Genomic DNA, 69,678 nt, shown 5'->3' on the forward strand with positions numbered 1-69,678 from the left:
CAACTCGGCTGGAATTAGAATTTCAGGGCTGCTGGGGTGTACCCTCCCCTACCCCCTGGTCCTGTCATCCCAGCACCACCAAACCTCTTTCCGGCTCATACGCTGCTACTGCCATTGTCCCAGAGCACAGTCCGGGAGGGAGCTGGCTTCAGGGTCTGTTGGGGAACCTGGGACAGAAAGACACACAGTCAGGTGACCCTCTACCCATGGCAAAGCGGTCATGCACACAGCCTGCCATGCGCTGGGCTGGAGCATGTGACTAAGGAGGAGAGGCTGAGGGAATTGGGCTTATTTTATCTGCAGAAGAGAAGAGAAGAGTGAGGAGGGATTTGATAGCAGACGTCAGCTACCATGAAGGGGAGTTCCAAAGAGGATGGAGAGAGGCTGATCTCAGTGGTGACAGAAGCAGAACGAGGAGCAATGGTCTAAAGTTGCAGGGGGAGGGGGTCTAGGTTGGATATCAGGAAAAACTATTTTCCTAGGCGGGTGGGGAAGCGCTGGGATGGGTCCCTAGGGAGGGGGTGGAATCTCCAGCCCTAGAGATTTTAAAGTCTCGGCTTGACAAAGCCCTGACTGGGATGATTCATTTGGGGTAGGTCCTGCTTGGACAGGGAGTTGGACCAGGCCATAGAGTCATAGAACTGGAAGGAACCTCAGGAGCTCCTCAAGTCCAGTCCCCTGCTCTCACAGCAGGACCAAGCCCCATCTGAACCATCCCTGACAGGTGTCTGTCTAACCTGCTCCTAAAATCTCCAGTGATGGAGATTCCACAGCTTCCTTAGGCAATTTAATTCCAGTGTTTAGCCACCCTGACAGGCAGGACATTTTCCTAATGTCCAACCTAAACCTCCCTATTCTCAGAGGTTCAGGAGAATAATTTTCTCCGTTTTCCTTGTAATGACCTTTGAAATGCTTAAAAGCTGCTTCATGTCTTCTACTTTCCAAACTAAACAAGCCCAATTCTTTCAGTCTTCCCTTAAGGTATGTCTACACTAGCTCGTTAATTTGAGCTAGGTAGGCAAATCAGGCAACCGGAGTTGCAAATGAAGCCCGGGATTTAAATATCCCCGGCTTTATTTGCATGTTCCCGTCTGGCCACCATTTTTAAATCCCCCTTAGTTCAAACGAACTGCCCGCGGCTACATGCGGCAGTTTAAAGTTAATCCGAACTAAATCCTTAGTTTGGATTAACTGTTACACCTTATTCCACGAGGAGTAACAGTTAATCCGAACTAAGGATTTAGTTCAGATTAACTTTAAACTGCCGTGTTTAGCCGCTGGCAGTTCGTTTGAACTAAGGGGGATTTAAAAATGGCAGCCGGACGGGAACATGCAAATAAAGCCGGGGATATTTAAATCCCGGGCTTCGTTTGCAACTCCGGTTGCCTGATTTGCCTACCTAGTTCAAATTAATGAGCTAGTGTAGACACACCCTTCCAGGTCATCTTTTCTAGACATTTAATTATTTTTGTTGCTCTTCTCTGGACCCTCTCAAATTTCTCAACATCTTTCTTGAAATGAGGTTCCCAGAACTGGACACACTATTACAGTTGAGGTCTAATCAATGCAGAATAGAGCAGAATGGTCTGGTGTCTTGCTCACAACACTCCTGTTAATGCAGCCCAGTTTCTTGTTTGCTTTTTTTGCAACAGTATCACACTGTTAACTCATGTTTAACTTATTGTGCATGATGACGCCTAGATTCCTCTCTGCAGAACTCCTCCCTAGACAGTCGCTTCCCATTCTGCATATGTGACATGGATTATTGCTTCTCATGTGGAGCACTTTGCATTTGTCCTTAAACTTCATGCTATTTACATCAGAGCATTTCTCCAGTTGGCGCAGATCACTCTGCATTATAACCATGTCCTCCTGAGCACCAGCAAACCCGCCCATGTCGATCTCTTCCCACCCAAATGTTCCATAGCTCTATGAAAGGAGGGGGACATTTTGCACCAGAGCTGAGTGGGCCACAAGCTGGGCAAAGCAACAAGTGGGTGAGCCGCTACCCCCTGCTCTGCTCTTAGGGCATCAGCCGGTCAGGACAGTGTGTCTCTGGACTGCCCTATCACTGCCACCCGCTGGCATGGCAGGGACCCCTGTCCTCCTAAACGGCCCCCACGCTGGTGCAGCCGGGCCGAGACCATCTGCAGGGCGCTGCCCCTTGAAATCTCGCAGGGAGGAGACTCATCTGCCACATGCTGCTCCTTTCTGTGCCCCTTCCCCCAGCCTCGGGCTGCTCCCTCACCCTTCCTTGCCCTGCCGTGAGAAGTCCTGGGGGCAGAGGCAGCCTGGGTGGGATCCAATGCACTGGGCATGTGTGGAGGGGGAGGGGGCTTAAATAACAGCAGCGCTCAAGCATCATCATACTTTTATTGCAGAATCAAGTCTTGTCAGTCACAGAGAAGCAGAGCAGGGGGAGGGGACACGCCAGCCCTGGCGGCAGGTGCCTGACATGGGCTAAAGTGCATGTGCAGGGCAGGGCCGGCCTGTGGGTAGGTGGCGGGAGGGGCCGTGTTGTGCTTCGGGCACACGCAGTGTTTCCTTTGGAACGGATGCAGGGCAGTGGCTCAGCCGTGGCTCACAGCAAGCCTGGCACCGGGGTCTGTGTCAAGAGGCAAGGAGCAGGGCTCGCCTGGGGTGCCAGGCTGTGAAAGGGGGCTCAGGGGAAGGCAGCAGGGACCAGGGGGCTGGCTGAGGAGCTCAGGGAGTCAGTGGGAGTCGGGGGATGGGTGGGGAGCCTGGACAAGCAGGAGAGGTAGGGAAGATAAGTGGAGAGCCTGTGGAGGCAGCAGGAATTGGGGGATGGGGGGGAACCCAGGGAGGCTGCAGTAGTTGGGGGATGGGTGGGAAACCGAGGGAGGCAGTGGGGGTTGGGGGATGGGTGGGGAGCCCAGGGAGGCAGCGGGGGTTGGGGGATGTGTGGGGAGCCCAAGGAGGCAGCGGGGGTTGGGGGATGGGTGGGGAGCCCAGGGAGGCAGCGGGGGTTGGGGGATGTGTGGGGAGCCCAAGGAGGCAGCGGGGGTTGGGGGATGTGTGGGGAGACCAGGGAGGCAGCGGGGGTTGGGGGATGGGTGGGGAGCCCAAGGAGGCAGCGGGGGTTGGGGGATGTGTGGGGAGACCAGGGAGGCAGCGGGGGTTGGGGGATTTGTGGGGAGACCAGGGAGGCAGCGGGGGTTGGGGGATGGGTGGGGAGCCCAAGGAGGCAGCGGGGGTTGGGGGATGGGTGGGGAGCCCAAGGAGGCAGTGGGGGTTGGGGGATGGGTGGGGAGCCCAGGGAGGCAGCGGGGGTTGGGAGATGGGTGGGGAGCCCAGGGAGGCAGCGGGGGTTGGGAGATGGGTGGGGAGCCCAGGGAGGCAGTGGGGGTTGGGGGATGGGTGGGGAGCCCAGGGAGGCAGCGGGGGTTGGGAGATGGGTGGGGAGCCCAGGGAGGCAGCGGGGGTTGGGGGATGGGTGGGGAGCCCAGGGAGGCAGCTGGGCAGGGTGAACCTGAGCTCACATTCTCCAACTGCCCCAGGGCAAGGTGGGGCAAAACCAGCCCGATGGAGCCCAGCGAGCTCCTGGTGAGCCAGAGGGGAACTGGCCCGGCTCCGTTGTTCCTGATTTACTTGAAGAGCGGGGGAGGGGGGAGAGAATTGTCCCCAGTGGAATTACTCCTGATTTACACCGGAGCGAGAGGCGAATCAGCTGCTCCGTTGCCATTGCAGGGGTCTGCGCGAGCCCATCAGGAAGCGCTGCCGAGGCTGCAACAGCAGGGCCCTGACTGGGCCTGAGGACCAGACGGATGTGAAGGGCAGCTGCCGAGGGAGGAGGATGTTTGAGGTGCAGAGGGTCCCAGGAATGACGTTCCAGCGCCAGGCCCAGCAGACCCCACAGTTGTCCCCAGACTGTTCAGCTCCGGCCCCGCCTGGTCTCGCCTCCAGGTTCCCGTCCCCTGGCTGTGGCATTGGGGACATTTCTGCTCTTCTCCGGAGATCTGGGGTGTCTCACGCTGCGTCTTCTGCTCCTCCCGGGTGCTCTGGGGCCTGAGCCCGCTCACAGCTGGGTCACAATGATCTCTGGCCGCTGGATGTGAACCTGCGGTGGCGGGAGAAGTGGGGAGTGAGCAGAGCTGGGCACAAAATGGCCCAAATGGCTGTTTTCTTAGATGAGAATAGTGGTGGGGAATTTTTCATTCCCCACTGGAGGTGAGGGGGGTTGGGCGGGGCAATGGGATATTTTTTCTTTTCTTCATTGAAAATGGTCGTGCAGGAATCATTGTTATTTCCCTTGGGAAAAAATACCCCTCCCCCCACCTCTCTCCCTTTGTGGTCCTAGCAAATGATTGCACTAGGCCCAAATTCAGAGGTAAAATCCCCTCTCTGCTACCCCACTTGGTGCATCCTAGCTGTGGGCGACGGGTGCCTGGGAGGGGAGGGGTGCAGGGAGAGCCACACAGAGGAACTGGGAGGGGCACGAGGTGGCATCCCATTTAACGATTAGCAGGGACGGCCCGTCCATAAAGGTGAACTAGATGGTCGCCTAGGGCGCCAAGTTAAATGGGGCACCAAATTGTGGCGCAATATCATTGAGGGGTTTGGAGGTGGGGACACCGATTGCATGGTTCACCTAGGGCGCCACTTGCTGGCAGCTAGTCTAGGGCCGCTGCTGATGATTAGCAGTGCAATGGCGTCATCCCTTTGAGCTGCAAAGTCACCCTGGGAGCTCATGGCTCACTCATTAGCCAGTCCTCATTCCACGAGGAGTACAGCTAGTTCGGATTAGGAAGCCTAATCCGAACTAGCTACTCCGTGCCGCGTGGCTACACGCGGCACGGGGTTCGAACTGCCGGCATTTAAAAATGGTGCCGGCCGGCTTCATGCAAATGAAGCCCGGGAAATTCAAATCCCGGACTTCATTTGCAAGTGCGGTATGCCTACATTACCCTCCTAGTTCGAATTAGGAGGGTAGTGTAGACATACCCTCTGCAAATAGCATCCACAGAGTCCCGGCCCCCCTGGAAAGCAGCCACCGCCCAGACAGAGACACGTCTCTCTCCAACCCACCCAAGCAGGTCAGTTGAGTAGCTTTGTCACCAGATGGCTCCCTAGCGCACGTCTTCCTGTTAGCAGAGTGTGCACGCCCCATGGGCTGCTGCAGGTGCCAGGAGGAGGGGCCAATACATCCCTACTTACCGGGACAGTGGAGTCGACAGATGCCAGGTTAATCGTGAAGGAGCCGGTACTGTCTTGGTCTGACGAGAGAGCAGAGTTAGGCAGGGGGAGAATGTGGCTGGTGCACATGGGGCTCTTGAGTACCGAGGTTTTGGGATGGGGGCCACTTTTCCCCTCTTGCAGGTGCCCGAGGGGCGTTGCTCCTAGGTCCTGACAATATTGCCCCCACTCTCCCCAGCTGAAGGCTCTGACCCAGTCTCTGTAGGCCTCTGTCCCTGGCCCAGAGAACCCGTCTTGCCAATCCTGCGATGGAACCAGCATTACCTTTCCCAGGGTCGGCGCCTTTATTCCTGATGCAGAAGCTGCCACTGGTGCTCCACTCGCTTAAGTCGTTTTCATACCACTTCTCAACATCGGTGTCGGCCGAGTGCAGGCTGCGGGGGAAGGGGCAACAGTTGCGCCAGTCTGCACCGGGCCAGGCAGCACCCGCACCTGTCTGCACCGGGCCAGGCAGCACCCGCCTGCACCGGGCCAGGCACCGCCTGCACCGGGCCAGGCAGCACCCGCACCTGTCTGCACCAGGCCAGGCAACACCCGCACCTGTCTGCACCGGGCCAGGCAACACCCGCACCTGCCTGCACCGGGCCAGGCAGCACCCGCACCTGCCTGCACCGGGCCAGGCAACACCCGCACCTGCCTGCACCGGGCCAGGCAACACCCGCACCTGCCTGCACCGGGCCAGGCAACACCCGCACCTGCCTGCACCGGGCCAGGCAACACCCGCACCTGTCTGCACCGGGCCAGGCAACACCCGCACCTGCCTGCACCAGGCCAGGCAGCACCCGCACCTGTCTGCACCGGGCCAGGCAGTACCCGTCTGCCATTTGGTGCACGGGGGCTCATGGGCAGGACATGGAGGCTTCCGTCACCCTACCAGGCCCCTAAGGGCCCTTGACTCGGCCTCCCTCTGGCCCATGGCTGTGGGGCAGCCCCTCTGCTCCCTCCTTCAGCACCTGTCCTTTGAACCAAAGGGGTGGAGCTTGTCTTAGACCCGCCCCAACCCGCACCATGGCTGCTGGGGTCCCCCAGAGCTCGCAGAGACGAGCCTTCTGCAGCAATGCCTCACAATCCCCTCTCTGCCCCACAAAGGCGCATTACCACCCCTTGTGATAGGGAACACTAAGGCATGGACTCGGCAGCAGAGCTGGGAAAAGAGACCAGGTGTCCAGACGCCCGTGTCCCCTGCTCTGAGCCCCCAACTCCGCACTCCACTCCCAGAGCCAGGGAGAGAACCCAGGAGTCCTGGCTCCCAGGCCCTGCTCTAACCACAGGCTCACACTGCCTCCATTGCCAGCCAGGTGTATCCGGCCCACTTACCTGTAATGGGTTTTGGTCTGCTTGGCTCTGAACAGAAAGATTCCGAGGACAGCGCTCACAATCACCAGCCCAGCCACGGCCAAGCCCAGCCCGACACCCAGTTTACTGATGCGGGTGTCACAGCGCTCCGTGGGGTACCAGTACGCCTCCATCTCAGAGCAGCTGTGGGAGAGACGCAGGGGATGAGAACAGCCCCTTCCCTGCCCTGCCCCAGGGCCACATCTCTAATCCCCCGTCCAGTCTGATCTCTGTCCCCAGTGAGCAGTCCCTGCTGGACCCGGGTCTTTTAGCAGGGTCACGAGAGTCACAAGAACGGCCACTCCGGGCCAGACCCACGGCCCATCCAGCCCAGTGGCCTGTCTGCCCACAGTGGCCAGTGCCAGGTGCCCAGAGGGAATGGACAGACCAAGAATCATCGAGTGATCCAGCCCCTGCTGCCCATTCCCAGCCTCTGACAAGTAGGCGGCATCCCTGGGCATCTTGGCTAGTCGCCATGGAGGGGCCATGCAAGTATTTCTGAAGTGTCGCAGGCTGCCCCAGAAGGGGTGGGGCCTCAAGCAGCAGGGGCAGGAACAGGAGGCTTCCTGTGCTCCCACGCGTACAGACCCGATTGCCCTGGGGGTGGGGGCACGTGAAGTCTTTGCCCCCTGCCCCTCCAGCGCCTACAGAGAACCGCCAGCCATTTTGAACAGCTCGTGGCTCCTGCTGCCGCGCACCTCTGGCAGGGGGAGGAGACTTTGCATGCTCCCCAGGTCTCCATTGGCTGGGGGCGGGGGAGTGGCAGGGTGTCAAATGATACGAGTCAATAGGGCACCCTTGTAGCCAAGAAGGCTAGTGGCATATTAGGGTGCATTAGGAGGAGCATTACCAGCAGATCCAGAGAAGTGATTATTCCCCTTTATTTGGCTCTGGTGAGGCCACATCTAGAGTATTGTGTCCAGTTCTGGTCCCCCACTATAGAAAGGATGTGGACACATTGGAGAGGGTCCAGCGGAAGGCGGCCAAAATGATTAGGAGGCTGAAGCATATGACTTATGAGGAGAGGCTGAGGGATTTGGGCTTATTTAGTCTGCAGAAGAGAAGAGTGAGGGGGGATTTGAGAGCAGCCTTCAACTTCCGGAAGGGGGTTCCACAGAGGATGGAGAGAGGCTGTTCTCAGTGGTGGCAGATGTCAGAACAAGGAGCAATGGTCTCAAGTTACAGTGGGGGGGGGGTCTAGGTTGGATATTAGGGAAAACTATTTCCCTAGGAGGGCAGTGAAGCACTGGGATGGGTTCCCTAGGGAGGGGGTGGAATCTCCATCCCTAGAAGTTTTTAAGTCTCGGCTTGACAAAGCCCTTGCTGGGATGATTTCGTTGGGGTTGGTCCTGCCTTGGGCAGGGGGCTGGACTCTTTGACCTCCTGAGTCTCTTCCAGCCCTAGGATTCTAGGATTGTATGAAATGGCTTAACAGGCCAAATCTGGCCCATGGAGGCTGCCTTGCCACCCCTGGAGAAGGGATGTGGGTGTAGGAAGCCCTGTGAGGTCTGGGAGGGAGTTTGCATGACGGAGGCAGCTGTGACCTGGGGCACGGGATTGGGGTGCACAGGATTGCGGCCGGAGAGGCTTGTGATCTGGCGCAGGGCATTAGGGTGCCAGGTCTCGGAGGGAGTCTGAGAAGGGGGGCAGAGGGTTTGGGTGTTGTGTGCTAGGGGAGTAGGAATGGGAGGACAGAGGGCTGGGGGGAAGGAAGGGGCTGGGGCTTACCAATGAGACTCCCATTTCTTGGGAGGGAGCCTGCCCTGCCCCTGCACAGGCTGCAGGAGCTACCTGCTCTCTGAATAAGAGCTGTGGGGGAAGGGAGGGGTGGTGCTTCCAGTGCTGCCTTTGCTGGGAGTGGGTGTAGCCATGAGGCACCACCCCACCCTCTCCTCCAGGCTCACAGTTTGTGGAGCACAAATGGCCCCGCAGCCGCTTTTCTGAGCAGCGTGCAGGGACAGAGCAAGCGGGGAAAGGCTCCCTGCTGTCTCTGCGGGCCGACCCAGTGGCTTGGTGGGACATATCCTGCACACGAAGTGTCTTTTGCCCAGGCCTGATCTAGTGCTTTTTTGAAGCCTGTTTTAATTTTAATCTTCACAAAATCCTCTGGCAGGGAGTTCCCCAGGTTGGAGAACCCTGTGAAATAATACTGCCTTTTGTTCGTTTTAAACCTACTGCCTGTTCTTGCATTATCAGGAGGAAATAACATTCCCTTATTGACTTTCTTCACACCCGTCATGGCTTTATAGACCTCAGTTGTCTTTTTTCCAAGCTGGAAATACTCAGTCTCCTTACAACCTCCCCTCATACAGCAGCCGCTCCAGACCCCTCCTCATTTTCTGTCGCCCTTTTCTGAATTGTCTCCAACTCCAATAGAACTTGTGAGATGGAGCAACCACATCTGCAGGCAGCACGTGAGGTGTGGGGGTCCCATGGATTGATACAGAGGCACTATGACCCCTCTGTCTTATTATCTAATCTCTGGGGTACAAGTGGGGCCTGGGTACTAGCAGCAGGGTGGGGTGGGGTTGGGGCTGGCAGCTGGAGTCCAGCAGCTCTGCACTCACTGGCGGGAAGCAGAGGGGTGTGCTCAGGAGTCGTGGGGGCAGAGCGAGCTGGGGCTGCGTTGCTCCACTTCCCCCGCTGCTGGCGATGAGAGTAGGGCCCCAGTCCCTGCTGCCAGTCCCCTGACCCCACTGGTCCAATGAGCTGCTCTGGAGAGGGGTTTTGGGGGAAGAGGCAGGGTGGAGGGGGGATCCCAAGCTGGGGGTGGTGTAAGGATTCCCTTGTGGGGGCGGGCATGTTGCTGGTGGCTCCTGGCAGTTTCATTTCTCGCTGGGGGTTTGCAGAAGCAGAAGGGGGCGAGCGTTGCGGGGCCGCCGGCAGGAGAAGGTGCTGGCGCCATCATTCCTCGTGGCCAGGACAGTCACTGAGCCAGCAACAGGCGTGAAATGTCCCCACAGCCTGGTGCTTGGCGCCCCTGGCTGGCTGCGAAGGCCTGCAGCTCTTTGTCACAGAGATGGATGCGGATACCAATTTTTTTATCAAGAACCTGTGAGGAAGTGGGGGGCCTGGGGATTCAAAGGGGTGACAGGTGGGGTAGGGGGCACTCAGTGTCTCTGGCTTAACAAGGGGAGGGGAGGGAGTTTGGTGTTACAGGGACCAGCACAAGATTGGGGACCCCGGCAACCATCTAACTGAGTCCCAGGTGACTGTCTAACAGAGCCACTGGCCGCTGCTGTCAGCCCGGCACGCGCCAGCTTCGGCCCTGGGGCACAGTAACTCACAGCAGCCTCTCCCTGGTTTGTGGAGCAGCTCCAGATTTACGCACTGGTCTGGTTCGGGGCAGGCGGAAGGGCAGCTCTGGCGCTGGTGGGGTGTGGCCTCCCAAGGCATTTTGTGTCTCTGCAGTGTGGACGCCTTGCACGCCCCAGTTGTCATATACCAGCTGGGTCGGGGCATCCTGCATTGGCCTGGCGCCTTGACTCAAAGGCTCAGACATTCCTATGCACCCTTCAGCCAGGAGAGGGAGCTCAGCTCCCATGTGCCGCAGCTGGCGCTGGGCAAGCTCCCCTTGCGCCTGCTGATAGAGGATGAGGGGCCTAGGAGATGGGAAACGGCTCCTGGGATCCCTAGGGCAAAGTGGGGGATTCGTGGGTTTGAGGGGTTACCTGCAGGGGCACTCAGGCTACGTCTACACTGCAGTGCTGTTTCGGGATCCCGGAGTATCCCAAAGTAGCTATCCCACGTCTGCACAGCAATCCCGTTATTTCGGGCTGGCTATTCCAACGTCCCTGTAACCCTCCTTCTACAGGGAGTGAGGGACATGTCGGAAAAGCGCTCTATTTCAAATCTGGCGCTGTGTAGACGAAATAGCGTCGAAATGAGAGACGCAGTTTGCCCAGCTGAGACTTCATAGCTTATTTCGGCCTGCAGTGCAGTGTAGACACACCCTCAGTGTCCCCGGCTGTTACTGGTTTAACAAGAGGACAGGAAGGGAGTTTGTTGTTCCAGGGACCAGCGCAAACTGGAGCCCCCAATGGCTGGTGACTAGGAGACCCAGCTGGGATGGCACAGCTGGGTCTGGCCAATGGGCTGTGGGGAGAGGACCCCGGGGACCTCCCCAGTGTGGAGGGACAGGGGGTGGGACAAAGGATGGAGGAGAGGAGAGGAGAAGAGAGGAGAGGTGGTGAAGAGAGGGGCCCAGTGTCACGTTGCTGGATTTGGAGGGAAGCAGCCATATCTCTGCTGCACCCCTAGGTGGGGGTGCTGGCCCCAACAATGATATAGAAGGGGGCCATGTGGGATATTGAATGGGAGCTTGTTGTTTGCTGATCCTGTGTACACTGTTTATGTGAGTATATAATGTCTCTGTGTGTAGATAGGAATCTGTGTGGAAGCTGAATATTTCTTGGAATGTGGTTAAGCATTGCTATGGACAGGCTGAGTAGCGAAGCCCTGTAGAACAATGGCACTTGATGGGCCAAAGACAAACCTAAAACATGAGGTTGGAGACCTAAGAGCTGCCAGCAGAGAGAGGCTGAGGACCAGGTGACCGGCTGAGACCAGAAGAGGCCAGGAAGGAAGTATAAAGAGGCCATGTGGTCGATGCCATTTTGTTCTCAGCTCAGCACTTCATCCCAGAGGCAGCACTGCAGGGATTGAAGAGCCCGGAAGACCTGTGAACCCATCCTGATCTTAGGATGTGCAACAAGAACTTTTAAACCAGCAGCTGTAACATCTCTGCTAGAGCCTGCATCGAGGACTGGGAGATTCGGTGCATGTAACGTAATATTCTTTAACAACCTTACTCTCATGCTTTTCTTTCTTGTGTTAATAAACCTTTAGTTTTAGATTCTAAAGGATTGGCCCAGCGTGATTTGTGGGTAAGATCCAGAGGGTAAATTGACCAGGGATCTGTGGCTGGTTTCTTGGAACCGGACAGGACTTGTTCGGGGTAGGTGGGATTGGGTGCTAGGACCCCCCACCTGTGTATGAGGCCCGGGGCCATCTGGGGCACGGATATTGCTGGGGTGTCGGAGGGGTTTTGCTCGGGAGGCTTCAGGCAGGTTGCTGAAGCGCTCTGTGGGACTGGTTTGTGGCCTGTTTGGAGAGGTCACCAGTCGGGGGGCTGTAAGGAGCCCCGGATTTGAGCAATTCGCCCTGAGCGGACGCCCTCAGCTGTGCCCAGACACGGCCCGGTCCGTCACACCCAGGCAGAAGACAGAGGCCAGGGGAAGGGCTGTCAGCGTGCGTATCCACAGCTCCTTTCACAGCTACACATGTGCTTATGGATACTAATGTTGCGTCTGCACAAGGAAATCCCATCAAGTCTGTCCTGTTGAGCTACAGACCCCACTTCAAATCCCTCCCCCAGACAGCCTTCTCCAGGGCTGGGTCCAGATAATACAAAGTCCTGCTGCGAGTGCAGGGGGCTGGTCTGAACTAAGGATGTTAACTAGCGAGTCATTTAATAGTCGAGTAGTCGATGGAATTTCCATCCACTGCTCGACCCGTCGATAGGCACTTCCCATTCCTCCTTAGAACCGTACCAGAGCCCCCGCTGGGCCCCTCCTCGGGCTCTGGTACACTTCAGAGGAGGAATGCAGAACTCTGCCTGTAGCCCGGGCCAGCGGGAAGTCCCACTGACTCCTGCACATGGGTGCCAGCTTTGAAACGTACACGCGTCCCCAGTGGGGGCTCTTGTGCATTTCAGAGCGGAAGTGCCCTCGTGCGGTGCTGGTGCTTTGAAATGCCTTGCGGAGCCCCGGACTCCTGGAACCTGGGATCAGCTGACCCCAGGCTCCACGCAGCACTGCTCCTTTGAAACGCTGTGGCGGCATTTCAAACGGGCAGAGTCACATGGAAGCCGTACCTGGGCTGCCGCTTTGAAGTACCTCTGTTCCCCCCACATTCTTTGCTGCCTCTTTCTGATAGAGGCAGCAAAGATGGAAGGGGGGAATTGACTAGTCGACTGACTATTTGATCAGCTTTTGCTTATTGGCAGTCGAGTAGTCGACTAGTCATTAACACCCTTAGTCTGGACACCTCGGGTACGTCTAAACTACATGCCTCTGTTGACAGAGACATGTAGATTAGTTTATTCGAAAAAGGGAAATGAAGCCGCGATTTAAATAACCGCAGCTTCATTTAAATTTAAATGGCTGCCGCCTTGAGCCGATAAACAGCTGATCAGCTGTTTGTTGGCAGATCGGGGCAGTCTGGACGCGCCGCGGTCGACAGGGAAGCCTTTGTCGACCAGCGCAAGTAAACCTGGTTTCACAAGGCATACCTGCGCCAATCGACAAAGGCTTCCTTGTGACCGCGGCACGTCCAGACTGCCCCGATCTGCCGACAAAGAGCTGATTGGCAGAGCAGGGCAGCCATTTACATTTAAATGAAGCCGCGATTATTTTAATCGTGACTTTATTTCCCTCTGCCGATCTGTCTAATCTACACGCCTCTGTCCATGGTGGCACGTAGTCTAGACACACCCCTCTTGTCCTACAGGTCTGTGTCAGCAGAGGCGGGAGTCGGCCTGCCAGATCCTCGGGTGTTTTCCCCTCGCCTCTGGGCTAAAGGTTCCAGGAGGTGTCTCCTCCAGTTGCTTTGCCAGTCCATTGCCAGTCATCCTTTGCTTCCCAGAACAGCTTGGAGCAATGTTCCCTTTGCCCGTTTCCATCCATGAGCGGATACATGTTGTCTGTGCACCGGAAGGAGAAATAAAAGCCTGGCTCTGGGCACTCTGCTCATCAGCAGGGCGGCACTGGAATCTTTCCGGTGCGGCCACCCCATCATCCAGCTCATCAGGACTGGGTCAAAACGAAACCGCTCGCCTTGACTTTCCAAATGATTTGGGGGTTTCTTAAGGGTTGGTGAAAATTATTGTGAAGACTCAACACGTCCTCATGTGTGTGTGTGTCTGTGTATGGGTGTATGGGTGTGTGCATGCGCACATGTATGTGCCCATTTGCACGTGTGCACACGGGCATGACTCACAAGCACTGGGGGCCGGCTCGTGTCAGCTGGCACTGCCCGTAGTTGCAGTTGAGGAAGCCGGGCGTGTTCTTGGTGCAGTTGGAGATGCAGGACAGGCTGGACTTGGTGAGGTAGGGGAAGTAGAACTGGCTGTAGCCTTCGGGGGCAGCTTTCTGGCAGAACTCTGGGGAGGAGAGAGGGGTGTCAGGCAGTTGGATGGAGAGACAGCACTGGCTCTGCCCCCCAGCCCCGCCCCAGCGCTGCTGGGCAGCCCCAGCTCACTCACCGGTGCCATTGAACTTTGGCTGTTCCCCTTCGGAGACTCTGGCGGAGGAGGCATTAAAACATATCGCTGGAAGACACAGGATGAGCAGTTCTCAGTCGGGAACTATACACCCCTCTCATGGCCTGCAGGGCACCCCTGGTTGCATGGCCCTACCATGGATCTGGGGGCTGGAAATGGCCTGCCTGGTGAGCCACCCCCTGTCTGGATCTGTGAAAGGTGCACTCGGCGGGGGGAATAACAGGTAGTTCGAACTAGGGCTTTATTTCGAACGCCCGTTTCACTGTTGCGTGTAGACGTGGGCAATTACTTCGGGCTTGTTAATTTCAAAAAATGGCGCCTGGCCGGGAAGATGCAAATCAAGCGCAGGATATTTAAATCCCAGGCTTGATTTGCAATTCTGAATTAGCAAATCCTAGTTCGCAGCCCTAATTCGAATTAGGCTGCAAGTGTAGACATACCCTCTGTCTGTTCGTCTATTCCCACATGGACCTTCCACCCTTTGTCCGTTGGTCCATCCATCCATCCCCACATGCCACCTTCTAGTCATCCATCCCCTACCCCTCTCCTCTATCTATCCATCTCAACGCACACCCCCAGCAGAGATTGCCATGCTGGTATGGAGACTTTCCATCCAAGGACCATTGTTCTGCCACCCTGTAGTGGGGTGGAGTGGCCGCCCACTGACCCGGAGGAGGAGGAACCCTCCAGTCGTCATGTTGGGCTGAGTCTGACCTCGCCCAGACACCTGACCAGAAGCTAAGGGTCGGGCCCAGAACTGTAAAAGCCCAGGCAGCAGCCTCGGACAGGGCTGAGCCTGCCGAGAGACTAGAGACATCCCCTGGGCTCCCAGCCTGGGAAGTGGGGACTGACGCCTGGCCAGGGCCTCCTACCTCCTTGGGCCCAGAAGCCGCCTACCTGCTCCCTGCCTGGGAGGCTGAGGCCCAGCCCGGCCTATCTTCACAGACGGGGCCGAGAGCCCAAAGAGCCAGCCTGATCCTGTGCTCCGGCCCCTGCGGCCTAGACCAGAGACGCCGCCCAGGACGTCCACGAAGCCTGATCCTGAGGCCTGGCCCAGCCGCCCGACACTGCCTGCACCAGGAGCCCTGCTGAGCTGCAAGCTGTGGAGGACTGGACCGGACTGCCCAAGTGGGACGAGACCCTCTTGGACTCTCTGCCTACCCAGGTACTGGACGAGGGGGAGAACGGAAGTGGCCCAGGGGTTAGTGGGGCTGTTAAGACCCAAGGCCAGCGTGTTTCGGGCTGGAGCCCCACTGAGCCTGTAGCAGCCTGCCTTGCTGCTCCTAGGGCCCTGGGCCGGAGCGCAGTGGAGTGGGTGGGCCTGTGCCCTCCCTGCCACCTACCTATTGGGTGGCAGGCTCCCCCCTTGCCACGGCCAGAGGCGACCCACCTGCACCCCTCCTGAACAAGGAGTTCCCAACCTGCTTTTGCTTCTTGGCCTGCCCTGACTGAGGGCCAGGTCCTTCCACCACTTACAGTGATTGTTTGTCTGCAGCCACGCCCGGAACCAGGGCCTGGCCTCCCTCCTTTGAATAAACCGTTTGTTCGTTGCCCGCCCTGACTGAGGGCCAGGGTTTTCCCCAACTGAGAGGGTTTGTTGCTGCCACGCCCTGAGCTAGGGCTGGACCTATCTGTAAACTTACGGGCTACGTCTACACTGGCCCCAAATTCCGGAAAAGGGATGCAAAGCAGGTAAGTCAGAATAGGGAAATCCGCGGGGGATTTAAATATCCCCCGCGGATTTAAATAAACATGGCCGCCGCTTTTTTTCCGGCTTGGGGAAAAGCCGGAAAAAAGCATCTAGACTGGCGCGATCCTCCGGAATAAAGCCCTTTTCCGGAGGATCCCTTATTCTCTTACTGATCTCTTACTTTCAGGTAGGAATAAGAGATCCTCCGGAAAAGGGCTTTATTCCAGAGGATCGCACCAGTCTAGACGCTTTTTTCCGGCTTTTCCCCAAGCCGGAAAAAAAGCGGAGGCCATGTTTATTTAAATCCGCGGGGGATATTTAAATCCCCCGCGAATTTCCCTATTCTGACTTACCTGCTTTGCATCCCTTTTCCGGAATTTGGGGCCAGTGTAGATGTAGCCACGGTGTTTGTTTGGGGCCCGTCCTGAGCCAGGGTTGGACGTGGGTAAAGACGCTGGCGGTGTTTGTGCCACCTGCCCGAAGGAAGGGCGGGCGTGCACTGGGGCTTGCCTTAAAGGGGCCGTGGAGTGGCTGCCCACTGACCCGGAGGAGGAGGAACCCCTCTGGGCAGGCAAGCCGACTACACACCCTCACACCCAGAGACTCACACGAGTTGTCGTTGCTGTTGCAGTTCTGGTTCTGAGCTGCCTCCTCTATTTTTTTCTCCACCTGCTTAGTCACTTCTGCAAACTTTGTGTTGAGTTCCTCAGTTACAGGTAAGGCCAGGAGCACGTAGTGATCCACCACGACGCTGCCCTGCCTGTGGAAACAAACCCAGCATGGGTTAGTGTGTCGGCTTCCTGGGGCAATCGCATCACTGGGGCAAGCTCCCGAAAATGGGAGCCGCTGATGCCTTAGAACTGTGACCTTGCCTGCCCTCTGCCCTGAGGCCCCACCCTCGCCCCACCTCTTCCCATCCTGGCTCCGCCTCTTCCCCTGAGGCCCCGCCCTCACCCCACCTCTTCCCATCTTGGCTCTGCCTCTTCCCCTGAGGCCCCGCCCTCACCCCACCTCTTCCCATCCCTGCCCTGTCTCTTCCCGTGAGGCCTGACCCTCGCCCCACCTGCTCCCACCCCTGCTCTGCCTCTTTCCATGAGGCCCCACCCCCACCCCACCTCTTCCCATCCTGTCTCCTGCCTCTTTCCAATAGGTCCCACCCTCACCCCGTGTCTTTCTGGGCCCCCTCCACAAGCACCCAACAACAAAAACAAAAGTCAGCGCCTGTGAATCCACCGGCACTTGGAAAACCATTTGCCCTATTTCTAAGTTACATTTATTGGGCTTTAACTTGATTCTGGCCCTGTCTTTTGTCATGAACTTACAGAGCCCCCTACTGCCCAGAGTCTATTCCCCATGGAGGCACTTAGCTACTTCCTAAGTGTGCTGGCTACGTGCCCCTGGCTCGTCTTACTGACGTACTAAACAGCACAAGCTCCAGGTCTCTCACAGGGCCAAGCATTTTCTCTGGCCTCTAAAATCACTTTAGTGGCTCTTCTCTTCACCCTGTGCAATTGGTCAATTTCCTTTTGGAAATGCAGATTCCCAGAATTGCAGCCAGTGGCAGCAGAAGTGGGATTTGGGCAGCCACACGCCTCACCTTCCCGCTTTCAGGAAGGCGCATTCAGCAAGGGAGGCTCTGCCCAAAGCATACCACTTCGAAGCTGTGTGGGCTGAGGGGGCAGAGGCTCCCCTGGCTGCAAAGGCAAGAACTAAGCTATTGACATGTTGGTGATGGGTGCCGGAGGCAGCAGAGCCAGGAGAAGCAGGCATGAGGAGTGTGGCCCTGAGAAGAAGGGAGAGAAGATACTGTCTGGGCACAGAGCCCGTGGGGCAAGCAGACATGGGGATTTCTGAGCAAGGGAAATACCTGCAACTGCCCGTTGTTACTGCTTTTAGGGAAGCTGGACTGGCCGGGCTTTTTTCCCTTGATGGAGAAACAGGACGGCACCAAGAACAGACCTGACAATGTCTCCTCCTGAGAGACATGGCCCAGAACGGCTCCGTGCTTGGCAAACTGCTGGTGCCAAAGAGCCAAGCAGGCCACCAAAACACCCCACCCCAGCTGCAGACAGTCTCCCAGGAGTGGGGTGTGGCCTGCAGCAAAGCTCAGGTTGCAGGCGGAGTTTTGGGGGTACCAAGTTCTGGGGCATTCCCAATACTCACGTCAGCTTCAAGATTACCACGTCTTTGTACCCCTGGACATTGAGGTAAACCACCTTCATCTGGAAGGGAAAAGGCACATGTCACTGGCAGGGGCTGCCCTGAACCTCCACCCCACTGAGATGGGTTCTGGCAGCCCCGGGGACTGGTGAGGTGCCCAGACAAGGCACCGAAGCAGCCAACCTGGTCCCACCTGGCCGCCACCAGGATATCAGCACACAGCCCTGGGACTATTCCCCTCTGGCAGGCTGGGAAAGCCCTGTTCCTACTTCCTGCCCTTTCTATGGGACCATCCCTGAATCTCTTGGGAAGCTCCCCTGTATCCCCCAACCATCTGCCTCATCAGCCTTCTCTGGGGGCCTCGCCCACACCCCTCCCTTCCCAACCTCTCCTCCAGGTCCCACCTGCAGTTTGAATGAGGCGGTGAACTCTTTATACTCTTGAGTCGTGTTGTCGGTCAGCTCAGAGGTGAATTTGTGGCTGGTGACCTGCAGCTTCACGTCCACCTTCACGTCCACCTCTTCGTGGGGGGTCGGGGGAGGGAGGGGTAGAAACACAGTGAAAATCAGCCAGACATGCGGGAACACAGGAAAGAAAATGTCATCTCCCCCTGAGAGCCTGAGGATCCCTGTCCGTTCTCCCATGCTCACATCCCAGGCCCCCAGCCTATGGGGCGAGGGCAAGGACTCCCCTGCCCTTCGGGGGCCAGCACGCCATTTGTTCCTTAGCCAGAGAGGGGCAGCGAGGAGGGACACTCATCTCCTCACCCGCCCTTCTGCAGTCGAGCTTCTTTCCACCCTGCCCGCCCCAGTCTGGGAAGAGAACTGGCTCAGAACGGGGTCCTGGCTCACAGCCACACGGCTCTCACAGGGCTCCTGCGTGGGGCCTGCCAGCCTGGCTCCTGCCCCGGGTGGGGTGTCCCTGATCAGGATTCCAAGAGTCTCAGGCGTCGCCACATCGTGGGGTGCTTAGAAACCTGCCTTCGCATGAGAGACTCCAGGAGCTCGGTCTAGTGAGCTTACCAAGGAGACGGTAAAGTGGAGACTTGATCACAGGGAGTGAGAACCCATATGGGGATCAAATATTTAATAACGGGGTCTTCAAAACAGCAGAGGAAGGGCTAAGCCAATCCGAGGGCTGTAAGATGGAACTAGACAGGTTGCAAATAAAGCATCAATTTTTACCAGTGAGGGGCATTGATCATGGGACCCATCCCTAAGGGTGGTGGCGGGTTCTCCACCTGTGGCAATTCTGAAATCGAGAAGGGACGTTTTTCCTAACAGCTCTAGTCTGGAATTCCGTAGGGCAGGTTTCTAATCTGTCTAGATTGTCACAAAGGCTCATCTGGCTTTAATGTGGACAAACACGGAGACAAGGGGGATCCAGTGGCTATAATGTACTTAGATTTCCAGAAAGCCTGTGACAAGGTCCCTTATCAAAGGCTCTTGCAAAGTGAGCTGTCATGGGATAAGAGGGAAGATCCTTTCATGGATTGACAACTGATTAAAAGAAACAAAGGGCAGGAATAAATGGCCAGTTTTCAGAATGGAGAGAGGTAACCAGTGGTGTCCCCCAAGGGTCTGTCCTGGGACCAATCTTATTCATATTCCTATTTATAAATGATCTGGAGAAAGGGGTAAACAATGAAGTGACAACAATTGCAGATGATACTAAACTGCTCAAGGTAGTTAAGAACAAAGCAGACTGTGAAGATCTTCAAACAAATCTCACAAAACCAGGTGATTGGGCAACAAAATGGCAAATGAATTTTAATGGACATTAGAAAAAAAGCTGATCGGCAGAGTAGGGCAGCCATTTAAATTTAAATTAAGCTGCGATTATTTAAATCCCAGCTTCATTTCCCTTTGCTGAACAAACAAATCTACATGGCTCCGTTGACGGAGTCATGTAGTCTAGACGTACCCTAAGATCCCTCTCTTGAGTGGTTATGGCTAAATTAGTCTCCATTATTTTTTGTATCTAGCTGGGATAGTTTTTTTCTAATGTCCATTAAAATTCATTTGCCATTCCAGACTAGCGCGCTGAGCCAACAAACAACTGATCAGCTGTTTGTCAGCTCAGCGCGGCAGCCATTTAAATTTAAATGAAGCCACGATTATTTAAATTGTGGCTTCATTTCCCTCTGCCGATCAGCCTAATCTACATGGCTCCATCAATGGAGCCATGTAGTTTAGACACACCCTTAGTGTCATTGTGGCTAGTTCTCTGAAAACATCCACTCGATGTGCAGCGGCAGGCAACAAAGCCAATAGAATGTTAGGATTAATTTAAAAAGGGATAGAGAATAAGACAAAGAAAATCTTATTGCCTCTGTATAAATTCATGGTACGCCCACATCTTGAATACTGCGTACAGATGGGGTCACCTCATCGCAAAAAAAAAAAAAAGATATCTTGGCATTGGAAAAGGTTTAGAAAAGCACAACAAAAATGATCAGGGCTTAGGAACAGATCTCATTGGAAGAGAGATTTAAAAAATTGGCACTTTTAAGATTAAATAGGAGGAGCCTAAGTGGGGATATGATAGAAGTCTATAAAATCATGACAGGTATGGAGAAAGTGAATACAAAAGTTATTTACTTGTTCCCATAAGAACTAGAGGTCACCAGGTGAAATTAATATGTAGCAGGTTTAAAAGAAACAAACACAAGTTTTTTTTCACATAGCACACAGTCAACCTGTGGAACTCCCTGCTAGAGGATGTTGTGAAGACCAGGATTTTAACAGGATTCAAATAAGAGCTAGATACATTCAAGGAGGTTAGGTTCATCAATGGCTACTAGCAGGGCTCACCAAACGGCGGCAAGCCCTGCTCGCCAGCTGCGTGGTTCAGCACGCTGCACATGCGCTGACCATGCTGTGTATGCACAGATCACACTGCGCGGCTGTGCCAGCTTGTAATCTACTTGCCATGGGCGAGTAGATTACAATAATTGTCGAGCCCTGGCTATTAGCCAGGATAGGTAGGACTGGTGTCCCAGCCTCTGACAGGGGTTGGAAATGGGTGACAGGGAAGGGATCACTTGCTGATTCCCTGTTTTGTTCACTCCTTGGGGCACCTGGCATTGGCCACTGTCAGATGACAGGATACTGGGCTAGAAGGACCTTTGGTCTGACCCTGTGTGACTGTTCTTGTCATGGCCCATGGCTCTCAAACCCAGGTTTGCAGCATTCATGAGAAGCCACACACCAACACGGCTCCTGGTTTAGGGCCCTGATTTCCTGGCTTCCCAATCCAGCTTGACTCCAATACTCTGACTTGTAGTTCCTGAGCTCTTGTTTGTCTCTTGCCTCTCTCCCCCTGCTATTCTATTCTTGGCTGCTGACCCCCACCTGCAGATGCTGGTTCTGACCATCAGGTCAGGCCACCCATAACTGGGCTGTGATTCTTGGATTTTATGAATTTAGGGTGTCAATCTAGACCCCAGACATAAGGATCGATTTGTCATGGCTCCCCATGCTTTATGAAAATTGATTTATGAATATTAATATTATTATTAAGCCCATTGTGAATAATGGTTACAGTAGCAGGGAGCCACTGGGCATCTCTCTCTTTCATTAATTAAATGGGTGAAAATCTTTATGAGCCTTCTTTGTGTAAAGCTTTTCCACAGGCTAAGATGGATTGATTTGAGTTTGGATCCCTTTGAGGGTTGATATCCACGATGCTGAGCCGTCTCAAAGCTGATCTGGTTCGGGGTCTGTGCTGCTCTGGAGGGGAGCAGTAACCCCAGCTCTGTGCGTTGGCAGCACACCAGAGCATCTGTCCCAATAGGACAGGGTGGTGGGGAACCCTAGAGGACAGTGACATGATCAGCACACGGGCACAGCCATAAGAAAATTTCTGTGCTCCAGAAGCTGGATATGAGTCAACAGGGCACCCTTATAGCCAGGAGGCTAATGGCGTATTAGGTTACATTAGGAGGAGTGTTGCCAGCAGATCTAGAGAAGTGATTATTCCCCTTGATTCGACTCTGCAGAGGCTATAGCTGGAGTATTGCATCCAAGTAGTTACAAGGAGAGGCTGAGGGATTTGGGCTTATTTAGTCTACAGAAGAGAAGAGCAAGGGAGGATTTGACAACAACCTTAAACTTCCTGAAGGGAGGTTCCAGAGAGGAGGGAGAGAGGCTGTTCTCAGTGCTGACAGGTGACAGAACAAGGAGCAATGGACTCAAGTTCAAGTGCAGGAGGTCTAGGTTGGATATTAGGAAAAATGATTTCCCTAGGAGGGTGGGGAAGCGCTGGGACGGGTTCCCTAGGGAGATGGTGGAAACTCCATCCCTAGAAGTTTTTAAGTCCAGACTTGACAAAGCCCTGGCTGGGATGATTTAGTTGGGGCTGGTCCTGCTTTGCGCAGGGGGCTGGATTTGATGACTCCAGAGATGTCTTCCAGCCCCAGGAGTCTAACCCATTGCACGATTTACAAGGTTTTCATTACCGGCTTTGACCTCAATGACTTCCGCAGCGAATTCACACATTGGTCCCTGGAAACTGGATGGACATTTACATCGACCGTTGTCCCAGATTCCTCCATTCTGACATTCGGGGGTGTGGTCTTGCTTTGTTGTACTTTGAGTAGTGGTAGTGGTGGTACGTGGAGTGGTGGTTGTGGTTGTACTTTGGGTGGTAGTAGTGGTGGTTTGTGGGGTGGTGGTTGTGGTTGTACTTTGGGGGGCGGTAGTGGTGGTACGTGGAGTGGTGGTTGTGGTTGTACTTTGGGGGGCGGTAGTGGTGGTTTGTGGAGTGGTTGTTGTGGTTGTACTTTGGAAGGTGGTAGTGGTGGTTTGTGGAGTGGTGGTTGTGGTTGTACTTTGGATGGCGGTAGTGGGGGTTTGTGGAGTGGTGGTTGTGGTTGTACTTTGGATGGTGGTAGTGGTGGTACGTGGAGTGGTTGTTGTGGTTGTACTTTGGAAGGTGGTAGTGGTGGTTTGTGGAGTGGTGGTTGTGGTTGTACTTTGGATGGCGGTAGTGGGGGTTTGTGGAGTGGTGGTTGTGGTTGTACTTTGGGGGCCGGTAGCGGTGGTACGCGGTGTTGTGGTCAAGATACTGGTATGTGGTGTGGTGGCACTTGGGGACGTGATGAGAGAGGACACAGTGCTTGGGGAGGAGGTGACCAGTGAGGCAGTGGGTGGCCTGGTCGTGGTGGAGCTGGCAGTGCTGTTGGACTGTTCACATCGGGGACCGTAGTACGCAGGTGGGCAGATGCATTCAATTCCCACGGGAGTGCCCCCGTTCTGGCAGTCTCCGGAGGCATTGTAGAATTGACACAGATTGCCGTAGTGACCTGGCGGGCAGATGCATTTGGTGCCGATGGGAGTGCTGCCATTCTGGCACGCCGTGCTGTTGTCACTGGTGGCACACGTGGGACCAACGAAACCAGGGCGGCAGATGCACGTGACCCCATTGTACGTGCCACCATTCTGGCAGGAACCTGAAAGGGACAAACACACCATGGCTGGGAGTGGGAGCCAGGAACATCTCCCAATGACTATCTTGGGTACACATGAATTTGCCAGAGAAGGGGAGGCAGAATCCTGAAATCCCAGCTTGCAGACCCCCACTCTAACCCACCAGCACCCACACTGCTACCAGAGCCAGGGAGAGAACCCATGAGTCCTGGCCCCTGCACCCCCACCCCCACACTCTAACTACTAAGCCTCAGTCTCCTTTAGCCTTTTCTACATTAAAGATGTTTGCCCCAGTTTACATTATTAGGGTCTCATGTCAGGGAAGTGTAACTACAGATGGAATCTGCTCCAATTCCATTACACTCCTCTGCTTATACCGATGGATATTTCCCTAGTGTAGACAGGCTCTTAAACTCATGGTAGGGATCTGATCTCAGTTCCAGCAGGGTAACAGTGCAGCAACAAGCAACCACTCCAAAATTTACCCCAATGTAAATAAAGACTCAAAACCCCTCACTGACCCTCAGCGTGTGGTCTGCTGTCCTGTATAAAAGAGGATGGAGAATTTCACCTTGCACTAACGTGACCTCAATAGTGGCATCCAAATTGAATTGGAGGGCGCCGAGACACAGAGATGCTGCCACTGGCCTTGGGAGAAAGTTCTCATGGTTCATTGTTAAATCTCTGGGTTGAATTTGCCTGGCCAGAGCTGTAGCCAGCTAATGAGGTGCTTGACATGTTTCTGCAAAGCTGAGCTTTTAGCTCCAGAAATGTTTTCCCTAGCCCTCTTCAACATGCTCCTCAGTGAGCACCAGCTCTGGATTGAAAATGAGCTAGCGATTAAAAGGGTTGCAGACTGGTAGAGGGCGACTCTGCATTTACTAGAGCAAGATGCTGCCCTAGACGCAGACCAGGGAAAGATTCAGGCTACATTAATGTCAGAGAAGACTTGCTCAATATCATATATATAGTAGCCCAGTGTCTGAGAGTCTGTAACGCCGAAATGCTGGCTGTTCCCTCTGGGGGGGCGCTGTTGCCTGAAATGCTGGCTGTTCCCTCTGGGGGGCACTGTTGCCTGAAATGCTGGCTGTTCCTTCTGGGGGGCGCTGTTGCTGAAATGCTGGCTGTTCCCTCTGGGGGGGCGCTGTTGCTGAAATGCTGGCTGTTCCCTCTGGGGGGGCGCTGTTGCCTGAAATTCTGGCTGTTCCCTTAGGGCGGCCCATGCTGCATGGGGAGTGCAGGGCCCAAATAGCCGCTTGCGCCGCTTGCTCCCCCACAGCGGCCCAGATGTGCGGCACAGAAGTCAGCCGAGCGCCACGGCAGTAGGTGAATGGGGGCAGAGCGGTGATGTGCGGCGTGACAGCAGCTCCAGGCCCCACCCCCTGGCCATGAACGTCATCACCCTGCCCCCCTTCGCCTCCCACCGTGTCACTCGACTGACTTCTGCACCGCTCAGCCAGGCCGCCTCGTGGGAGCAGGATGCGCAAGCGACCATTTGGGCTCCACGCCCCCCATGCAGCACGAGGAACATGGAGCCCAAAAGGCCATTTGGGCTCCACGGTCCCCCGAGTGAGAAGCAGGAGAGGGAGGAAAAGAGAAAGAGAGAGAGAGAGAGAGAGAGAGAGAGAGGAGGCGGAGGAGAGCTGAAGGCAGTAGGAGGAGGAGAGAGAGAGAGACGGAGCGAGAGATCGGAGGCTCAGGAGAGAAGACTGACGTGGAGGAGAGACCTGAAAATCCCGGCTTCTGACGGACTAATTGTCTAGTAGCCCAGTGTCTGTGAGTCTGTAACGCTGAAATGCTGGCTGTTCCCTCTGGGCGGCGCTGTTGCTGAAATGCTGGTTGTTCCTCTGGGTGGTCCATGCTGCATTGGGAGTACGAGGCCCAAACGGCCGCTTCCTCCACGGTGACCTGGCTGAGCGGCTCAGAAGTCAGCCGAGTGCCACGGCAGGAGGCGAAGGGGGGTGGGGCAGTGACGTGTGGCGTGACAGCGGCTCCAGGCCCCGCCCCCAGCCGTAAACGTCACCGCCCCGCCCCCCTTCACCTTCAACCAGGAAGCCTAGTCCGAACTATCTAGTTCGTGCCGCGTGTAGCCGCGGGCACGGAGTCCACACTAGCGGACATTTAAAAATGGCGGCGCCCGGCAACATGCAAATGAAGCCCAGGAAATTCAAATCCCGGGCTTCATTTGCAAGTTCGTATGACTACATTAACCACCCTAGTTCAAACTAGGGTGGTAGTGCAGACATACCCTAAGAGTTCAAATGAAATAAGATCAGAGGAGACTCACTCTGGGTATGTCTAGACCACATGGTTCTGTTGACAGAGCTATGTAGATGAGTTTACAAGACATAGTAAACCTTGTGAAATGAGGTTTACCAAAGTGGTCGAGAAAGGCTTCCCTTGTGAACCACAGCATGTCCAGACTGCCCCACTCTGCCGCCAAACAGCTGATCAGCACAGCGCGGCGGCCATTTCGATGTAAATGAAGCGGCAATTTATTTAAATCACCGCTTCATTTTCCTATGTCTAGTAAACTCATCTACCTGGTTCCGTCAACAGAGCTATGGAGTCTAGACATACCCTCTATGGTTCAGGAGAGAAGGGTTATGCCACATGCACAAAACACAGTAGACAAGGCAAACAGCAGGCTTGCAACAGAGGGCCTACTCTGCATTTACTAGCCAATTAGCCTGTCATAAGACGGGATTTTCAGGTGTTCTCCCCTGACCTCTCTCGCTCTGTCTCTCTCTCTTTCTCTCCTCTTACTGCCTCCCACCCTCTCTCTCAGCTCTCCTCTGCCTCCTGCCTCTCTCTCCGTCTCTTTCTTTCTCTTCTCCCTCGCCTGCCTCTCACTCTCCCTTTCTTGTCTCCTCCTCCTCCTGCCTCTCTCTCCCCTCACTCTTCCCCTTCCCCTTCCCCCTCACTCTTCCCCTTCCCCTTCCCTCCCGCCGTGGCGCTTGGCTGAGTGCTGCCTGCTCAGCCGGGCTGCCGTGAAGGAGGGGGGCGGGGTGGTGACATACACGGCCCCGCTCCCTGGCCGTGTACGTCACCGCCCCCTTCCCCTCCCTCCGTGGCGGCTCGGCTGAGTGTTGCGTGCTCAGCCAGGCTGCCGCGGGGGAGGAGGGGTGGGGCAGTGATGTACACAGCCAGGGGGTGGGGCTGTCTACGTCACCGCCCCCCTTCCCGTGGCAGCCCGGCTGAGGGGCGCACCACGCAGCGCCATGGCAGGAGGAGGAAGGGGGGCCGTGACGTACACAGCCCCGCCCTCTGGCTGTATACATCACCGCCCCGCCCCCCTTCCTGTCCCACCAGGGCTCAGTTGAGCGGCGCAGCGCCAGCACTACTCAGCTAGGCCGCGGCCAGGGAGCAAGTGGCAGCAAGCGGCCGTTTGGGGTCCGGCTGCAGCCAGTGGCTGCACCCCTTCCCGCCTTGCCAGGTCTGCTTCCCGCCCCCCTCCTCCCGTCCAGCCCCACGGCCCCCAATCCCCCCCAGCTCTGCTTCCCGCCCCCTCTTCCTGCTGGCCAGCCCCATGGCCTCCTGGACACCCCCCAGCTCCTTCCCCCGCAAGCGTTGTTTCACTCCCCCTTCCTCCAGGCCCCCCCATCCTCCCCTCCAGCCCCACAGCCCCCGATCCCTCCCAGCTCTGCTTCCTGCCTCCCTTCTGGCCAGCTCCACCCCCCTTCCCCTCCCTGCATGGCACCCCGCCCCCCTTCCCCTCCCTCCATAGCACACTGCGCCGCTCAGCTGGGTCCAGCTGAGCGGCACTCCTGCCAGGCCAAGCTGAGCAGTGCTCCCACGCAGCAAGCAAGCATTTGGGGTCCACGCTGCACCCCCCCTTTTGCCAGGTCTGCTTCCCGCCCCATCCTCCTGTCCAGCCCACAGCCTCCAGAAACCCCCTGCCAGTGCTGCTTCCCTCCTCCCTTCCTCTGGGCCCCCTTATCCTCCACTACAGCCCCCTGCCGCCCGCTCTTCTTCCCGCCCCCCCCTTCCTGCCGGCCAGCTCCAGGGCCCCCTGGACATCCCCCGGCTCCCCTCCTGCCAGCTCTGCTTCCCTCCCTCCTTTCTCCGGGCCCACCCATCCTCCCCTCCAGCTCCACAGCCTCCAGCTCCACAGCCCCCAACCCCCCCAGCTCTGCTTCACACCCCCCTTCCAGCCAGCCCCTACCCCTTCCCCTCCCTGCGTGGTGCCCCGTCCCCCTTCCCCTCCCTCCGTGGCGCACTGCACCACTCAGCTGAGCAGCGCTCCCACCAGGTCCTGGCGGAGGAGCAAGTGGCAGCAAGCGGCCCTTTGGGGGCAAGCGCCGCTCAGGTGGGCCCGGTGGGAGCACTACTCAGCTGAGTGGTGCAGCATGCCACAGATGGAGAGGAAGGGGGCGGGGCTGACCAGAAGGGGGGTGGAAAGCAGAGCTGGGTGGGTTTGGGGATTGTGGGGATAGATGCAGGGGCCCAGAGGAAAGAGGGGGAAGCACCACAGGCGGGGAGGGGTTTCCAGGGAGCCTTGGGGCTGGTTGAACGGCCATGGAGGCAGGAGAAGGGGGGAGGGGCAATGACGTACATGGCCAGGTAGCGTGGCCGTGTACATCAGCGTTACAGATGCACAGACAATGGGCTACTATATATATGATATGTACAAACTGATACCTCAAGGTCACAAAAACAAATGTCCAAAAACTGCTCTTTGGTACTTCAACAGGGGTAGACACTGAATGTGCAATACACTAAAAAGACACGTGGGCAAGAGCCCAAGACATAACTAGAGTTTAGACTCACCTGGAACAGCGCTACCCCAGCTAGGTGTGCTCCAATCCTCAGTCGGGACGACACATGTGGGCATCACACAAGAAGAGGTCACAGGACAAGTAGTGCTGGGAGTGGAGGGGGGGGTGCTTGTAGCAGACAACAAGCAGGAGACAGTGACTGAATCAGTGGGGGTGACTGAAGCAGTGGGGGTGACTGAAACACAGGAGGTGGTTTCTCCAGCTGATGTCGTGGTAAACTGCGTAGTGGTTGTTTCAGTGCTGCTGGGAATGGTGGTGGTGGTGGTGCTTGTAGCAGACGATGTAGAGGAGGTTGTGATTGTCGCAGTCGGGGTGGAGGTAGAGGAGGTGGTGGTTATACCGGAGGAGGTGGAGGTGGTGCTGGTTATAGGAGTGAAGGTGGACGTGGAGGTGGAGGTGGTTGTTTCAACAGATGTGGAGGGGATAGTGGTAGAACCAGTGAAGGTGGACGTGGAGAGGCTGGTGGTTATAGCAGTGGAGGTGGTGGAGGTTGTAGGAGGGGAGGATGTAGTGGAGGGGGTGGTGGTTGTTCCAGTTGACGTGGTGGTTAAGGGAGTGGTGATTGTTGCAGTGCTGCTGGAAATTGAGGGGGTGGTACTTATGGCAGTGGAGGTGGTGGAAATTGTAGGAGGGTAGGAGGTAGAGAAGGGGGTGGAAGTTGTTGCAGTTGACGTGGTGGTTAAGGGAGTGGTGGTTGTTGCAGTGCTGCTGGGAGTTGAGGGGGTGGTACTTATGGCAGTGGAGGTGGTGGAAATTGTAGGAGGGTAGGAGGTAGAGAAGGGGGTGGAAGTTGTTCCAGTTGACGTGGTGGTTAAGGAAGTGGTGGTTGTTGCAGTGCTGCTGGGAGTGGAGGGGGTGGTGCTTGCAGCAGTCGGGGTTGTGGTGGAAGAGGTGGTGGTTAAACCGGTGGAGGTGGCGGTGGTTGTAGCGGTGGAGGTATAGGTGACGGTGGTTGTAGCTGTGGAGGTGGAGGTGGTGATTGAGGTGAAGGGAGTGGTGGTTATCGCAGTGGAGGAGGTGGTGGTTGTTCCAGTTGTCGTGGTGGTTAAAGGAGTGCTGATTGTTGCAGTACTGCTAGGAGTGGAGGGGGTGGTAGTCATGGAAGTGGAGGTGGAGGGGATGGCGGTTGTTCCAGTTGATGTGGTGGTTAAGGGAGTGCTGATTGTTGCAGTGCTGCTAGGAGTGGAGGGGGTGGTAGTTATGGAAGTGGAGGTGGAGGTGGAGGTGGTGGTGGAGGTGGAGGGGGTGGTGGTTGTTTCAACAGTTGATGTGGATGGGGTGGTTATTGTAGCAGTGGTGCTGGGAGTGGAGGGGGTGGTGCTTGCAGTAGTCGAGATGGTGGTGGAAGAGGTGGTGGTTAAACTGGTGGAGGTGGTGGTGGTTGTAGCGGTGGAAGTGGAGGTGGGAGTAGAGGTGAAGGAATTGGTGGTTATCGCAGTGAAGGGGGTGGTGGTTGTTTTAGCTGATGTTGTGGGTAAGGGACTGGTGATTGTTGCAGTGCTACTGGGAGTGGAGGGGGTGGTAGTTATGGAAGTGGAGGTGGAGGGGGTGGTGGTTGTAGCAGTGAAGGTGGAGGTGGTGGTTATCGCAGTGGAGGGGGTGGTAGTTGTAGGAGTGAAGGTGGAGGTGGAGGGGGTGGTGGTTGTTTCAACAGATGTGGAGGGGTTGGTGGTTGAACCAGTGAAGGTGGAGGGGATAGTGGTTGTTCCAGCTGACGTGGTGGTTAAGGGAGTGTTGATTGTTGCAGTGCTGCTAGGAGTGGACGTTTTGGTAGTTATGGAAGTGGAGCTGGAGGTGGAGGTGGAGGTGGAGGTGGTGGTGGTGGTTGTTTCAGTTGACATGGTGGTTAAGGGAGTGGTGGTTGTTGCAGTGCTGCTGGGAGTGGAGGGGGTGGTAGTTATGGAAGTGGAAGTGGAGATGGTGGTGGAGGTGGAGGTAGTGGAGGTTGTAGGAGGAGAGGAGGTAGTCAAGGGGGTGGAAGTTATTCCAGTTGACATGGTGGTTAAGGGAGTGGTGATTGTTGCAGTGCTGCTGGGAGTGGACGGGTTGGTAGTTATGGAAGTGGAGGTGGTGGTGGTTGTTTCAGTTGACGTGGTGGTTAAGGAAGTGGTGGTGGTTGCAGTGCTGCTGGGAGTGGAGTGGGTGGTGCTTGCAGCAGTCGGGGTGGTGGTGGAAGAGGTGGTGGTTAAACCGGTGGAAGTGGCGGTGGTTGTATCGGTGGAGGTCGAGGTTGAGGGGGTGGTGGTTGTTTCAACAGATGTGGAGGGGTTGGTGGTTGAAGCAGTGAAGGTGGAGGTGGAGGGGATGGTGGCTGTTCCAGTTGACGTGGTGGTTAAGGGAGTGCTGATTGTTGCAGTGCTGCTGGGGGTGGAGGGGGTGGTAGTTATAGAAGTGGAGGTGGAGATGGTGGTTAAGGTGGAGGGGGTTATGGTTGTTTCAACAGTTGATGTGGAGGGGGTGGTGATTGTAGCAGTGGTGCTGGGAGTGGAGAGGCTGGTGGTTATAGAAGTGGAGATGGTGGAGATTGTAGGAGGGGAGGAGGTAGTGAAGGGGGTGGAAGTTATTCCAGTTGACGTGGTGCTTAAGGGAGTGGTGATTGTTGCAGTGCTGCTGGGAGTGGACGGGTTGGTGTTTGTATCAGTCGGGGTGGTGGTTAAACCGGTGGAGGTGGCGGTGGTTGTAGCAGTGGAGGTGGAGGTGGCGGTGGTTGTAGCTGTGGAGGTCAAGGTGGAGGGGGTGGTGGTTGAAGCAGTGGAGGTGGAAGTGGAGGGGATGGTGGTTGTTCCAGTTGACGTGGTGGTTAAGGGAGTGGTGATTGTTGCAGTGCTGCTGGAAGTGGACGTGTTGGTAGTTATGGAAGTGGAGCTGGAGGTGGAGGTGGTGGTGGTTATTTCAGTGGACGTGGTGGTTAAGGGAGTGGTGGTTGTTGCAGTGCTGCTGGGAGTGGAGGCGGTGGTGCTTCCAGTAGTCGAGGTGGTGGTGGAAGAGGTGGTGGTTAAACCGGTGGAGGTGGCGGTGGTTTTAGCAGTGGAGGTGGAGGTGGCGGTTATCGCAGTGGAGGGGGTGGTAGTTGTAGGAGTGGACGTGGAGGGGGTGGTGGTTGTTTCAACAGATGTGGAGGGGTTGGTGGTTGAAGCAGTGGTGCTGGGAGTGGAGAGGCTAGTGGTTATAGAAGTGGAGGTGGTGGAAGCTGTAGGAGGGGAGGAGGTAGTGAAGGGGGTGGAAGTTGTTCCAGTTGACGTGGTGGTTAAGGGAGTGGTGATTGTCGCAGTGCTGCTGGGAGTGGACGTGTTGGTAGTTATGGAAGTGGAGCTGGAGGTGGAAGTGGAGGTGGTTGTTTCAGTGGACGTGGTGGTTAAGGGAGTGGTGGTTGTTGCAGTGCTGCTGGGAGTAGAGGGGGTGGTGCTTGCAGCAGTCGGAGTGGTTGTGGAAGAGGTGGTGGTTAAATCGGTGGAGGTGGCAGTGGTTGTAGTTGTGGAGGTGTAGGTGGCGGTGGTTGTAGCTGTGGAGGTCAAGGTGGAGTGGGTGGTGGTTGTTTCAATGGATGTGGAGGGGTTGGTGGTTGAAGCAGTGGAGGCGGAGGTGGAGGGGATTGTGGTTGTTCCAGTTGACATGGTGCTTAAGGGAGTGGTGGTTGTTGCAGTGCTGCTGGGAGTGGAGGCGGTGGTAGTTATGGAAGTGGAAGTGGAGATGGTGGTGGAGGTGGAGGGGATGGTGGTTGTTTCAACAGTTGATGTGGACGGGGTGGTTATTGTAGCAGTGGTGCTGGGAGTGGAGAGGCTGGTGGTTATAGAAGTGGAGGTGGTGGAGGTTGTAGGAGGGGAGGAGGTAGTGAAGGGGGTGGAAGTTATTCCAGTTGACGTGGTGCTTAAGGTAGTGGTGATTGTTGCAGTGCTGCTGGGAGTCGACGGGTTGGTAGTTATGGAAGTGGAAGTGGAGGTGGTGGCGGTTGTTTCAGTGGGCGTGGTGTTTAAGGGAGTGGTGGTTGTTGCAGTGCTGCTGGGAGTGGAGGGGTTGGTGCTTGCAGCAGTCGGGGTGGTGGTGGAAGAGGTGGTGGTTAAACCGGTGGAGGTGGCGGTGGTTGTAGCAGTGGAGGTGGAGGTGGCGGTGGTTGTAGCTGTGGAGGTCAAGGTGGAGGGGGTGGTGGTTGAAGCAGTAGAGGTAGAAGTGGAGGGGATGGTGGTTGTTCCAGTTGACGTGGTAGTTAAGGGAGTGGTGATTGTTGCAGTGCTGCTGGGAGTGGACGTGTTGGTAGTTATTGAAGTGGAGCTGGAGGTGGAGGTGGTGGTGGTTGTTTCAGTGGACGTGGTGGTTAATGGAGTGGTGGTTGTTGCAGTGCTGCTGGGAGTGGAGGCGGTGGTGCTTGCAGTAGTCGAGGTGGTGGTGGAAGAGGTGGTGGTTAAACCGGTGGAGGTGGCGGTGGTTTTAGCAGTGGAGGTGGCGGTTACCGCAGTGGAGGGGGTGGTAGTTGTAGGAGTGGACGTGGAGGGGGTGGTAATTGTTTCAACAGATGTGGAGGGGTTGGTGGTTGAAGCAGTGGTGCTGGGAGTGGAGAGGCTAGTGGTTATAGAAGTGGAGGTGGTGGAGGTTGTAGGAGGGGAGGAGGTAGTGAAGGGGGTGGAAGTTGTTCTAGTTGACGTGGTGGTTAAGGGAGTGGTGATTGTCGCAGTGCTGCTGGGAGTGGACGTGTTGGTAGTTATGGAAGTGGAGGTGGAGGTGGTGGTGGTTGTTTCAGTGGACGTGGTGGTTAAGGGAGTGGTGTTTGTTGCAGTGCTGCTGGGAGTAGAGGGGGTGGTGCTTGCAGCAGTCGGAGTGGTGGTGGAAGAGGTGGTGGTTAAATCGGTGGAGGTGGCAGTGGTTGTAGTAGTGGAGGTGTAAGTGGCGGTGGTTGTAGCTGTGGAGGTCAAAGTGGAGTGGGTGGTGGTTGTTTCAATGGATGTGGAGGGGTTTGTGGTTGAAGCAGTGGAGGCGGAGGTGGAGGGGATGGTGGTTGTTCCAGTTGACATGGTGGTTAAGGGAGTGGTGGTTGTTGCAGTGCTGCTGGGAGTGGAGGCGATGGTAGTTATGGAAGTGGAAGTGGAGATGGTGGTGGAGGTGGAGGGAGTGGTGGTTCTTTCAACAGTTGATGTGGACGGAGTGGTTATTGTAGCAGTGGTGCTGGGAGTGGAGAGGCTGGTGGTTATAGAAGTGGAGATGGTGGAGATTGTAGGAGGGGAGGAGGTAGTGAAGGGGGTGGAAGTTATTCCAGTTGACGTGGTGCTTAAGGGAGTGGTGATTGTTGCAGTGCTGCTGGGAGTGGACGGGTTGGTGTTTGTATCAGTCGGGGTGGTGGTTAAACCGGTGGAGGTGGCGGTGGTTGTAGCAGTGGAGGTGGAGGTGGCGGTGGTTGTAGCTGTGGAGGTCAAGGTGGAGGGGGTGGTGGTTGAAGCAGTGGAGGTGGAAGTGGAGGGGATGGTGGTTGTTCCAGTTGACGTGGTGGTTAAGGGAGTGGTGATTGTTGCAGTGCTGCTGGAAGTGGACGTGTTGGTAGTTATGGAAGTGGAGCTGGAGGTGGAGGTGGTGGTGGTTATTTCAGTGGACGTGGTGGTTAAGGGAGTGGTGGTTGTTGCAGTGCTGCTGGGAGTGGAGGCGGTGGTGCTTCCAGTAGTCGAGGTGGTGGTGGAAGAGGTGGTGGTTAAACCGGTGGAGGTGGCGGTGGTTTTAGCAGTGGAGGTGGAGGTGGCGGTTATCGCAGTGGAGGGGGTGGTAGTTGTAGGAGTGGACGTGGAGGGGGTGGTGGTTGTTTCAACAGATGTGGAGGGGTTGGTGGTTGAAGCAGTGGTGCTGGGAGTGGAGAGGCTAGTGGTTATAGAAGTGGAGGTGGTGGAAGCTGTAGGAGGGGAGGAGGTAGTGAAGGGGGTGGAAGTTGTTCCAGTTGACGTGGTGGTTAAGGGAGTGGTGATTGTCGCAGTGCTGCTGGGAGTGGACGTGTTGGTAGTTATGGAAGTGGAGCTGGAGGTGGAAGTGGAGGTGGTTGTTTCAGTGGACGTGGTGGTTAAGGGAGTGGTGGTTGTTGCAGTGCTGCTGGGAGTAGAGGGGGTGGTGCTTGCAGCAGTCGGAGTGGTTGTGGAAGAGGTGGTGGTTAAATCGGTGGAGGTGGCAGTGGTTGTAGTTGTGGAGGTGTAGGTGGCGGTGGTTGTAGCTGTGGAGGTCAAGGTGGAGTGGGTGGTGGTTGTTTCAATGGATGTGGAGGGGTTGGTGGTTGAAGCAGTGGAGGCGGAGGTGGAGGGGATTGTGGTTGTTCCAGTTGACATGGTGCTTAAGGGAGTGGTGGTTGTTGCAGTGCTGCTGGGAGTGGAGGCGGTGGTAGTTATGGAAGTGGAAGTGGAGATGGTGGTGGAGGTGGAGGGGATGGTGGTTGTTTCAACAGTTGATGTGGACGGGGTGGTTATTGTAGCAGTGGTGCTGGGAGTGGAGAGGCTGGTGGTTATAGAAGTGGAGGTGGTGGAGGTTGTAGGAGGGGAGGAGGTAGTGAAGGGGGTGGAAGTTATTCCAGTTGACGTGGTGCTTAAGGTAGTGGTGATTGTTGCAGTGCTGCTGGGAGTCGACGGGTTGGTAGTTATGGAAGTGGAAGTGGAGGTGGTGGCGGTTGTTTCAGTGGGCGTGGTGTTTAAGGGAGTGGTGGTTGTTGCAGTGCTGCTGGGAGTGGAGGGGTTGGTGCTTGCAGCAGTCGGGGTGGTGGTGGAAGAGGTGGTGGTTAAACCGGTGGAGGTGGCGGTGGTTGTAGCAGTGGAGGTGGAGGTGGCGGTGGTTGTAGCTGTGGAGGTCAAGGTGGAGGGGGTGGTGGTTGAAGCAGTAGAGGTAGAAGTGGAGGGGATGGTGGTTGTTCCAGTTGACGTGGTAGTTAAGGGAGTGGTGATTGTTGCAGTGCTGCTGGGAGTGGACGTGTTGGTAGTTATTGAAGTGGAGCTGGAGGTGGAGGTGGTGGTGGTTGTTTCAGTGGACGTGGTGGTTAATGGAGTGGTGGTTGTTGCAGTGCTGCTGGGAGTGGAGGCGGTGGTGCTTGCAGTAGTCGAGGTGGTGGTGGAAGAGGTGGTGGTTAAACCGGTGGAGGTGGCGGTGGTTTTAGCAGTGGAGGTGGCGGTTACCGCAGTGGAGGGGGTGGTAGTTGTAGGAGTGGACGTGGAGGGGGTGGTAATTGTTTCAACAGATGTGGAGGGGTTGGTGGTTGAAGCAGTGGTGCTGGGAGTGGAGAGGCTAGTGGTTATAGAAGTGGAGGTGGTGGAGGTTGTAGGAGGGGAGGAGGTAGTGAAGGGGGTGGAAGTTGTTCTAGTTGACGTGGTGGTTAAGGGAGTGGTGATTGTCGCAGTGCTGCTGGGAGTGGACGTGTTGGTAGTTATGGAAGTGGAGGTGGAGGTGGTGGTGGTTGTTTCAGTGGACGTGGTGGTTAAGGGAGTGGTGTTTGTTGCAGTGCTGCTGGGAGTAGAGGGGGTGGTGCTTGCAGCAGTCGGAGTGGTGGTGGAAGAGGTGGTGGTTAAATCGGTGGAGGTGGCAGTGGTTGTAGTAGTGGAGGTGTAAGTGGCGGTGGTTGTAGCTGTGGAGGTCAAAGTGGAGTGGGTGGTGGTTGTTTCAATGGATGTGGAGGGGTTTGTGGTTGAAGCAGTGGAGGCGGAGGTGGAGGGGATGGTGGTTGTTCCAGTTGACATGGTGGTTAAGGGAGTGGTGGTTGTTGCAGTGCTGCTGGGAGTGGAGGCGATGGTAGTTATGGAAGTGGAAGTGGAGATGGTGGTGGAGGTGGAGGGAGTGGTGGTTCTTTCAACAGTTGATGTGGACGGAGTGGTTATTGTAGCAGTGGTGCTGGGAGTGGAGAGGCTGGTGGTTATAGCAGTGGAGGTGGTGGAGGTTGTAGGAGGGGAGGAGGTAGTGAAGGGGGTGGAAGTTGTTCCAGTTGACGTGGTGGTTAAGGGAGTGGTGATTGTTGAAGTGCTGCTGGGAGTGGACGGATTGGTAGTTATGGAAGTGGAGGTGGAGGTGGTGGTGGTTGTTTCAGTGGACGTGGTGCTTAAGGGAGTGGTGGTTGTTGCAGTGCTGCTGGGAGTGGAGGGGGGGGTGGAAGAGGTGGTGGTTAAACCGGTGGAGGTGGCGGTGGTTGTAGCAGTGGAGGTGTAGGTGGGGGTGGTTGTAGCTGTGGAGGTCAAGGTGGAGGGGGTGGTGGTTGAAGTAGTGGAGGTGGAGGTGGAGGGGATGGTGGTTGTTCCAGTTGACATGGTGGTTAAGGGAGTGGTGGTTGTTGCAGTGCTGCTGGGAGTGGAGGCGGTGGTAGTTATGGAAGTGGAAGTGGAGATGGTGGTGGAGGTGGAGGGAGTGGTGGTTCTTTCAACAGTTGATGTGGACGGAGTGGTTATTGTAGCAGTGGTGCTGGGAGTGGAGAGGCTGGTGGTTATAGCAGTGGAGGTGGTGGAGGTTGTAGGAGGGGAGGAGGTAGTGAAGGGGGTGGAAGTTGTTCCAGTTGACGTGGTGGTTAAGGGAGTGGTGATTGTTGAAGTGCTGCTGGGAGTGGACGGATTGGTAGTTATGGAAGTGGAGGTGGAGGTGGAGGTGGTGGTGGTTGTTTCAGTGGACGTGGTGGTTAAGGGAGTGGTGGTTGCTGCAGTGCTGCTGGGAGTGGAGGGGGTGGTAGTTATGGAAGTTGAAGTGGAGATGGTGGTGGAGGTGGAGGGGGTGGTGATTGTTTCAGCAGTTGATGTGGACTGGGTGGTTATTGTAGCAGTGGTGCTGGGAGTGGAGAGGCTGGTGGTTATAGACGTAGAGGTGGTGGAGGTTGTAGGAGGGGAGGAGGTACTGAAGGGGGTGGAAGTTATTCCAGTTGACACGGTGGTTAAGGGAGTGGTGATTGTTGAAGTGCTGCTGGGAGTGGACGGATTCGTAGTTATGGAAGTGGAGGTGGAAGTGGAGGTGGTTGTTTCAGTGGACGTGGTGCTTAAGGGAGTGGTGGTTGTTGCAGTGCTGCTGGGAGTAGAGGGGGTGGTGCTTGCAGCAGTCGGAGTGGTGGTGGAAGAGGTGGTGGTTAAATCGGTGGAGGTGGCAGTGGTTGTAGTAGTGGAGGTGTAAGTGGCGGTGGTTGTAGCTGTGGAGGTCAAAGTGGAGTGGGTGGTGGTTGTTTCAATGGATGTGGAGGGGTTTGTGGTTGAAGCAGTGGAGGCGGAGGTGGAGGGGATGGTGGTTGTTCCAGTTGACATGGTGGTTAAGGGAGTGGTGGTTGTTGCAGTGCTGCTGGGAGTGGAGGCGGTGGTAGTTATGGAAGTGGAAGTGGAGATGGTGGTGGAGGTGGAGGGAGTGGTGGTTCTTTCAACAGTTGATGTGGACGGAGTGGTTATTGTAGCAGTGGTGCTGGGAGTGGAGAGGCTGGTGGTTATAGCAGTGGAGGTGGTGGAGGTTGTAGGAGGGGAGGAGGTAGTGAAGGGGGTGGAAGTTGTTCCAGTTGACGTGGTGGTTAAGGGAGTGGTGATTGTTGAAGTGCTGCTGGGAGTGGACGGATTGGTAGTTATGGAAGTGGAGGTGGAGGTGGAGGTGGTGGTGGTTGTTTCAGTGGACGTGGTGGTTAAGGGAGTGGTGGTTGCTGCAGTGCTGCTGGGAGTGGAGGGGGTGGTAGTTATGGAAGTTGAAGTGGAGATGGTGGTGGAGGTGGAGGGGGTGGTGATTGTTTCAGCAGTTGATGTGGACTGGGTGGTTATTGTAGCAGTGGTGCTGGGAGTGGAGAGGCTGGTGGTTATAGACGTAGAGGTGGTGGAGGTTGTAGGAGGGGAGGAGGTACTGAAGGGGGTGGAAGTTATTCCAGTTGACGTGGTGCTTAAGGGAGTGGTGATTGTCGCAGTGCTGCTGGGAGTCGACGGGTTAGTAGTTATGGAAGTGGAGGTGGAGGTGGTGGTGGTTGTTTCAGTGGCCGTGGTGCTTAAGGGAGTGGTGGTTGTTGCAGTGCTGCTGGGAGTGGAGGGGGTGGTGCTTGCAGCAGTCGGGGTGGTGGTGGAAGAGGTGGTGGTTAAACCGGTGGAGGTGGCGGTGGTTGTAGTAGTGGAGGTGGAGGTGGCGGTGGTTGTAGCTGTGGAGGTCAAGGTGGAGGGGGTGGTGGTTGAAGTAGTGGAGGTGGAGGTGGAGGGGATGGTGGTTGTTCCAGTTGCCGTGGTTAAGGGGGTGGTGATTGTTGCAGTGCTGATGGGAGTGGACGGGTTGGTAGTTATGGAAGTGAAGGTGGAGGTGGTGGTGGTTGTTTCAGTTGACTTGGTGATTAAGGGAGTGGTGGTTGCTGCAGTGCTGCTGGGAGTGGAGGGGGTGGTAGTTATGGAAGTTGATGTGGAGATGGTGGTGGAGGTGGAGGGGGTGGTGATTGTTTCAACAGTTGATGTGGACTGGGTGGTTATTGTAGCAGTGGTGCTGGGAGTGCAGAGGCTGGTGGTTATAGAAGTGGAGGTGTTGGAGGTTGTAGGAGGGGAGGAGGTAGTGAAGGGGGTGGAAGTTATTCCAGTTGACGTGGTGCTTAAGGGAGTGGTGATTGTCGCAGTGCTACTGGGAGTCGACGGGTTGGTAGTTATGGAAGTGGAGGTGGTGGTGGTTGTTTCAGTGGCCGTGGTGCTTAAGGGAGTGGTGGTTGTTGCAGTGCTGCTGGGAGTGGAGGGGGTGGTGCTTGCAGCAGTCGGGGTGGTGGTGGAAGAGGTGGTGGTTAAACCGGTGGAGGTGGCGGTGGTTGTAGCAGTGGAGATGGAGGTGGCGGTGGTTGTAGCTGTGGAGGTCAAGGTGGAGGGGGTGGTGGTTGAAGTAGTGGAGGTGGAGATGGAGGGGATGGTGGTTGTTCCAGTTGACGTGGTGGTTAAGGGAGTGGTGATTGTTGCAGTGCTGATGGGAGTGGACGGGTTGGTAGTTATGGAAGTGAAGGTGGAGGTGGTGGTGGTTGTTTCAGTTGACGTGGTGGTTAAGGGAGTGGTGGTTGCTACAGTGCTGCTGGCAGTGGAGGGGGTGGTAGTTATGGAAGTTGAAGTGGAGATGGTGGTGGAGGTGGAGGGGGTGGTGATTGTTTCAACAGTTGATGTGGACTGGGTGGTTATTGTAGCAGTGGTGCTGGGAGTGGAGAGGCTGGTGGTTATAGAAGTGGAGGTGGTGGAGGTTGTATGAGGTGAGGAGGTAGTGAAGGGTGTGGAAGTTATTCCAGTTGACGTGGTGCTTAAGGGAGTGGTGATTGTTGCAGTGCTGCTGGGAGTGGACGGGTTGGTAGTTATGGACGTGGAGGTGGAGGTGGTGGTGGAGGTGGAGCTGCTGCTGGTTGTTTCAGTGGATGTGGTGGTTAAGGGAGTGCTGATTGTTGCAGTGCTGCTAGGAGTGGAGGCGGTGGTAGCTATGGAAGTGGAGGTGGAGGGGCTGGTGGTTGTTTCAACAGTTGATGTGGACGGGGTGGTTATTGTAGCAGTGGAGGTGGAGGGGATGGTGGTTGTTCCAGTTGACGTGGTGGTTAAGGGAGTGGTGATTGTTGCAGTGCTGCTGGGAGGGGATGGAGTGGTGCTTTTAGTGGTCGAGGTGGTGGTGGAAGAGGTGGTGGTTAAACCGGTGGAGGTGGCGGTGGTTTTAGCAGTGGAGGTGGAGGTGGCGGTTATCGCAGTGGAGGGGGTGGTAGTTGTAGGAGTGGAGGTGGAAAGGGTGGTGGTTGTTTCAACAGATGTGGAGGGGTTGGTGGTTGAAGCAGAGGAGGTGGAGGTGGAGGGGGTCGTGGTTGTTCCAGTTGACGTGGTGGTTAAGGGAGTGGTGATTGTTGCAGTGCTGCTGGGAGTGGACGGGTTGGTAGTTATGGAAGTGGAGGTGGAGGTGTTGGTGGTTGTTTCAGTTGACATGGTGGTCAAGGGAGTGGTGGTTGTTGCAGTGCTGCTGGGAGTGGAGCGGGTGGTGCTTGCAGCAGTCGGGGTGGTGGTGGAAGAGGTGCTGGTTAAACCGGTCGAGGTGGCGGTGGTTGTACCAGTGGAGGTTGAGGGTGTGGTGGTTGTTCCAACAGATGTGGAGGGGTTGGTGGTTGAAGTAGTGAAGGTGGAGGTGGAGGGGGTCGTGGTTGTTCCAGTTGACGTGGTGCTTAAGGGAGTGGTGATTGTTGCAGTGCTGCTGGGAGTGGACGGGTTGGTAGTTATGGAAGTGGAGGTGGAGGTGGTGGTGGTTGTTTCTGTTGATGTGGTGGTTAAGGGAGTGGTGGTTGTTGCAGTGCTGCTGGGAGTGGAGGGGGTGGTGCTTGCAGCAGTCGGGATGGTGGTGGAAGAGGTGGTGGTTAAACCGGTGGAGGTGGCGGTGGTTGTAGCAGTGGAGGTGGAGGTGGTGGTTATCGTAGTGGAGGGGGTGGTGGTTGAAGAAGTGAATGTGGAGGTGGAGGGGATGGTGGTTGTTCCAGTTGACGTGGTGCTTAAGGGAGTGGTGATTGTTGCAGTGCTGCTGGGAGTGGACGGGTTGGTAGTTATGGAAGTGGAGGTGGAGGTGGTGGTGGTTGTTTCTGTTGATGTGGTGGTTAAGGGAGTGGTGGTTGTTGCAGTGCTGCTGGGAGTGGAGGGGGTGGTGCTTGCAGCAGTCGGGGTGGTGGTGGAAGAGGTGGTGGTTAAACCGGTGGAGGTGGCGGTGGTTGTAGCAGTGGAGGTGGAGGTGGTGGTTATCGTAGTGGAGGGGGTGGTGGTTGAAGAAGTGAATGTGGAGGTGGAGGGGATGGTGGTTGTTCCAGTTGACGTGGTGGTTAAGGGAGTGGTGATTGTTGCAGTGCTGCTGGAAGTGGAGGGGGTGGTGCTTGTTACAGTCGCAATGGTAGTGGAGGAGGTGATTGTTAAACTAGTGGAGGTTGAGGTGCTGGTGCTTATGGGAGTGGATGTGGAGGTGGAGGGGGTGTTGGTTGTTTCAACAGTTGATGTGGATGGTGTGGTTATTGTTGCAGTGTTGCTGGGAGTGGAGGGGTTGATGCTTGTAGCAGAGGACGTGGAGGGGGTGGTGATTGTCGCAGTGGGGGTGGAGGTGGAGGAAGTGGAGGTTATACCAGTGGAGGTGGAGGGGGGGGTGGTTGTTTCAACAGTTGATGTGGAGGGGGTAGTGATTGTTGGAGCAGAGGTGGAGGTGGAGGAAGTGGTGGTTATAGTAAGGGAGGTGGCGGTAGAGGGGGTGGTATTTGTTTCAAGAGAGGTGATTGTAGCAGTGAAGGTGGAGGTGGAAGCTGTGGGGGTTGTTCCAATTGAAGTGGAGGGGATTGTAATTGTAGCAGTGGGGGGGGAGGTGGACGAGGTGGTTGTGATAGAGGTGGAGGTGGTGTTGTTTGTTGTAGGAGTGGAGGTGGAGGTGGAGGGGATAGTGGTTGTTTCAGCAGTTGGTGTGGAGGGGGTAGTGATTGTAGCAGTGACTGTGGTAAAGGGGGTGGTGGTTGTTGCAGTGGTGCTGGGAGTGGAAGGGGTGGTGCTTGTAGCAGAGGACCTGAAGGGGGTGGTGACTGTCGCAGTGGGTGTGGAGGTGGAGTAGGTGGTGGTTAAACCAGTGGAGATGGAGGGGGTGGTGGTTGTAGAAGTGGAGGTGGAGGTGATTGGTGTAGTGGTTGTAGCAGTGGCGGTGGAGGTGGAGGGGGGGTTGGTTGGTGGAGTGGATGTCCCACAATATTCACAACGTGAGCCCCAGGTCCCTGGCGGGCAGACGCAGTCTATGCCTGTGGGGGTGCCTCCATTGTGGCAGTCCTGGCAGCTGTCCCTGCAGTCGCAGTGCTCCCCGGCGTAGCCCGGAGGACAGAAGCAGCGGTGTCCGATGGCTGTGCCACCGTGCTGGCAGAACGTGGTGGGGTCGAAGCACTCACAGTGGTCGCCCCACCAGCCCCAGGGGCAGATGCACGCTGTGCCGTTGGGAGTTCCACCGTGCAGGCAGGACACTGGAAGAAACATTTCCCCACCTAATTTTTACCATGTCCTTGAAGTAAACAGGCCTGTTCCTGACCTGGAGTGAACCCAGGAGTCCTGCTCCCAGTGCTCTGACCCTCCTTGAGCTGAGTGAGAACTGCGGAGCCCTGGCTCCCAGCCCTCCCCACTGTAACGCACCAGCCCCCAGTCCCCTCCCAGAGCTGGGGAGAGAACCCATGTGGGTGAGCTAAGGAATGGATCTCACTGCCATGCCCCCTTGGCTAGTGCCCGCAAATCCGCATAAATCCGCTTTATAGCTGGGAATGCCAGTGCCCACATCCAGTGCTCTTTTTTCCAGGTTGAGATCCACATTTTGTATCCGCCCTGGGCTCTCCCCTTGTGCTGCTTTGTAGCATGGAGCACACGTGGTGCCCAAACCCCACTACCCAAGGCAGAGTATCTGGGTGACAATGTCCGGCTGCCAGAGCCAACCCGAGCGATTCTTGCGCCCTGGGCAGAAATTATAATTGCACCCGTTGGCGGGGGGTGGGGAGTGGAACACTCTCGCCTTGGGGAGAGGGCGCTCGAGGGCCTGGGCAGCCGCTTCCGCCACGCCCCGAGCCCAGCATTCCCCGCAGTCATTTGCATATGCAGCCTCGCCCCCGCTCCTCCCGGCCTAGCAGCACCGCGCGGTGCCCCTCACAATCAGGCGCCCCAGGCTAGGGCCCGGTCAGAGCGTAGCTTGGGCCGGCCTTGCCGGCTGCTTCCACTCACCTGCCGCACCCGGAGTGCCAGTGGTGTTTTCTGTGCCCGCTCCTCTGGCTTTACCCTCACTGGCCCCTGTCTTTGCCGAGCTCATAGCAAGGACGGTTAGGTCGAGAGCAAGGTTGTGTCCATCACCCGTTCCTTTGTCTGCACGGATCCTGGCCTCCCAGCCCTGCCCTGGCGTTTCTCTCCTTGTCTCTTGGGTGTCTGCCGTCCATCTGCCTTGGAGCGCTGCGGAGAGAATGTGGCACAGTCTGTTAGCAGACTCTGTGGTGCTGAGCGCTGGCCGCAGCCCTAGTAGCTCACTGTGACGTTAGAGCTGCAACCACTTTGATAAATTTGCACCAAATCTTGGGCAAAGTGGGCTGGGGGGTGTCTGTGAAAAGCTCTTTCTGTTTGTGCTGTTTGTGGGCATGTGTACTTGAAGACCTGATCACTGACTTGTGTCTGTATTTCAGATGTCAGCCCCTGGGTAGCCCCCACCCAGCAGCTTGTCAGTGTGCCTGAGAAAGGCTGGTCAGAGAGATTGGCCTCGCCAGGGACAATTCAATGGGAGTGTGACAGGGCACCTGCCCTGCACTGGTCTTTTAAGGGCAAAACTCAGGCCCGGAGCAGGGGCTGGAAGCAAAGGCCCAGCTGAGGCGGTTAGGGCTAATGAGTGCCCAGCTGGGGGAGATATAAAGAAGCACAGTTTGCTTTGGAGAGGGAGCGGTGAAGAGCTGGCAGCAGAGGAAGCAGGAGGCTCCCAGGAGGGAGGACCGTATTGGGGCAGCCAGGTAGGGCTAGGAGAGTGCCAGCTAAGGCACTCCCTGGCTGGGGGCCTGAGGCAAGGCCCGGGGCTTGGAGGGTGGTAGCAACGCAGCCCAGGTAAGCAGGGCAACAGATATATCCCAGTGCCGGTGATGAGCGGCCCGTACAGACTGTAGCTTGTCGAGAGATGGGCTAGATGAAGACAGTCAGTGGGTCACTGAGGCACGGTGGGGAGTGCACACCCTGACAGATGGTAGAGAATGTGGGTACTGTAGTCCCCTGCTTCGGTGAAAAGGGAGCTATTGTGCATATGGCAGCCCTGCCCTGCTGTGAGGGAAGAGAGCTATTGTGAGCAAACATTGGCCAGTGGGCCCCAGGATGAGAGCGGGGAACTGGGGAGGGGGGAAAAAAAAAGAATAAGTATTGGAGGGCCTGGGAGGCCCTGCAGGCTAAGCAATGGAAAGGACTGAGCTGACCACTACAAAGGCGGGCCCCTGGACTCCATAGCAAACCAGGCTCCAAGAGCGGGGAGCTAGGGCCAAGACTGAGAACTTGTTTTGCCTGTGGGCACAGGGACCACCTGAAGAGGGTGTGCCCCTACGGGGTGGGAGCCAGGAGGCCCCACCCAGCTAATAGGGATAATGGGAGAGCATCCCCTGTGAAGGCAACAGGGGAGTCACGAATGTGTTGGGCCTGTGGGGAACCTGGTCACATAAAGAGGGGGTGTGTGAGGAGGACCTGCAGAGCCCCGGCTAGCACGGAAGGAAGGGCGAAGCTACAAAGGGTCTGGAAGAGGATGCGGGACCACCAGCCTTCAACAGTAGGGGAAGCCGGAGGGCAAATGGAAGGTGGTTTGGGCGCAGGCAAGATTGATGAATGAGGGAGCTCGGAGCGGAGTCTCTTCAAAGGGTCTTACAGGCAGGGGCAAGGAGGACGCCAGCAACCAGTCAACACCCGCACAGACATTGCGTACGGCCAGGTGATGGCTGCTGACCTCCGTGTGAGACCACAAGATTGGACAAAGATTACCATTCAGGTAAGGTTAGAGGGAAAGCCAGTGACTGCCCTGGTGGATTCTGGGTGCAGCCAGACAATGATTCAAACGGAGCTGGTCCTAGAGTGGGAGGCTGCAGGTGGTAAAGTCTTGATGCAATGCATACACGGAGATGGCAAGGCCTATCCCACAGGGTGGGTCCGTCTGTCAGATGGGACAGAGGAGGTGATCTGCAGGGTAGCACTAGCCCTGAAACTTGTATACCCAGTACTCCTGGGGCAGGACTGGTCGGGTTTCAGACGCATTCTGCATAGCTGGATTGGGCAGGGGCAACTGCTACCAGCAAGGATTGAGGACTCGAAAAGGGGAACATCCCAAGGTCCAGAGAAGGATCATGACCCTGAGAAAACCCTTGCTTCGGAGGAAGTAGGAGGGGAGGAGGACTTCCAACGAGAACAACAGGAAAATCCCTCCTTGACACCTGCCTGGGAACAGGCGGCGGACGGCACAGGGGACCATGGCGCGGGAGCTGCTACCCGCCTGACCCCGCGATTCGAGGTAAGAGCGGACCGATTGTATCAGATTGCGTGGACAGCCGAAGGGCAGACTGAAGTTAACCAGTTGTTGGTTCCCGTATGATACCGGAGGCAAGTATTAGACCTTGCACACGCTAATCCTTGGGCAGGACATTTGGGGCGGGAAAACTCTCCAGCGCATAACTCAAAGATTCTTTTGGCCAGGGATTTATAAGGAGGTCAGAGACTTTTGTGAGTCTTGCCCTGAATGCCAGAGGACGGGTCCGGGAGTGGTGCCAAAAGACCCCTTAGTCCCTCTTTCCGTGGTGGATGTTCCGTTCAACCGGGTGGCTCTAGATTTGGTGGGACCCCTGGAGAGGTCCCGACGAGGACACCAGTATATTTTGGTTATAATTAACTATGCCACCCGGTATCCCGAGGACATCCCACTCAAACACGACAGCATCAACACTGGCAAACAAGTTGGTGCAAGTATTTTCCCGGGTGGGAATCCCAAGGTAGATATTAACAGATCAAGGGACCAATGTGACTTCTAAACGGATGGCAGAACTCTGCCGCCTCTTAAACATTGTCATTACATACCTCAGTTTACCATCCAAAAACAGATGGACTTGTCGAACATTTTAATAGGACCTTAAAAGGGATGTTGTGGCGGTTTGTCAAGCTAGACCCAAAGAACTGGGACCGGTTACTATTGGCACTGTTATTTGCGGTGCGAGAGGTGCCCCAGACCTCAATGGGATTTTCCCTGTTTGAATTACTTTACGGCAGACAGCCCCGGGGAATACTGGACTTATTGCGGGAGACATAGGAGGAACAGGACTGAAGGGTACAGTACCTTATATTTTGGACTTACAACAGAGACTCCGTACAGTAGGGGAGTTGGCTAAAGAGAACCTCCTCCAGGCACAAAATAAGCAGGGCCAATATTATATCCAAGGGGCCAAACCCAGAACGTTTCAACAAGGTGACAGGGTATTGCTGCTTTTACTGGCACTGGACTCAAAATTATTGGCCAAATGGCAAGGTCCCTTCGAGGTCATACTTCTGGTGGGACCAGTTGATTATGAAATCAAGTTATCGGGAAAATGGAAGGACAAGCAAATTTTCCATGTCAATTTACTAAAGCGGAGAGCACGAGAGGGTATGCTTATCACCTTACAGCCACTGGAACCGGAGCTGGGACCCTGGGGAGGTAATAAGAAGGAGCAACACATATTGGGGTGGAGTTGACAGAGGGACAACAAAAAGAGATAAGCTCCCTCCTACGGGAATCCAAACATGTCCTAGCTACACAACCAGGTAAGACCCCTCTGAGGCACCATATCGCGACGACCCCAGGTAAAAAGGTCCGGGATCACATACGGCAACTCCTGCGGAAAATTTGGGAGCCAGTACAGGAAGAGCTGCAATGTATGTTGTAAATGGGGGTGATCAGGGAATCAAGGAGCGAGTGGTGCAGTCCCATCATTTTGGTGCCTAAATCCGATGGCACACTACGGTTTTGCATAGACTTCCGGAAAGTCAACGCAATTTCGTGATTTGATGTGTATCCTATGCCCAGAGTAAATGAACTGCTGGAACGGTTGGGTAAGGCTCACTACATCTCTACGCTCGACCTCACTAAAGGATACTGGCAGATCCCTCTGACACCAGCATCCGAGGACAAGACCGCGTTCGCCGCACCATTTGGCCTGTTCCACTTAATCACAATGCCTTTTGGATTGAATGGGGTGGCAGCGACATTCCAGAGGCTGATGGACAAGGTATTATATGAACATCGTGAGTATGCTGCTGCATATATTGATGACATTGTCATTTTCAGTGAATCATGGCCAGAACACCTGCAACATCTGAAGGTGGTCCTGGGGGCCCTGGCCGATGCCAAGCTCACTGCTAACCCAAGTAAGTGCCACTTTGGGCAAAAGGAAGTATCCTATTTGGGCTACGTGATGGGACAGGGAAAGATAAAACCCCAGGTGGACAAGCCCTGAGAAATTACGAAGCGCCCACCACAAAAAGGCAAGTCCGCCAAGTCCTGGGGCTAGCCGGTTACTATCGGCGATTCATACCTGATTTCGCCACGATTGCTGCACCCTTAACGGACTTAACCCAGAATACACGACCCCAAAGGGTCCAGTGGACCGAGCAGTGCGAGAAAGCGTTCCAAGCATTAAAGCAACGATTGACGCAAGCACCAGTTCTTTACCAACCAGACTTTACAAAACCATTTATAGTATACACGGATGCATCAGACACGGGACTAGGAGCTGTCCTCTTGCAGGAGCAGGAAGGGGAGGAACACCCAATCCTGTATTTAAGCAGGAAATTATTACCATAGGAACGACAATACGCCATGATTGAGAAGGAGGCCCTGGCAGTTAAGTGGGCAGCAGAGACCTTGCGCTATTATCTGCTAGGGGAAGCTTTCATGTTGATAACAGACCATGCACCATTACAATGGATTCAGTCAATGAAGGATACCAACCCTTGTATCATGAGGTGGTATCTGGCGTTACAGCCCTATAAATTTGAGGTTTGCCACAGGCCGAGGAGGGTCCATGACACGAGTAGTTTTTTTGTTGTTGTGTTTGTTGTTTGTTTTTTTTCCTAGGTCCATAGCTGACAAAGAGACTTTGGAAGAGGATAGAGTTCCGGAAAGGGGGGGAGGTGTGATGGGGCATTGTCACCCCGCACTGACAGCGGCGTGGTGACTCTCTGGGGAGCTTGCCAGCCATCACGCCGACTCTGCTACACATGCTCAGAGGCGGCTAGGGCAAACCTGAGGATAGCTAGGGCCCTGAGGGGAAACCAGGTCCAGAGGGAAAGTATACGAGAGGCCCAGAATGGGGGCCAGCAGGGGAAGGGAAGCCCGATCTGAAAGGGAGGGTGTGTGACAGGGTGCCTGCCCTGCACTGGCCCTTTAAGAGCAAAACTCAGGCCCAGAGCAGGGGCTGGAAGCAAAGACCCAGCTGAGGCTGTTAAGGCTAATGAGAGCCCAGCTGGGGGATATATAAAGAAGCAGGCTACGTCTAGACTGCATCCCTTTTTCGTAAAAGGGATGCAAATTAGACGTATCGCAATTGCTAATGATGCGGCGATTTAAATCTCCCCCACTTCATTAGCATAAAAATGGCTGCCGCTTTTTCCGGTTTGGAGCTTTGCCAGAAAAAAGCGCCAATCTAGATGTGGATCTTTCGGAAAATAAAGCCTTTTCCAAAAGATCCCTTATCCCTCTTAAAATAAGCAATTGTGATACATCTAATTTGCACCCCTTTTACGAAAAAGGGATGCAATCTGGATGTAGCCGCACAGTTTGCTTTGGAGAGGGAGCAGTGAAGAGCTGGAAGCAGAGGAAGCAGGAGGCTCCCAGGAGGGAGGACCGTATTGGGCCAGCCAGGCTGGGCTAGGAGAGGGCCAGCTAAGGCACTCCCTGGCTGGGGGCCTGTGACAGACCGGGCCGAGTCTGGGCACAGCTGAGGGCGTCCGCTCAAGACAAATTGCTCAAACTCGGGGCTCCTTACAGCCCCCAGACTGGTGACCTTCCCAAACAGGCCACAAACCAGTCCCATAGAGCACTTCAGCTGCCTGCCTGAAGCCTCACGAGCAAAACCCCTCCGACACCCCAGCAATATCCGTGTCCCAGATGGCCACAGGCCTCATACACTGGGGGGGGGGAGGGTCTTAGAACCCAACCCCACCTACCCCGAACAAGTTCTGTCCGGTTCCAAGAAACCAGCCACAAATCCCTGGCCAATTTACCCTCTGGATCTTACCCACAAATCACACTGAGCAAATCCTTTAGCATCTAACATCTAAAGGTTTGTTACTACAATAAAGAAAAGCATGAGAGTAAGGTTGCTAAAGGATAGTACATTACATGCATCAAATCTCCCAGTTCTCGATGCAGGCTCTAGCAGAGATGTTACAGCTGCTGGCTTAAAAGTCCTTGTTGCGCATCCTAGGACTGTAGCTTGTCTGGAGATGGGCTAGATGAAGACAGTCAGTGGGTCACTGAAGCAGGGTGGGGAGCGCACACCCTGACAGGGAGGCACCAACAGCACCGAATGCAAACCTTCCATTTGGACTGTGGGCTCTGGTCTCCACCTGTAAAGGCCAGAGCCAGGCATGGACAGTGACTGCCTCGTGTGACAAGCTCCATCTTGGGACATACACAAGAGCAATGGGCTCTGGCTGCAGCTCCAGCCCTGGGGGAGGGTCTCCCAGTGCAATGGAATAAACAGAGGCACTGACTCTTTCACAGCGATGTCCCTTTCCCACAATATACACCATTGAAATTACTGTTTACAGTGAATTAAAGTTAAGTAACAGGAAGAGCAAAATTTTCAGCCACTCGCTCTCAGACTCTAAAAACCCCGACTTTCCTAAATGAAACAGCTGGAAAGGGCCCTTGTTTGCTGAGCAGGATCAAGTTTTCCGTTCAGCTCCTGTGGGTGTTTAATCTCTGCCTGGGGAAAGGCCTGTCTGGCCCCTCAGGCTGAGGGGCTGCAATAACCATGTTCTATGGCTAGGCCTGACAAACAGGAAACAGATTATTCTAGAGTAGTTGGCCACTTAGCTCCCACCATGGAGCTGCTACCTAGCAACGGGCATGGCCAGCGCAGCTAGGTGTCTGACACCGGTCTGGAGGGCAAAGGCGAAGGGGCGTGTGAAAGCTAGAATACCACAGGCATGAGTCACGAGAGAGGAAATGGGATTGTTCAAGTAAAGAGCAGGAAGGGTGATGGGATTTGTAGCGAAAGCTTCTACAAACAGAATAGGAGCCATCGAAGCAAACAAACGAGTTAGGCCCAAGTTAAAAACAGGAGAACAATGAAGTAGGGCTCAAGCACAGCACATGACAGGCAAGAGCTGAAAGGAAACTAAACAAAGATTCTTGTGCAAAAGGTGAAATGAAAGGGTGGGGAGAAAAGTGCATGTGGCCTCTCTCCCTGCTCTGTACAATCTCTGGATAGATTCAGCTCTTGCAGGCAGGAGACCAGTCTCTGACATGTCTAAAGTACATGGTGCTATAAAACCCTGCCCACTAAAACTAGCAGCTAAAGATTCTTTTCTATTTCCCCACCTCCTCTGATGAGGTACCCACGAAAGTTCATGATCCTAGACCAGGGATGGGCAATAATTTTTGACAAGAGGCCAGGACGCTTCTGTGCTTCTCCACTCACAGACTGATTGGTCTGGGGGTGGGAAAGTGTGCAAAGTCCCCCCTCCCCTCCCAGAGAACTGACTGCTATTGTGAACGGCTAGGTACCTGTGCCCCTGGTAGTGGGAGGAAACTGAGTGCTCCCTGCTGCTGCCTACTGGTCAGTCAGGGCCTACCTGGGGAGGGGGAGCATGTGAAGTCTCATGCTCCCTGACCCTGCCCTGCTGAGTCAACTACTACAGAGCAGCAGTGTGTGGTTGACTGAGTGCTGAGCCCCTTGCAGGGCGGAAGGAGCACCCCCTCGCTCCTTGCAGCATGGGGGCAGGGCAGAAGGGGACTTTGCGCGCTTCCCCTGCTCCAGGCCAATCAGGGCCTGGGGATTGGGGGGGGGGAGAAATGCATGAAGTCTCCTTCTGCCCTGGAAGGGGCTCAGCACTCAAAGTCAACCACACACTGCTGCTCTGTAGTAGTTGACTCAGCAGGGCAGGGTCAGGGAACAAGAGACTTCACATGCTCCCCCTCATCAGGTAGGTCCTGACTGACCAGTAGGCAGCAGCAGGGAGCACTCAGTTTCCTCCCATCTGCGGAAGTGGGTCTGGCCCACGAAAGCTCATCATCTAATAAACCATCTTGTTAGTCTTTAAAGTGCTACATAGTCCTGTCTTTTGTTTCACTCCCACTACCAGGGGCACAAGTAGTGGCAGAGCAGCTCTGCCTCGGGCTTCCTGTAGTCAGCCGCCGGTCAGTTTCAACAGCGGCTGAATCTGGACACCAGTTCCGACTTACATGCAAATTCAACTTAAGAACAAACCTACAGTCCCTATCTTGTATGTAACCCAGGGACTGCCTGTACTGTCAAACAGCATCTGTCCCCACACACAGAGAGGAGGCTTCCAGCAAATGGTGTAACAGTAACACTGCCCAACTCATACAAGGAATCTTCAGAAAAATCATCAGACACTTGTTTGGATTGGAGCCATCAAAATCTGCAAGAGCTGCCTGCCCTTAGAGATGATTTTCAAGAAATGAGCATACAGGAACACAGAGTTGGAAAACATTGTGTAATGGATCCAAAGCAAAACTAAAACTAGAACTGCCCAAGGAATGACCCAGCACTAGCTAGCAGGAAATGCGTTTTATCGCAGGGGGAGGCACTTGCGTTTTATCGCAGGGGTAGAAACTTGGTGGCTCAAGAAGCATATCTGACCATTGATGAAAATGCAAGAGACCAAACCCTTACAGCATTTCACAGAGTTCAACATTAACCTTTCCCAGCCAATTCAACTCCGACTGCTCTGTGAAGCGTGGACACCAGCCATTCTACCGGGCTACGTCTAGACTGGCCCCTTCTCCGGAAGAGGCATGCTAATTTCTAACTTTGGAATAGGGAAATCCGCGGGGGATTTAAATATCTCCCGTGGGATTTAAATAAACATGGCCGCCGCTTTTTTTCCGGCTTGGGGAAAAGCCGGAAAAAAGCGTCTAGTCTGGCGCAATCCTCCGGAATAAAGCCCTTTTCCAGAGGATCTCTTATTCCTACCTGAAGCAATAGAAGCAAGACACGAGACATCATTCCTCCACTCTACTCTGAGCTATTTAGGCCTCAGCTGAAGTATTGTGTCCAGTTCTGGATGCCACCTCTCAGGAAAGACTTGGAAATTGGAGAGTGTGACGAGGTGGGCCCCCCCCTTTCCCTGGAAACGGGCCCACCCCGCACTGACCCGGCAATAGCGCTGTCCCTGTTAGGGAGGCACAGACAGACAAGGCCGGTCTGTGAGCCGTGCAGCGCTGCCCTGCACGTAACGGCTCGCACGGACGACCGCGTTGCTAGGCAACGCAATCCGGCGTCCCGGGACAAGATGGCGGCCAGAAGTGACGGGGCGGGGGAGGGTACCTGGGGGAAGTGACGTCAGACGCCAGGGGAAACTGGCCCGGGGAATATAAAGTATGGGGTTGTGGATACAAGGGGGAGAGGGGTAGGGAGAGCAGGGGAGAAAGGGGGAGAGCAAGGGAGTTGGAGAAGGGGAGTGCGAAGGAGGGGTGGACGAGCGGGCTGAGAAGAGAGAGAGGAAGACTGGGAGGGGGAAGCTACAGAAATAGGTAAATTAGGGCAGGGTGGAAGCAGCCCAGGGCAGGGCACGGAGCCGGCGCACCGGCGGTTTAGGGCATAGCCCCTCCGGTGGGACAGGTCAGGCTGACTCTGTCCTTAGGGCCCTGGGCTGGGGTCTGGGAGTGAGGCCCCCCACCCTGCCAACCCGCGACCCAGTCCTCCCGTTGCGGGAATTAAGCAAGGAACTTACCACCAGCGCGTGCGGCAACTAACTAACTCAAAGGGGGGGGACGGGTGAAACCCCCACAGAGAGGATCCAGAGAAGAACAGCAAAAACTGATGGAAGATCTAGAAAACATGTTGGCTGTGTCTAGACTTGTCAGCTGCCTACACTGTCTGCTTGAATTTCCACAAGAACACTGACGATCACATGTAAGAAATCAGTACTTCTTGCGGAAATGCTATGCTGCTCCCATTCGGTCAAAAGGTCCAGTGAAGACAACTCAGATTTGTTTTGCGCAAAAAAGCCCTATTCGCGAAAATGGCGATCGGGGCTTTTTGTGCAAAAACAAGTCTAGATTGGCACAGACGCTTTTCCGCAAAAAGTACTTTTGCGGAAAAGCATCCTGCCAATCTAGACGCTCTTTTCCGCAAATGCTTTTAACGGAAAACTTTTCCATTAAAAGCATTTGCGGAAAATCATGCCAGTCTAGACGTGGTGGCTTTGTGAGGCAAGAGTGAAAGTACTGGGTTTGTTCAGTTTGGAAAAAAGAAGACTGAGAGGGGACATGGTAGGAGCTTCCAAGTAACTAAGGGTATGTCTACACTACAGCACTAATTCAAACTAACTTAATTCGAATTAGTTAATTTGAAATAAGCTAATTCGAATTAGTGCATCTAGACCTAAAAACTAATTCGTATTAGTGTTTTGCTAATTCGAAATAGTATGTCCACATTGAGTGGACCCTGAACCGAGGTTAAGGCTGGCTGGAAGCAGTGCCGGCAGGGCATCAGCTTAGGACTTAGAGTGGGGAGCTGCTGCCTCAGGCTAGCTGAGGGCTGTGCTTAAAAGGACCCGATCCCCACCCCAGACAGACAGTTCTCAGGGTTCCCCACTTGCTTGTCTAACTCAATGAGGGACAGTAAAGCAGTCCTGTCTTGGAGTTCCCTGAGTGCCCGCACTCGGCACATCACAGCACTCGGCCATCAGCCCGGCTGCACGTGACACAGGCTGCCATCCGGGGGGGCTGAAACAGGGGGCTGTCAGGATCCAGGAGGCCCTGCAGGAGGGCTTCCACCCCGAGGAACCCGCACCCAGTCCTCCCCCTCGGGGGCTCATGCCCCATTCCTCCCTCACCTCCTTCCACTTACCCCTCCCTAGCCCCCCTTCCTGATGTAAAAAATAAAGGACACGTGTTCAAAAATAGAAACTCTCTTTATTTAACAAAACTGGGGGGGAGGGGATTAACTTCTGGGGAGAGTGGGAGAGGGAAAGAGAGAGAAGATGAGAGAGAGGAGGGGAAACCTGAAAGGAGGGAGCTGGAAGGGGGAAGCCAGGGAAAGAAGGAGGAGGGGAAGTATAAAACTGGTACGCCATATCTTCAGTACTGTGTACAGATGTGATCTCCTCACCTCAAAAAATATATTTTGGCCTTGGAAAGGGTTCAGAAAAGGGCAACTAAAATGAGTCGGGGTTTGGAACAGGTCCCATATGAAGAGAGGTTAAAGAAACTGGGACTGTTCAGCTTAGAAAAGAAGAGATATGATAGAGGTATATAGAATCATGAGTGGTGTGGAGAGAGTGAATAAAAGAAAGTTCTTCATTAGTTCCCATAATATAAGGATACCAAATGAAATTAATGGGCAGCAGGTTTAAAACTAATAAGCGAAAGTTCTTCTTCACGCAGCACATAGTCAACCTGTGGAACTCCTTGCTGCAGGAGGCTATGAAGGCTAGAACTATAACAGAGTTTAAAGAGAGGTTAGATAAAGTCATGGAGGTTGGGTCCATGAAGTGCTATTAGCCAGGGGGTAGAAATGGTGTCCCTGGCCTCTGTTTGTGGAAGGCTGGTGATGGATGGCACGAGACAAATCACTTGATCATTGTCTTCAGTCCATCCCCTCTGGCGTACCTAGTGTTGGCCGCTGTCGGCAGACAGGCTACTGGGCTAGATGGATCTTTGGTCTGACCCAGTACGGCCATTCTAAGCTCAGGGCTCAGGGTCAGGGGTCTCACTGGACCAACTTGATTTTCATGCAAACCTGCTCCTGGGTTCGCATGTGGCCTTTGGTGGCCAGGCTGGCAGCTATCCTGCCCTAGACGGCTGCATTTCTGTGCCTAGTGCGGAGATTGTGGGTGTTGGAGGCCTCCCCCCAAACCTCGATGAGGTCCACAATCTTTGCACTAGACCGGGCAGGAGCCCACCTCTTGCGGCCCTGGGCAGACTCCTGGAAGCCACCAGCCTGGTTCTGGGAAGAGGCGGAAGGCTGGGTGGCAGTGGGTGGCTGGCTCATGCCATGCCAGGTGCAGGGTCTTCTGGCTGGGTGCTGGCAGGCTTGCAACTGGCACAAGCACTGTAGCCAGCCCGTGCCCCTTTAATGGGTCTGGGGCCAAGAGGGGGGCAGAAGAGTTTCCCCGGTTTGGCCCAGAGTGGCCACCAGGGCAAGCTGGGAAGGGCTAGCCTCCCACTAGTTCAAATTAAGTGGCTACACAGCCCTTAATTCAAACTACTTAATTCGAACTAGGCGTTAGTCCTCGTAGAATGAGATTTATCTAGTTTGAATTAAGCGCTCTGCTAGTTCGATTTAAATTTGAACTAGTGGTTTGTATGTGTAGCCGCTATTAAAGTTAATTCGAACTAACGGCTGCTAGTTTGAATTTACTTTGTAGTGTAGACATACCCTAAAAGATTGTTAGAAGGAGGGAGAAAAGTTATTCTCCTTAAGCTCGAGGCTAGGACAAGAAGCAATGGACTTGCAGCAAGGGAGGTTTAGTTTGGACATTAGAAAAATCTTCCTTATTGCCTGGGGCTATACCTATGTTATGGGGTTTTTCTGGGATAATCCTGGAAAAACTCTGCTACATCCAAGGAACATGTCTGCTCTTCTGTTTTGTTTTGATTTTTGCAGAAGAGCAGACGCGCTCTTTCAGAAGGCCTGTTGTCATCCTCCCACGAGAAAGAAGGGCTCTTGTGAAAGAGGAGACTTTTCCAAAATTTGGAGAAACCTCTTCCAAAAAATTATTGGCAAAAGATATTCAAATTGCAGAGAGCAAGATAGCTAAGGAGAGGAGGAGCGTGGGGACGGGTAGAGGGGGTGCATGGGATTGGGCAGAGGGGGTGTATGGGGATGGGTAAAAGGGGTGCATGGGGACCACAGGTAAAAGAGGTGCATGGGGATGGGCAGAGGAGGTGCATGGGGACAGACAGATAGATGGATGGATGGATCCCGGGATGCCTGGGGACAGATAGACCGGTAGGCAGGGTATTTGGGCACTGTCAGACATGTGGCATCGGAAGCGCCCTGTGTGTGTGTGTGTGTGTGTGTGTGTATTACATTTCCCATGGCACACACACTGAATCAGCTGCAGCTGCTCCTCTGGGCCAAAGCACCCCGCTCCAGGCTGCCACGTCTCCCCAGCCCACGTGGTCACAGCATTCAGGATGCAAAGGATGCTAACACAAGCTTGAGGGGACTCCAGGAAGGCTTGAATGTGGCTAGGAGAAATGGAAAACCCAGGCTGGACCAGGCACCCCCTGACAGTTCACACCCAGTCTGCAGCGGCCTCTCCCAGCACTATAGCAGGCACCAGCAGCATCACCTGGCAGCCACCCTTGTGCTTTCCAGCTGTGTCACTCTCCCAGGGCCAGGGCAGCTCATGCCAGGAAAAGGTGGGGGCGACGGGGCAGGGAAGCCTCAGTGTGAACCTTGATCCACATTAGCCAACGAGCCAAGGAAGGCGAGGCCCAGACAAGAGAGCCCAGCTAACGAGTACACGAGTCTGTCGGCTAGTGAGCCCTTCATTTTCTATGTCCACGCTCAGAATGAACGTTGTTATGTGCACCAATGTGCAGGTGACGTGCAGTATGGAGATGCTTGTGACATGGAGATGTTGTGCAATATGCAATTGACATGTGACATGTCACCTCCATATCAGTGCACATAACAAGTTCATGCTGCACATGGATGGGAAAAGGGGGCAATTGCATAGGGGCCCCGCATTTCAAAGGGGCCCAGAGGTCCCCGCCCCTGCTGCTGTAGCAGTGGCAGCAGCAGGGAGCTCTGGGCTCTTTTGAAACAATATTTATATAAGGGGTGAGTGTGTGTTGGGATAGATAGATAGATAGATTAGATAGATAGATTAGATAGATAGATAGATAGATAGATAGATAGATGAAGAGAGGGAGGGAGAGAGAGGGGGGGGAGGAAAGAATGAATGGAGGGATGGATGAATGAATGCATAGAGAGAGGCGGGAAGGGAGTGTTACCCACCAGCTCTATGATTCTTGGGGAACCAGAACATGGTCGCCTGTCAACCTTGTGCTCTTGGGGAGTCAGGGAGTGACATTCATGGAAAACCATCCCCCTCCCTCAGGCCTCTGCTAGAATCAAAGACAAAACAAAGAAAAGGCCGGGGAAGACACACCTAGCTGCTTCAGACAAGGGTGATACAATTAAGGAAACATCCCAGCCTCATTTACATTAAAGATGGAACAGAGGGACATCTCATTAGCATACAGAATGGAGAGCAGCTCTTCCAAGGCAGGAACCGCACTGAACTATGGGACACCGAAAGCAGAGAAGCACTGCCTGATGGGAAATCCCTGCTCCAGATGCTAATGAGCCTAGGCCTGCTCACACCCAGATTAGTCATTATCAGACCAATTCTAGTAAACGATCCTATTGACATCTAAAATACTGAAACTGCCTAGTTGCATTGTGAGCTCATTCAAGGAACATCACCCATAACCAGGGGTGATCAATCTCTATTGTCTCTCCTCTTTCTCTTTGAACTATCCCTATAAAAACTCCTCTCCTTGCCCCAAGAAAACTGTTCTGATACCTGGACTTAAACTGCATCAGTTCCATTGAGACTTCTTCATCTCCTGTCTGATCGTGCTGGGGGCTCTGTCCTGCTTTTCTCCTGCCCTCTGGACCCCCGGCTACCATCATCATCTGGGAACCCTGATCAGTGCAAGCTCCGTGGAGTGGTGAGGTCTCTCTCTCTCTCTCTCTCTCTTTCTCTCTCTCTCAACTATCTCTCTAAGCATAGCCTCCTGACCCTGCCCTGTGTAAACTGTTATATGGTTACCTAACATTTGTAAGCAGCTTCAATTTAGATTTAATATTGTAATTGTTAGATTTAATATTGTAACTGTTTGATATCTATTCACTACTCAGAAATAAATCACTTTCATTGTTAAACTGGTTGCTTCTCTCTCTTTCTTTCTCTTTTGCTCACTCTTCCTTAAGGGGTGTTGTTTTGGCTTCCCCATTCGCTCTGCAACAACGCTTCTTGTACCCAAGCAAAAGATCCCTGTAGTGCCCAAAATCCTGTGGGGTTTGCTCATCGTGTGGTTTACCTGTGAATGACTGTGGTGTGAAAGTGGGGATAGGGGGTGCTGAACCTGGGGGCTTATGAGGATAGCAGCTTAAAGTGCTGTTTAATCCAGCCCACGGAGTCCAAAGGCACATGAGGGTGCAGTGTGGCATTGCTGTGAAACCCAGCCAGCTGAGTCCAGGGACATATGAGGGGGTCAGCTTGTGAGTGCTGAGTACCCAGTCCTCTCAGACGTGCTCTGATTAGTGGGTGTGAGTGTCTGTGTGTGTTGCTAAGGTGGGAAGAACCCCATCCTGAGGAACCTAGTTCCTGCAGGAGAGCTCCAGTGGGAGGGGGAATTGGCAGCAGGGAGAATTCAGCTCCATATGAGAGCCCAAGTAAGCACCAACAGCACACTGATAGAACTGTTAACCTTCCCCCAGTCCCATAAGGGTAACCCTGATAAATGAGCATACCCCAGAGTATTGGGCAAATCTGGTAACAGGAGGGAGGGAGAATGGAGGGATGGGTGGGTGTCTGGGGATTTGTTAGCGCAGGGGGTTTATTTGTTCATTCCCAAGTATGCAGATGAACTGGAGAACTGGTGTGAAATGAAGCCAATGAAATTCAGAGGGACCCGGTGTGGCTGCAGGCCGGGGTTCCCGGGCCAGGCGGGTGCAGTTTGCTGGGGACACAGATGGAGCTTGGTTAACAAGGTGACACGTGCCAGCTAAAAGCGACTCTCTTTATGGGGGCATTGCCCAGAGAATGGGCTGCCGGGCACCGAGCGCGCTGCTCTGCTCAGCACAGGGGAGGCCTCAGCTGGATCTTTAGGGGAGCGGGAGACAAACTGGGGAGCGGCCAAAGGACCCCCCAAGGGCTAGAAACCCGCCCCAGGTAGAATGGTCCCAGTCAGGCACTTTCAGCAGGGCAGAGGGGGACAGATGCCCGGGCTGCAGATCAGGGACGGGCTGGTCCAAGGGGGTGGGGTCTGGCTCTGGGGCTTCTGTCGGTGGCACAAGGAGCAGGGGGGTCACACGGCAGAGCTTGGGTTTCAGGAAACGCCGTCTTGCTTTCAGGGCAGGAGGCCTGGGAGGCTCGGGGTGCCCGACGGTTCTACAGCAGGATGGATGAATACCCATCAGGGCTGGGTGTGAGTACAGATCCTGGCTCAGTGCCAGGGCAGGGGTGCTCAGAAGAGAAAAACCCCACAAGGGCCCTTCCAGTCCAGCTGGGGTCAGGGCCCCACAGTGACAGGGGACCAGGCACAGAACATCTGGGGCCACCAGCTGCTGCTCCACACGCTGGCCGGGCTTTTGGGGGATCTTTGGACTGCGCTTGGTGCCGTTGACGTAGGATGCGCTTTGTGACTGTTTGTGGCCTGTTGCCATGGCAGTGGGGAGGGTGGGGAACCCTTCAGAGGCTGTGGAGTTGCTGGATCCTTCGTGCCTAGTTAGCCGGGCCCTTATCGGCAGCCAGGTTATCAGCGGCCCCGGTCGTAAAGCGGGCCAAGGTCTGCCCTGCGAGCAGCTTGCGTCCGGGAGGGCGGGCTGGGTCAGGAGCATCTTCCCAGCCATTTCTGGCTGCTCTTCCGCCCCGCCCGGGCTCAAAGTCCAGCCTCTGGGGTCATGACTGCTGGGATGCTGACTGTGACGCAGGAGGGACCAGCCCTGCTACTTGTCATCATCCCAGCCCAGTGAGACGCACGACGGACGCGCCTCTTTCGCACCAGGCATGCGTGAGGGATAACAGCCCTACTACCGCTGGTAGCGACCACACTCCCACTTCGGGAGGGCCTAGTCCAGTGTTTCTCAAACTCTGCTCTGCGGAGCCCCAGGGGCTCCATGAGACATCTCCAGGGGCTCCGTGAGGTCTAAGCCAACATCAATAGGTACAACACATACAGTCAGTGCATATGGGGCTATCTGTCCAACCATCTATCCTCATAAATCCCCTCTCTCTAAGGGTATGTCTACACTACAAAGTTAATTCGAACTAACAGACGTTAGTTCAAATTAACTTTGATAGGCGCTACATAGGCAAACCGCTAGTTCGAACTTAATTCGAACTAGCGGAGCGCTTAATTCGAACAAGGTAAACCTCATTCTACAAGGACTAACGCCTAATTTGAATTAAGTAGTTTGAATTAAGGGCTGTGTAGCCACTTAATTCGAACTAGTGGGAGACTAGCCCTCCCCAGCTTGCCCTGGTGACCACTCCGGGCACCACCAGGGAAACTCTTCTGCCCCCCCCCTCCCGGCCCCAGAGCCCTTAAAGGGGCACGGTCTGGCTAGGGTGCCCGTGCCAGGTGCAAGCCTGCCAGCACCCAGCCAGCAGACCCTGCATCTGGCACGGCACGAGCCGGCCACCCACTGCCATCCAGCCCTCCCCCTCTTCCCGGGTCCAGGCTGGCAGCTCCCAGGAGCCTGCCCGGGGCCGCAAGAGGTGGGCGCCCGCCTGGTCTAGTGCGGAGATCGTGGACCTCATCCACGACCTCCGCACTAGGCACAGGAAAGTGGCCGTCTAGGGCAGGATAGCCGCTAGCCTGGCCAACCAGGAGCAGGTTTGCATGAAAATCAAGGTGAGACCCCCGACTCTGAGCCCTGAGCTTAGAACATAAGAAACTAAGAACGGCCGTACTGGGTCAGACCAAAGGTCCATCTAGCCCAGTAGCCAACAGCGGCCAACACTAGGTACTCTGGAGGGGATGGACCGAAGACATTGACCAAGCCATTTGTCTCGTGCCATCCATCTCCAGCCTCCCACAAACAGAGGCCAGAGACACCATTTCTACCCCCTGGCTAATAGCACTCCATGGACCCAACCTCCATGAATTTATCCTTTTCCCAATCTTCCCAAGTTTTGTTCAATAAAGAGAGTTTCTATTTTTGAACTCACGTGTCCTTTCTTTTGTACATCAGGAAGGGGGGCTCGGGAGGGGTAAGTGGAAGGAGGTGAGGGAGGAATGGGGCACGAGCCCCCAATGGGGAGGACTGAGTTTGCTCTGCGGGCTCCTCGGGGTGGAAGCTCTCCTGCAGCCCCCCGATTGACCTCCCCTCCCCGGATGGCAGCCTGCGGCAAGTGCAGCCGGGCTGATGGCTGAGTGCTGTGATGTGCCCAGTGTGGGCACTCAGGGCACTCCAAGCCAGGACTGCTTTGCAAGCGGGGCACCCCTGAGAACTGTCTGTCTGGGGTGGGGGTCGGGTCCCTTTAAGCACAGCCCTTGGCTAGCCTGAGACAGCAGCTCCACGCTCTAAGTCCTAAGCTGATGCCCTGCCGGCACTGCTTCCGGCCAGCCTTAACCTCGGTTCAGGGTCCACTCAGTGTGTACATGCTAGTTCGAATTAGCAAAATGCTAATTCGAACTAGTTTTTAGGTCTAGATGCACTAGTTCGAATTAGCTTAGTTCGAATTAACTACTTCGAATTAAGTTCGTTCGAATTAGTGCTGTAGTGTAGACGTACCCTAAGGATGTATCAAGGCAACAGGGATTTTTCGAAAAAAGTGTCCTTTTTTCATAAAATCTTTACCTGCGTCTAGACCACTGCTGTGTTCCTTCGAAAATAAATCGAAAGAATGTGTCGGTTTTGTTGACCGCAGAAAACCTCGTGTTACGAGGACGAATGCCTTTTATTGAAAGTGCTCTTTCGAAAAAAGGCGCTTTGCAATGTAAACTGTGCTTTTTCAAAAGAGAGCATCCAGCCTGCCTCGGTGCTCTCTTTCGAAAAAGCAGCTGCTTTCTGAAAGTACTGGTTGGTGTCTAACTCTTTTTCAAAAGAGGCTTTTTCGAAAATGTTGTGTAGTCTAGACGTCGCCTCGGCGTACATCCTCTCCCTGCCCCCTACTCCAGAAACACCCTCTATCTCTCTATGATGAATGTGAGAATTTGGGGGAATATTTTACGAGCACTTTCCATGCCTCGGTTTACCCTGCTCGACTAGTGCTCGGCTGCACCGAGCGTAACTGGGAGGCTGGTGCTGGGTGTGTCAAGGATTGAGCTGGGTACATTCACACAAACAAAGAGCCTGCAGGTACCAAATGGAAGGCCAGCGCTGACCTCAAAGGACCCGCAGGCCAGGCCATTCACCTCTAGCTGCCTCAAGCCCAGAGCCCGCGGCTGGGAAAGCCAGGAACAGGTGTGAGTGAATGAGGTGGCCGCAGGCTGGTTGTGAGGCTATTGGGATGACCAGCAGCGTTCCCTCTAGCCCTTTCCACCCCACGCTGATTGCTCCCAACTGGCGGTGGGCTGCGTGGGGGTGCACTGGTGGCTTTCCCCACTGCTCCCATTTGGCCAATCACACTGCTCCCCCATCCTCCTCATGCCAGGCCCTGGACTCCTACCCCCTCACACACACACACTCCGCCAAGACCCCAGCCAGCCCCTGCCCCTTCCTTCCGATCCAGAGACGCCCTCTCACCCCCACAGCCATCTCCACCTTTGCCCCAGCTGCCTTTGCCAGAGCGCTGCTCCCTCCAGCCGCAGGCGGGCGCTGGGCCAATGAGCTGGGCGGCATGTGACTCTCTTCTGAGAGCCCGTGTCATGAATCATGGGCAGTGTGAATGGTTGGCATGAGTGAATCAACAGCAAATGAGCTGAAGAGAGGCCATGCTGAGGTCCTGGCAAGAGCCCTGGAGGATTATGGACTTGTTTACAACTTTAAGGAAGAGAACTGTGTGAGATAAAAGAACTGTGTATGCACGTGGAGGCAACGTTTGCAGCATTGCCTGATAAGAAAAAGTAACAAGGGAAGAATCTAACCAAGGACAGACCATTGTTTCTCACTTATGGTGAGACAAGCGGTGCAAAAACTCGATATTTCTGGATCAGTCGTGGACACACCAGTAAGAAGAAAGAGGTGTCACTAATGGGCATCACCCCATCTGGACTGCGAGTATTGAGAGGATGGCATCTCACTGGACTGGCCCCTGCCGAGGGGATATATACCACCTCATTTTCCCCCACGAGTTGGAGTCCATCGATTTGGCATATTGGGGTGACGTGCACGTCAGACTTGAGCCTCAACCCAATTAATCAACATTACCTGGGGTCTGGCCAGCCCCAGAAGGTGAGTGTGTGTTTGTAAAATTGGGTTAAGAATTAGGCTGCTAACTTGGGTTAAGGCTTAGATGTAGATTGTTAATTATTCCATTTAAATATTGCTTTTAATGCTTGTGATGCCTTTTAATATTGTTTTAATTGCTTTATACTAAATATACATATACACAGGGCTCAATAAATCATGTTATCTACACACCCGTGGCGAATAGATTACAAGCCAGCACAGCCCGATCTGCGCATGTGCAGCTCACAGAACCGCGCGGCTGGTGAGCGGGGCCTGGCGAGCCCTGCATGTACATATACATATAGGTCTTTTAAAATTGTTCCAGAACTGCCTGCAATAAAACTTATTAAAGGTATGTTTAAGATACTGTGAAAGACTCTTTTGTTCTGTGAATGCTGAACAAATGGGTAGTGTGATATGGCTTGATCAACCTGATCACAATGCCCTGTTGTGACACCCGCACAAGTGCCCAGTATACAGGGGACACTGGTGAGCAGACGTGAGCACACGGAGAGAGGCCGAGAGGCAGCCAGAGCACGTTGTGCTGCATTCTGGAAGCGCCTGCCAAGCTTTGGCTGTGGTTCCAGCCAGCTCCCTCTGCACTGAGTCTGCTCCCTCGCCCAGAACACAACACACCACCACTGATGTGCCACCCCGCTAAGTTAACTCCGCCACAGCTGTGTCTGTCACTTCTGAGCTGGTGCCAGCCGCCGGCCGGGATTTCCCCTTCTCTTCCTGGCGGGCGCACGGCTAGAGCTCTCCCCAGGGACAGGCCTTTGGGAAGAATCACACCCTGTCCAAACCTACCCCCCAGTGCTGCAGAGGGACAGCTGCAGACAGCGCTGAGGAGGGAGGACAGGAGAGGGGGAGGGATCAGCCAGGACAAGCAATGCGAGACTGCAGCTCCCTCGAGGTTCGCAGGGTTTCAATGTGGACTAGTGGCAAGGAGCAATGGGGGCAGGCCAGGCCTCGCTGACAGACACCCCACCCTGAAGCAAACGCCCACAGGCAGCTACACACGTCACAGAAACACTGACCCCGAAACCAATCCCTGCAACCAGCTCCCTGCTACCGTACTCCCGTGGCACCATCGTAGGACCAAGCACAACGCCCCACCATCAGGGGCGGCTTCACCTGCTTCGCCCCTGCTCACGTGGAATATGGCATCAGGTGTCAGCAGAATCCCTCTGCCGGGGACACTGGCCACAGGGGCCTCTCACTTGAGCAAAGCCACTTCAGAAACTGCCTGCAGCCTGAAACGCGGAGCTGGGATTGACGGGTGAACTTGGCACTGCCAGGCTGGGTCTGAATAGAGACTGGGGGGGGCCTGCTCCCTACCAAGGGAATTTCCCCTCGTTCAGTATTCACACCTTCTCCTCAACTGTGGGGAGTGGACCGCATCCACCCCGACGGGACTGAGCTCCTTAGCACGGGTCCTCCCCACAGCACACCCCTCTCTGTACGTGTCTCTGCCCGATGGAACTTTCCACTTCATGCATCTGATGAAATGGGCTCACACATGCCAGAGAGGCTGAACAACCAGTGTGTTGGTCTGTACGGTGTCACAGGACCCCTCGTTGGCTGTTTAGTTCCAGGAGCCTGGGCCGTCTCAGCGGGGACAGAGAAATACATGGAAAGCTAGCAGATGGCGAGTGGACACAGAGATGCCTTCGCTCCAACCCTCTCTCCGCTGTTAGAACAGCAAGTGGGTGGAATCTCACACAATGTCTATGCTCCAAAAACCGAGCGACTGGACTGAGCAACTGGCCAGCGGAGGGTCACTCGGAGCCGCAGGACAAGACTCAAGCAAGAGCCACTACCCGGAAGTTGCAAGACAAAGAAAAATCAAGCTGGAAATAAGGTGTGCGTTTTTCACCTGGAGGCTATCCCTTTGGATTTAGACTGTGGATTTTAGGGGTGCCAGGACTTGGGATGTGGTGGGAACCCCATTAGCTCCCCTGTTGCCGGCAGGGGCCCCAAGCCACACCCCTCTGACGAGACGCAGCCAAACAGTCTGGCAATGACAGGCCCCACTCACCTGCCACAGAGACGGAGGAGATGAGGTGGGTGATCAGCAGGGAGACCCAAAGCACCTTCATCCTTCGGGAGACACGCCTGGGGTGTCATCCATAGACCCTGCAGCAGAAGGGGCTGAGCATACCTGGCAAGCACCCAGACGGCACTGATCTGGGCAGCAGGACCAGGGACTTTGGCTCCCGGGGGGGACACCTTCGGATTCCTGGCGCAGGGCGGAGAAATGCAGGAAATTGTTCTGGTGAATTTCAAAGGTCGGAGAAATCCAATAAATCAGCAGCTGGGAGATTTCAGATAAGTGCCAGGAATGGGGGTGGGGAACCTGGGGGGTTCCTGTCACTGGAGGATTTTCAGAGTAGGTTGGACAAGCACCCATTGGGGCTCGGCCACAGTTACTGGGGACTGCACTCAATACACTCTCCAGGTCCCATCCAGCACCACCTGTCTGAGAGAGAGAGAGAGAGAGAGAGAGATAGGAGGGCGTGTATGGGGAAGGAGAGAGAGCATGTGGGGGGGGGATACTAATTAATTAATATGGGGTCTGGGATAGTGGTAAGGGGTCAGCCACAGCAGGCATTGCTCTTATTTTTTCCCTTGTTTCTACAGTCTGGAAAGATAGATTAGGGTCTGGCCAAAGCGGACATGATCCTTTCTAAGGTATAAATATGCTCTTTCCCTTTGTTTTTGCAGCCTAGAAAAATAGATAAGCATGCAGCGGCTCTTCTTTTTGGGTCTTTTACTTATCCTCACTGGCTCTGTATAACATATTTCAGGGTTGTTTTTATTGTGATCTCTGTAACATACTGATTTGGAAAGAATGTAGTGTAGAAAAGTGTAGACTTAATTAGAAATTCTGTAAATAGTAATTAGGGGCAGGTATAGTAATATTCATTGCCTGCTTATTAATATTCATTGCATGGGAGTTAATATCCCAAATAAGGTTCAAGGGAAAGTAGTGACAGATGTGTGAATTAACATACTAAAATAGATAAAAGGGTGTAATTGATGGCAAATTGTTGCCACTCGGAACGATACGTTGGGGGTCTGAGGTAAACATGAGTTGCAGAGCCTGTGGCCATCATTTTTTAAAATTTGTGGAGATCGGGAGAGATCCTGGATGACTGGAAAAAGGCAAATGCAGTGCCCATCTTGAAAAAAGGGAAGAAGAACAATCCAGGGAACTACAGAACAGTTAGCCAGAAAAATCATGGAGGGGATCCTCAAGGAATCCATTTTGAGGCACTTGGAAGAGGGGAAAGTGATCAGGAATAGTCAGCATGGATTTATGAAGGGCAAGTTGTGCCTGACCAATCTGATTAGCTTCTATGATGAGGTAACTGGCTCTGTGGATATGGGAAAGTCAGTGGATGTGATATACCTTGACTTTAGCAAGGCTTTTGATACAGTCTCCCACAATATTCTTGCCAGCAAGCTAAGGGAATATGGATTGGATAAATGGATTTTAAGATGGATAGAAAGCTGGCTAGACTATTGGGCACAATAGGTAGTGATCAACAGCTTGATGTCAGGTTGCCCCAAGGATCGGTTCTAGGGCCAGTTTTGTTTAACATCTTTATTAGCGACCTGGATGAGGGGATGGATTGCACCTGTAGCAAGTTTGCAGATGACACTAACCTAGGGGGAGAGGTAGATATGCTGGAGGGCAGAGTGACCGGGACAGATTAGAGGATTAGGCCAAAAGAAATCTGCTGAGGTTCAACAAGGACAAGTGTAGAGTCCTGCACTTGGGACAGAAGAATCCCAAACATTGTTACAGGCTGGGGACTGACTGGCTAAATAGCATTTCAGCAGAAAAAGACCTGGGGGTTACATTGGAAGAGAAGCTGGATATGAGACAACAGTGTGCCCTTGTAGCCAAGAAAGCTAATGACATATTAGGGTGCATTAGGAGGAGCACTGCCAGCCGATCCAGAGAAGTAATTATTCCCCTTTATTTGGCTCTGGTGAGGCCACATCTAGACTATTGTGTCCAGTTCTGGGCCCGCCCACTACAGAAAGGATGTGGATGCATTGGAGGGGTCAGGCAGAGGGCAACCAAAATGATCAGGGGGCTGAAGCACATGACCTATGAGGAAAGGCTGAGGATTTTGGGTATGTTTAGTCTGCAGAAGAGAAGAGTGAGGGGGGATTTGAGAGCAGCCTTCAGCTTCCTGAATGGGGTTCCAAAGAGGATGGAGAAAGGCTGTTCACAGTAGTGACAGATGCAGAACCAGGAGCAATGGTCTCAAGTTACAGTGATGGAAGTCTAGGTTGGATATTAGGAAAAACTATTTCCCTAGGAGGGTGGTGAAGCACTGGGATGGGTTCCCTAGGGAGGTGGTGGCGTCTCTATCCCTAGAGGTTTTTAAAGTCTCCGTTTGACAAAGCCCTGGCTGGGTTGATTTAGTTGGGATTGGTCCTGCTTTGGTCAGGGGACTAGACTTGATGACTCCTGAGGTCTCTTCTAGCTCTATGATAGGCACCACTGGATAGATATCAATAGTTAGGCTAAGGTGTACAGTTACTACATATGCTTGTAAAACCATTTGATCTTTGTTTAGTGTGAAATTTACCAATTTCCACCATGCCATTAATTGCCTCTCTTCTTCTATAACATTTTCCCACAACAGTTTTCTTATTTCCAAATGCAAATTTCTTTGCATATCTTCCTGGATTATTTGAATGACCAATCGCTGACTTATTTCCTGAGCCTGTGTACAGGCTAACACTATTGATCCCATAGGGTATGTCTACACTAGCCCCCTAGTTCGAACGAGGGAGGCTAATGTAGGCATTCGAAGATGCAAATGAAGCCCGGGATTTAAATATCCCAGGCTTTATTTGCATCTTCCCGTCCGGGCGCCATTTTTAAATCCCCCTAGTCCGAACTAACTGCCCGCCGCTACACATGGTAGTCAAACATTAAGTCAAACTAAGGACTTAGTTCAAGTTAACATTTAACTGCCGTGTGTAACCGTGGGCAGTTAGTTTGGACTAGGGGCATTTAAAAATGGCGCCCGGATGGGAAGATGCAAATAAAACCCAGGATATTTAAATCCCGGGCTTCATTTGCAAATTCGAATGCCTACATTAGCCTCCCTAGTTCAAATTAGGGGGCTAGTGTAGACATACCCATAGTTCCTGCTAACAATTACAAATCCTTTTCCCCTTGCTGTTGCCATACTGGCAATATTCTAGAAAATAATTGTTGTCCCAGTCCTAATTTTTATAAGCAGGGTTTGACAAATAGTGTAATCTACTCGCCCGTGGATTACACCCCAGAAGATTACACCCCGGAAGAGCCGGCGCGGAGTGGTCTGTGCGTGCTCAGAACGATCTGCACAAAGCGCAGAACCAAGCAGCTGGCGAGTAGGGCTCGCCACCGCTCAGTGAGCCCTGTTGATAAGGATGCACTGACAGGCTTTCCCAGCTCTTGTAATTCACCTGTCACATAACTCAGTTTGTTTGCCAATATCTCTATGTTAGCGGCATCCAGTATTCCAACTCCTAACCCAGTTCCAGGCAAAACAGTATCCAATACACCTCTGGGGGTTCTTCTTATGGGTTTGTCAATATACCATAATTGTAGCCACGCTGCCCTCCCCGTATGGAATGTTTGTACATATGGGGCACATTGAGATATGACCTTGGACCAGGGGCAGCCCTAGACTAGCTGCCAGCAACTGGCTCCCCAGGCGAACCATGCAATCGGTGCTGCCCCCCCCTCCCCAACCCTAAAGGCAGATATCGACTGAGGATTTTGGTTCTGCTGGCTGGGGATGGAGTTCTGCTGGCCGGGGGCCGGGGATGGAGTTCTGTGGCTGGGGGCAGGGAGAAGGAACAGGGTGCCAGTCAGGGGAGAGAGTCCCCTGCACCCGCCTCTTCCCAGGATCCCTTCCCCAGAGAGAAGCCGGCATGCGCCTCTCCCGGGCAACACCCCCCCTCACGGGGCAGGGGAAACCCCCACATTCCTCCTCCCCCAGGGACAACCCCACTCCCACGGCACAGGGGAAACCCCCTCAGGCACCACCTCTCCCAGGACTTACCCCCCTCCTGGCCACAGGGAAGCCATACTCCGGGTAAGGCACCGGAAGGTGAAGGGGTGGAAGTGGCAGGGTAGCTGGAATTTGGCACCCCATGTAACTTGGCACCCTAGGCAACTGCCTAGTTTGCCTATAGGCATGGGCCACCCCTGCCTTGGACACATTTAACCCAGTAAGGTCCAGCTCAGTTTGCTTTAGAGATCATATTGGTGATATAATGACTTGCTCTGTGTGATCCAGTTTTACCACATGTGGACGGTTCAATGGGTGTCTTCTTGGTTTTTGCATATCAGACTCAGTGGCAATTATTTTAAAATTTAATTTTACCCAGAGGCCTTACAATATATATTCACCTACTTCCATAGGAATGTCAAGAAAATTAATTAGACATGAAAAACAGGACTATGTAGCACTTAAAGACTATCAAGATGGTTTATTAGATGATGAGCTTTCGTGGGCCAGACCCACTTCCTCAGATAAAATAGTTGAAGAAAATTGTCAGAACCACTATTTGATCTGAGGAAGTGGGTCTGGCCCACGGAAGCTCATCACCTAATAAACCATCTTGTTAGTCTTCAAGTGCTGCATAGTCCTGTCTTTTGTTTCAGCTGCACCAGACTAACAGGGCTACATCTCTATCACTAATTAGACACTAATTAGACCTATGTAACTTTGTTCTCACCCACAATTATTTCCAGTTTGAGAACAACTTATACCTCCAGATCAGCGGCACAGCCATGGGTACACGCATGGCCCCACAGTATGCTAACATCTTTATGGCTGACCTAGAACAACGTTTCCTCAACTCCCGTCCCCTTTCACCCCTTCTCTACCTATGGTACATCCATGACATCTTTATGATCTGGACGCATGGCCAAGAAACACTGGAGATATTCCACAGAGATTTCAACAACCTACACCCCACCATCAACCTCAGCCTGGACCATTCTACACGAGAGATCCACTTCCTGGACACCACAGTACAAATCA

General features: G+C 54.4%; 1 protein-coding gene across 1 annotated transcript; it reads right to left on the reverse strand.

Moving 5' to 3' along the window:
• Positions 1-3,941: 3,941 nt before the first annotated feature.
• On the reverse strand, positions 3,942-52,237 carry LOC142818204 (uncharacterized). The gene is made up of 13 exons (XM_075908273.1): positions 51,500-52,237; positions 42,525-42,746; positions 27,881-41,782; positions 22,141-23,133; positions 18,086-18,201; positions 17,685-17,743; positions 16,130-16,281; positions 13,814-13,879; positions 13,549-13,711; positions 6,532-6,693; positions 5,479-5,588; positions 5,176-5,234; positions 3,942-4,078 (listed from the first exon to the last, which is right to left on the reverse strand). The coding sequence occupies exons 2-13, from the start codon at positions 42,607-42,609 to the stop codon at positions 4,037-4,039; spliced, it is 15,909 nt and encodes a 5,302-aa protein (XP_075764388.1). The 5' UTR covers positions 42,610-42,746; positions 51,500-52,237; the 3' UTR covers positions 3,942-4,036.
• Positions 52,238-69,678: the final 17,441 nt, after the last annotated feature.

The sequence above is a fragment of the Pelodiscus sinensis genome, chromosome 24 (genome assembly GCF_049634645.1).
Source record: "Pelodiscus sinensis isolate JC-2024 chromosome 24, ASM4963464v1, whole genome shotgun sequence".
NCBI lineage: Eukaryota > Metazoa > Chordata > Testudines > Trionychidae > Pelodiscus > Pelodiscus sinensis.

Excerpts from the sequence above, each read along its gene's own strand:
- LOC142818204 (XM_075908273.1), bottom strand. The coding sequence starts at position 42,609 with ATGAGCTCGGCAAAGACAGGGGCCAGTGAGGGTAAAGCCAGAGGAGCG. Across the intron at positions 16,282-17,684 it reads GTGGTAATCTTGAAGCTGAC|GCAGGGCAGCGTCGTGGTGG; the intron begins GTGAGTATTGGG and ends TTGTTTCCACAG. Across the intron at positions 4,079-5,175 it reads CTGTCGACTCCACTGTCCCG|GTTCACATCCAGCGGCCAGA; the intron begins GTAAGTAGGGAT and ends CCGCCACCGCAG.